The following is a 72,089-nucleotide window of genomic DNA, read 5'->3' on the forward strand; positions in this document are numbered from 1 at the left end:
ATCATCTAGTTCAAATCCCCCTGCCATAGGCAGGGAAACCTTCCATTAGATCAGGTTGCTCAAAGCCTCATTCAACTTGACCTTGGACACTTTCAGGGAGGGGATAACCACAACTTCTCTGGGCAACCTGTTCCACCCTCAGAGTGAAGAATTTCTTTCTTAGATCTAATTGAAGTCTGTAATTTTTCAGATTAGAGCCATTGTATCTTGTCCTATCACTACATGCCCTCGGAAAAAGTCCCTCATCTTTTTTTTAGGACCGCTTTAAGCACTGGAAGGCTGCTCGAAGGTCTCCCCAGAGACTTCTCTTCTCCAGGCTGAACAGCCCCAACTCTCTCAGCCTGTCTTCAGAGGAGAGGTGCTCCAGCCCTCTTCGTGGTCCTCCTCTAGACTTACTCCAACAACTCCCTGTCCTTCTTGTGTTGGAGACTCCAGAGCTGAATGCAGTATTCCAGGTGAGGTCTCATGAGAGCAGAGTAGAGGGACTGAATCACTTCCCTCGACCTGCTGGTCACTTTTCTTTGGATGCAGCCCAGTATATGGTTGGCTTTCTGGGCTGCAAGCGTACGTTTCCAGCCGATGTTGATCTTCTCATCAACCAACACTTCCAAGTCCTCCTCAGGGCTGCTCTCAATCCATTTCCATCCATCCTGCATTTGTGCCTGTGATTGCCCCTGACCCACGTGCAGGACCTTGCACTTGGCCTTGTTGAACTTCATGAGGTTCTCACAGGCCCACCTCTCAAGCCTGTCAAGGTCGCTCTGGATGATATTCCTTCCTTCCAGTGTGTCAACTGCACCACACAGTTTGGTGTCACCAGTAACTGAAATTATTTTATTTGATATAATTGTTTCTCCTTTTTATTGCATACATTTCAAGGGCCCATGAACCTCACTGGGAATTGAGCGCGTCCCTCAGGTTCTCCTTCACAGATATTAGCTTGACTTAAGGTTCAGAGAGAAGTTTTTACAGCTCATCGAGTTACTGTGTGTCATCAGAGCCAAAATAATAGGCAAACGTTCGTACTTTTAGCCATATAAATGTGATGTAAAATGTGTTAGTTGTTGATCTGCTCATGTCTTACAGCAAGGAATTACAAAGGCTGTTAATGTATTCTATGAAAATATCTTTCTTTTTTATGTATTTTAATACTTGATATTTTTGTTTTAAGTTAAAACTCTGGTTTTATATTTGAAGGTAACAAATAAAAGTAAGTTATTGTGCTCGTTTACTGTCTCTGTCCAATCCCTCAATATTAATTTCTTTGGTAAATAAGCGTTTAAAAATCTCAAACTTAAAAAAACCCAAAACAACAAGCAAACCAAAAAAACCCACCAAACTTTTTAAAGCCTTTTATACTTAAGCTTTTTTATTTATCCAGAAGTTACAGAATTTCAGAATAAATTACTACTGTTACCAAATCACACACGATACTAGTAAGAATTGGTCTTTTAGAACACCCAGTTGTGGAAACAGCACGTGGGATTTGTCTGTCCTTACTGTAGATGTTTGTAAGTCAGAACTTTTCATCCTATCCTCGTTTTCAGTTAGTGGATAGAAATTCCCTCTAGAGTATGGTTTAACCCTTCTTAAGGAGGATTCAAGTTAAAGGGATTCTTGTTTGGAAAGATCTGTTCCTTGCCTTTAGAGAATAGAAGGATCCTTAGGTAACCATCTCACTTCAGATATCTAAGTTTTATAGATAGGCATATAAAACCATGGAATCTTATCCAGAATTGCGTGCCCAATATTAAGACATATTCAGTATATTCAAGAAAATACTGAAAGACCTGAAACCTTTGATAAAAAAAAACAAACCAAAACAAAACAAAACAAAAGGGCATGTAGTGATAGGACAAGCAGCAATGGCTTTAAATTGAAAGAGTGTAGATTTAGATTAGATCTAAGAAAGAATTTTTTCACTCAGAGGGTGGTGAGGCAATGGAACAGGTTGCCCAGAGAAGTTGTAGATGCCCCATCCCTGGAAGTGTTCAAGGCCAGGTTGGATGAGGCTTTGGGCAACCTGGTGGAGTGGAGGGTTTGCCTGCCCATGGCAGAGGGGTTGGAACTAGATGATCTTTGAGATCCCTTCCAACCCTAACCATTCTATGATTTTATGATTCTATGATTCTATGATTCTATAAACTCTATCACTGAGATATAGATCAATTCGTTTCACCTGGTATTTGCTGCAGACTAAGTTCTCTTGCATAATCGTTTTCTGTTGCTCAGATGATATACACTAGCTGCTTAAACTAGTAATTTATGAAAGTTCCTAAATTAAGTTTTCTGAATCCTTAAATGATCGATAGGCCTTACATGCTAGTAAATATTATTTATCACCTTTAACTTGTTTCTTTACAGACTTAGAGTTTGACATTGCATATGATGACACTGATGGAGAGCTATCCTGCTTACCCAGCTCAGAGCATTTGTTTTCACATGGAGGAAGAGATTAGATATATAAGTGTTTTGCCATTCATAAGACAATATTTGAAACCAATATAATAATTGAAGAGATTATTCCATTTAGAAAGCATTATTTATGCCTAGATAATTTTTAGAAATAGAAGATGCTACTGCAAAAGGCATAGGTCTAAAGCATCCAATCTCTTGTTGGCTACACACTGTGGTTAATGCCCAGTGACTTCAACAGTCCACTCCACAGTTGTAAAAGATTTTTCTAAGGAAAGCTGGAAAGCTGGTTAGAGAATAAGTATCTAATTTTGAAAAATACTTGATTTAGGACATTAAAAAAATATTTAAAAAAAGATACTAGGGAGTGAAAAGACCAGGATAAAGTCAAGGACATGAAAGCACTGTTCTATTGCAGGGAACATGCTTTGAGGAAAGGTTATCAAAGTCTTTAGTTTGGTGGGTTTGTTATTTGAGATATTTTTGCATCACTCAGAAATATGGCATAGATAGTCCTTGATGATATTGCTACTGTTATTTCTTAGACTGGAGACTTGTCTTAGGAGATAGACAAAATCTCAAGGAAGCTATGTTAAAAGAAGAAAAAAAAAAGAGAGAGAGAGAGAGAGAATGATTTCTCTCATACTCCTCCATTTCCTTAAGCCTCAAAATATCTTTTATTCTGAAACATAGCATGGATATGGAAACATCAAACCATGTGATGAAGCAGACAACTGTTGAAAGGGATGAACATGCACAAAAGAGGATTCTAGTCAGGACAAGTTAAATTGCACCTTTTGGGACACTACAGGTTGAATGAGTAAATTTTGTAGTTTGAAAATGTTTTCAATTATTCTCTTGTGTTTCCCGAATTTTGTATGCATGAAAAATATGAAATAAATTAAAAGTTTCAGTTGTAGCAATATTGGTGAGTTAGATTTTCCTGTTTTGTTAAGTATCAACATTAAATATAAAAACATCAGCAGTGCAGAGAATGTCAAAGGAATGAAGATGAGCTGTTTCTGTGACTGAATTTTTTTCTGTGAATCTGTGACTTTGATTTTTTTTCTGTCTGGAAAGACTATTGATTTACATTGGGTTGGTTTGATCTCAGATCACCAACTTATAAGTGAAAGGTAGATACCTCTTTATTCATTCTTTCTTCATTCATGTACTGGGCACAGAGTGGGTTGAGAGTAGCCTTGAAGAGAAGGATTTGGGGGTGTTTATAGATGAGAAGCTCAACATGAGCCGGCAGTGCACTCATGCAGCCCAGAAAGCCAACCACATCCTGGGATGTATCAAGAGAAATGTGGTCAGCAGGTGAAGACAAGTCATTCTCCCCTTTTACTCTGCTCTTGTGAGACCCCACCTCGAATACTGCATCCAGTTCTGGTGTCCCCACCATAAGAGAGACATAGATCTGTTCGAGCGTGTTCAGAGGAGGGCCACAAAGATGATCCAGGGGCTGGACCACCTCTGCTACGAGGACAGGTTGCAGGAGCTGGGATTGTTCAGCCTTGAAAAGAGAAGACTTCGGGGGGACCTAATAGCTGCCTTCCAATACCTGAAGGGAACCTGCAGGAAGGCTGGGGAGGGACTTTTTACAAGAGTGTCCACTGATAGGACAAGGGGAAATGGGTTTAAGTTGAAGGAGAACAGATTTAGATTAGATTTTAGGAAGAAATTCTTCAGTACAAGGGTGGTGAGACTTTGGAATAGATTACCCAGAGAAGTTGTGGATACCCCCTCCTTGGAGGTGTTCAAGGCCAGGTTGGACAGAGCCTTGAGTAGCCTGATCTAGTTGAGAGGTGTCCCTGCCCATGACAGGAAGGTTGGGTTAGATGATCTCTAAGGTCCCTTCCAGCCTATGCCATTCTATGATTCTGTGATTCCAACTTAGTTTGCATTTGCTATTCATTTTAAGGCTAGAATACCTGTAATAGACTAATGGAGGGTTATGTCATGTTCCCTGTATGAAATATAAAACAAATTAGATTGTGTCATCTTTTAAAACTAAAGTAGAAAGAGACAATGCTTAAAAAATAGCACTATCTAGTACGCCGGAAAAAAAGTGAATACTTCTGTGTTCAGTGTCGCCTCATGATAGCTGTTCTAGTACCTACTAGTTTATTGCCTTTCAAAGCTGGAAATTTGGTTTATCCAGCATCCCCTGTGAGAGAAAACTCCTCCCATTGCTGACTATAAAAGCAATAGAAGATGGAAGCAGCACTTGGTCATAAGCCACGTGTATCACAAGACCTATGGGCAAAGCCTTATGGATCTAGTATGCAAATTTAAAATTAAATTCTATCACTTAATCATAGAATCGTAGAATGGTTTGAGTTGGAAGAGACCTCAAAGATCATCTAGTTCCAATCCCCCTGCCATGGACGAGGGATGGTCCTCCCTGTCGAGAGTGTCCCTGCCCATGGCAGGGAGGTTGGAACTCGATGATCTTTGAGGCCCCTTCCAACAGTAACCATTCTATGATTCTATGATTCTATGATTCTATGACAGGGACAGCTTCCACTACACCAGGTTGCTCAAAGCCACATCCAACCTGGCCTTGAACACTTCCAGGTATGGGGCATCCACAGCTTGTCTGGGCAACCTGTTCCAGTGCCTCACCACCCTCAATGTAAAAAATTTCTTCCTTATATCTGATCTAAATCTACCCTTTTTCAGTTTAAAGCCATTTCCCCTTGTCCTATCACTACATGCTCTGATAAAAAGTCCCTCTCCAACTTTCTTGTAGGCCCCCTTCAGGTACTGGAAGACTACTATAAGATCACCTTGGCACCTTCTCTTCTCCAGACTGAACAACCCCAACTCTCTCAGCCTGTCTTCATAGGATAGGTCCTCCAGTCCCTCCTCTGGACTTGCTCCAACAGCTCTTGTGTTGGGGACTCCAGAGCTGAATGCAGTATTCCAGGTGGGGTCTCACCAGAGCAGAGTAGAGGGGCAGAATCACCTCCCTCGACCTGCTGGCCATGCTTCTTTGGATGCAGCCCAGAATACATTTGGCTTTCTGGGCTGTAAGCGCACATTGTAATTTGCACTTCCAGTTATTTCTGGGTGACCCACAAGAAGATACCTAATCCTTCCGTGTATCAACTGATGTGGACTGTGACATGACTATGAGATCTTTGTAAACAATCTCTTTATTGTTTCTTTCTGCAACTCAGTCTTCTCTGTCCACTGTATTTAAACTGCTAGGACTTAAGTTATATTTACCTTTATGGTAGTATAGTGGGTCATTTAGGATGATCTTGGAGAAAGCTCTAGAAGGAGCTTTAAAACAAATAGAAGGTCATAAAATAGCCCTTCTGAGGGTGTAATGAAGAGGAAACAGTGTCTAGTAGCTAGCTTAAATGACTAAACCATTACAAATCTTTGTGCTGACTTTTGGTCCAGGTCCTTCTGTCCTTTAGCCATTCTATGCACGCATCTAAGGTTTATATTAATTTTGACATGCTTCTGCACAAATGATTGGCAATGATGTTATTTCCAAAAGCATAAACCATTGTTTCTACCATAGTAGGTCACAGAGTCTCTTCATTTTTCTTCATAATAGAAGTATTTATTTCTAAATAATTCATATATCACATTAGGATCTAAGTTAAAAAGAATGTCTGTGAGCTCACACTCAAAGGTGTACAAAGGATATGCTAAGCAAAGAAAGATAAAAAAGAACAGCACAGTTCCTACATAGCCTGAAGGAATTAAGCTCTTGTTTTCCCCTGCCACCTCCATGGAAATCTTTAACATTAATTCTTTAAAGATGTAGCTTAAAACCAGAAATCAGTACATGAAACTACCAGAACATCGAATTAAACTCAAGTGCATGGTTCTGTAGGCATAAATCCAATAGAACAAGGTTAAAAACCAAAACAACAACAAGTGGTTCCAGTTCATCTCACACTACTAAATAGGCCAGTGATTTCTGTCCAAAGAGTCAGCTAACTTATCTCTTCCAACTCAAGGGAAGATGTGTTAATTGTAAACTGAACGGTACATAATATTTACCATTCACCCAGAATTCTCTGACCTGAATTTAACCTCTGTTTTAGATTACTGTGGTTTGAGCTAAAATGACTGAAATGAACTGAGGCACGAAGAATTAAAATAGGAGACTTTTAGCAACTAACCTTATAATAAGTGTATTTCAGTATCAACACACGTGCAGTATGTACATTTAATTTTTAAAAATAAATATAGGTTGTGACTTAGAAATCACATCAATATTTATACAGCATTTTCACTAGAACAAGCTGTTGTCTACTCACAACTGCCATTAAATCAGTAGGTGACCACACAGCTGTGGTGTTGAAGCAGTTTAATTGCCACACACTTTACCATCTCCCTTACCTATTCTTCCATTGATTAAATGAAGCCTGGAGTGACTACACTCATTTTGCATTTCTGAAGCAGAATACATAGAACTAGCAGTCAGTGGGTAAATATAACCTCTTTATTTGCAAGTAGTGTGAATAGCAAAACATACAAACCTGGGTCTCCTGCATTTGCCTGGCATGTTCAGTACATGAATGGAAAGAACACTGCAAGATGTACATTATTTCTGGATTAAGAATAAACAATATATGAACATAATACAAATCCATAAGTTAGTGATAGAATCATAGAATCATAGAATCATAGAATGGTTAGGGCTGGAAGGGACCTTCAAAGGTCATCTAGTCCAACCCCCCTGCAAGGAACAGGGATATGGAAGGACATAAGAAGGACATGGACCAGTTGGAGAGGGTCCAGAGGAGGGCCACGAAGATGATAAGAGGGCTGGAGCACCTTTCCTATGAGGACAGGCTGAAAGAGTTGGGGCTGTTCAGCCTGGAGAAGAGGAGGCTCCGGGGTGACCTTATAGCGGTCTTCCAGTACCTCAAGGGGGCCTACAGGAAAGATGGGGAGAGGCTGTTCAGGAGGGCCAGTTATGATAGGACAAGGGGTAACGGTTTTAAAATAGAGGGAGGTAGGTTCAGGTTGGATATTAGGAAAAAATTTTTACCATGAGAGTGGTAGAACACTGGAACAGGTTGCCCAGATCGGTGGTGGATGCTCCATCCCTGGAGACGTTCAAGGCCAGGTTGGACAAGGCCCTGAGCAACCTGATCTAGTTGGAGATATCCCTGTTCCTTGCAGGGGGTTTGGACTAGATGACCTTTGAAGGTCCCTTCCAGCCCTAACCATTCTATGATTCTATGATTCTATCTCCAACTAGATCAGGTTGCTCAGGGACTCGTCCAACCTGGCCTTGAACGTCTCCAGGGATGGAGCATCCAACACCTCTCTGGGCAACCTGTTCCAGTGTTCTACAACTCTCATGGTAAAAAATTTTTTCCTAATACCCAATCTGAACCTACCTCTCTCTATTTTAAAACCATTACCCCTTGTCCTATCACAACTGGCCCTCCTGAACAGCCTCTCTCCATCTTTCTTGTAGGCCCCCTTGAGGTACTGGAAGACCGCTATAAGGTCACCCCGGAGCTTCCTCTTCTCCAGGCTGAACAGCCCCAACTCTTTCAGCCTGTCCTCATAGGAAAGGTGCTCCAGCCCTCTTATCATCTTTGTGGCCCTCCTCTGGACCCTCTCCAACTGGTCCATGTCCTTCTTATGTTGGGAACTCCAGAACTGGACGCAATACTCCAGGTGAGGTCTCGCGAGGGCAGAGTAGAGGGTGAGAATCACCTCTCTCGACCTGCTGGCCACGCTCCTCTTGATGCAGCCCAGGATGCGGCTGGCCTTCTGGGCCGCAAGAGCACATTGCCGGCTCATATTGAGCTTCTCGTCCACCAGTACTCCCAAGTCCTTCTCCTCAGGGCTGCTCTCGATCCATTCACCACCCAGTCTGTATTTGTGCCTGGGATTGCCACGACCCAGATGTAGGACCTTGCATTTGGCCTGGTCATAGGCTTACATTGATTGAATATCACCTTATCCTTCACATCTAAGAATTCTTTCCACTTAGACAATGCAATAATGAGCAGTTGCATGCTTAAAAATTACCTTTTCAAACAGCCAAAGTGAATATGCCAATCTGGCAGTCTCCACCTTCTAAGAAAGGCCTAGAGACAGTGACAATTGTTCAAGCATCTCACTTTGGTCCTGTTTTGTGGCTTCTGGCAAACAGAAGTTCTTGTGATACAAAGGAGCACAAACGGAGATGATAAAAAGTGAAATGTAGAGATTGTTCCTTATATCACAGCATATCATAGTAGAGGTGATCAGAGTATGTTCTGAGATACCATGTTGTAAGTGGTTTATCGAATATAAATTCAGTAATTAGACAGGGAGTGACATGTTGAGAGATTAGGCCAGTCTCACCTCTGTGCCCGGCAAGACCATGGAGCAGATCCTCCTGGTGACTATGCTAAGGCACATGGAAAATAAGGAGGTGATTGGTGACAGCCAACATGGCTTCACTAAGGGCAAATCCTGCCTGACTGATTTGGTGACCTTCTATGATGAGGTTACAGCATTGATGGATAGGGAAAGAGCAACTGACATCGTCTACCTGGACTTACCCAAAGCATTTGATACTGTCCCCCATGACATCCTTGTCTCTAAACTGGAGAGACACGGATTTGACCAATCGACCACTCGATGGATAAGGAATTGGCTGGATGGTCGCACTCAAACAGTTGTGGTCAACAATTCAATGTCCAAGTGGAGACCAGTGACGAGTGGTGTTCCTCAGGGGTCAGTACTGGGGCCAGTGCAATTTAACATCTTTGTTGGTAACGTAGACAGTGGGATCGAGTGCACCCTCAGCAAGATTGCTGACGACACCAAGTTGTGTGGTGTTGTGGACACACCGGAGGGAAGGAATGCCATCCAGAGGGACCTTGACAGGCTGGAGAAGTGGGCCTGTGACAACCTTAGCAAGGCCAAGTGCAAGCAATGAGTAATTATGAAGGTACAAAAGCCTTCATAATTGTAGACTCTTCCTTAATAATTAACTTGTAATACGAGTAGACAAAATCGAGTTTTACAAAGTCTCTTCCCCAGCAAAAGTGGGAAACTACTCGTTGATTTCAGGCACTGTGTAACCCTGCTGTCTGAGCACTCATAATACATTTCTGAGCTCTACAAATTCTTATACTGCTATTCAGGCAATTAGCAGGCTATTAGTAGTAAAATTATTCTACATCGTTTTATTTAATAGACTTGAGACCACTTCTTCAATGAGATATTCAAGATCTACCTTAACCGTCAACTACAGTACAGAAGGTATGTTCTTGGCTTTCACAGAGGCATAAACAACTGTCAGATCCAACTGTATTGACATCTGCGGCCCATTACTTGTCCTCGCTTCTTCATAGAGATAGCTCAAGGAACTCATAATAATCTCTCTTTGTTGTTTTAAGTGATTCCCCATGGTGTGAATGTATCTTTATATCTCAGAAATGCCTGCATTTTGTTGGAAAAAATTAGAAAAAACTATGATAACTACTTCCTTGGGACAAGCTGCATGAGACAGTGACCTTGAGATTCCCAACACTAAATACCAAGTATTCTTGGACATTTCACAATGGTTCGGCAATGAGAGGACAAGGCAGAAAGATATCATAGAATATATTTTGATGGTGGTCATTTCAGAATAATTTTTAATTGCCTTTTTTATTAACACTTTTGGCTTTTAAAGAACAGACTACAAAAATACTTCTTGGCACTTCTGAATTTTTATAAAGATGATTGATGTTATCTTTCAAAGCCTAAACAGTAATTTGTGTATTTAGTCTTGCCTGATAATGCTTGTGGGGTGAATTCCCATTCTCCTTGAGTTTATGAGCTGTGATAATTGTTCTATATGTGACACAGAGTTCACACGAGTTATCACAATACAGTTCCCATTATATACAGTTATACTAATTCAGTAGCTAAAACAAAAATCAAATGTGATGCTGATTCTTTTGTGTGTGTGTGTCTTGAAGTCCAAAGGAGACAGTCTCATAATTTTGTCTGTCAAGACATCACAGAAGCTGCAAAACTAAATGATACAGCTCAGCAATAACATATCCATGCCATCATCAGTTTACCTTCCTTACCTATGAAACTGAAATATCTAAACAATAAACAGCATTGTTGATAAAATATTACTTTTGCAGGACCATGATTTCAATATATGCCTTGGTTTAGCAAAGAAGTTGTTATGAATAACCATACAACAATGAAGATACTGGTTTCACAATGACATCTGCTTTTGTCTGTCCTGTTTGCTTCATAGCAATGTGAATATTTTTCTGAATAAGAAAACTATGTTATCGTTCTACTTTTGTTCAGCTCCTCAGTTTACCTCAGTATTGGTGTCTGTAGTTACAGATGACCACGTTGATTCAGGTTTTGGAGTGTGCTTCGTGTCTGTGCTCACGTTCACAGTCTTCTTCCTCAGTAAGTAGATGCACAATTCCTCTCTCCATTTTCAATCTTCAGAAGGATCTCCATTCTTCAGTAAGAATATGACATTGTATTTGTGGAATAAATGCACAAAATAAAAGCATCTGACAGCAAATGAATAAAGTATCTTTACTACTGGCAAATTACAGAGTAGCATAAAAAAAGCAGGCTCTCTTGAATCTCTCTGTGGTTTCTACTAAACATGATGGGAATTCTTATTGCATTAACAAAGAGCAACATCTTGAATATAGCAACATCAGCATTCTTAGAACATCTTAGATCAGCATCTTAAAACAAAACCATGGCACATTCTTGTTCAGAATAGATCAAAAAATAGGTAGTTTATTACATATCTAATGATAGATGATATTAAATTACATCTCTATCCTACTTACGAAACCAAATAAATACAGGTTGTTAAACACAGCTTCAATTCCTTTGTTCTGTTTATAAATATATAATATTTTGTGTACTGTCTGATGACAATACAAAAATATTTAGTGGCTAATGTTGTATCTCTGTTTAATTTCACTAATGATAGAACCCACATTTTTTATATTACATCAGAAGGCAGGCTAATTAACCCTGATTTATTTATCCTTATACATCTTTGATGCAGTTGTAAAATCAATACACAAAATTACTTATTATTTTTTGATACGACAAAAATAAACTAAATCTAAATAGCACATTACTACTATATACTAGGTAAGGATGTAAAGATACATAGATATTTGACTTGACAAAGTCTTTTGTTAGACTCCTGTCTTATCTTGAAGGCTATCCATGGGGATATGAGACCCTATCAGTTGTTCTCCATCTAATTTTTTGTGTCACCATAAATTAAATATGTTAATTGTTGTTGCATAAAGAAAGAATAAATTAAAAGCTGCAGTCCTGGCTTAATATACCATTCCTATTTGGATTAATTTAATCCTAGAATCATAGAATCATAGAATCATAGAATCGTTAGGGCTGGAAGGGACCTTCAAAGGTCATCTAGTCCAACCCCCCTGCAAGGAACAGGGATATCTCCAACTAGATCAGGTTGCTCAGGGCCTCATCCAACCGGGCCTTGAACGTCTCCAGGGATGGAGCATCCACCACCGATCTGGGCAACCTGTTCCAGTGTTCTACAACTCTCATGGTAAAAAATTTTTTCCTAATATCCAACCTGAATCTACCTCCCTCTATTTTAAAACCATTACCCCTTGTCCTATCACAACTGGCCCTCCTGAACATCCTCTCCCCATCTTTCTTGTAGGCCCCCTTGAGGTACTGGAAGACCGCTATAAGGTCACCTCGGAGCCTCCTCTTCTCCAGGCTGAACAGCCCCAACTCTTTCAGCCTGTCCTCATAGGAAAGGTGCTCCAGCCCTCTTATCATCTTCGTGGCCCTCCTCTGGACCCTCTCCAACTGGTCCATGTCCTTCTTATGTTGGGGGCTCCAGAACTGGACGCAATACTCCAAGTGAGGTCTCAAGAGGGCAGAGTAGAGGGGGAGAATCACCTCCCTTGACCTGCTGGCCACGCTCCTCTTGATGCAGCCCAGGACGTGGTTGGCCTTCTGGGCCGCAAGAGCACATTGCCAGCTCATATTGAGCTTCTCGTCCACCAGTACTCCCAAGTCCTTCTCCTCAGGGCTGCTCACGATCCATTCTCCGCCCAGTCTGTATTTGTGCCTGAGATTGCCATGACCCAGATGTAGGACCTTGCACTTGGCCTGGTTAAACTTCATGAGGTTGGTACGGGCCCACCTCTCCAGCCTGTCGAGGTCCCTCTGGATGGCATCCCTCCCTTCCAGCGTGTCGACGGCACCACACAGCTTGGTGTCATCGGCGAACTTGCTGAGGGTGCACTCCATGCCACTGTCCACGTCACCGACAAAGATGTTGAAGAGGGCCAGGCCCAACACGGACCCCTGAGGGACGCCACTCGTGACCGGTCTCCACATGGACATCGAGCCGTTGACCACTACTCTCTGAGTACGGCCATTGAGCCAATTCCTTATCCACCGAGTGGTCCATCCATCAAACCCATGCCTCTCTAGTTTAGAGAGAAGAATGTCGTGCGGGACAGTGTCAAAAGCTTTGCACAAGTCCAGGTAGATGACATCCGTTGGTCGACCCTTGTCCACCGATGTTGTCACCCCAACATATGTATATACATATATAATATTTAATTCTCTATTCTGTAAAGACTCATAGACACGTTTAACTTTCTGCACCACAATAATCTTTAATGCAACAAAAAGATAAACAAATAAATAAATTTCATTTAAGAAAAGGATTCTGAGAAAATATTAAACAGACACTTTTTATGTACAGTAAGTGCTGTTCTGTATTTCCTTGATTATTAAATAGAATCTATCGAGCATAAATGCATTTACAAACCAGCAAACTTACCAAAATATCTGAAAAGTTTTAACTTACCTCAAAGAGTTTTAAATCAGATTATTTACAGATTCATAACTCATTTTCTTTGTCATCCAGTAACACATCTAACGTTTTCAGCATCTCACTAGGAGGAGGCATATCTCCTCAGATTTCAAATCTTTCAAACTCAGTGGAGAAAGTGCCTAAATTAAGGACAAATAGGTCACTGGTGACTCTTAAGTGCTGAAAAGAACTTTTTAAAGCCCTTAGCATAAAAGCAAACAATACATTGGAACAAGCACACTTTTTTGTCTTTTTGAGGTTGACAGAATAAAAAAACTTTGACCGTACTTGGTGCCAGACTTAAAAAACAATAAACTCTTTATCCAAGACAAAGTTGGTAGTTGTGCCAGTAGTTTAGTATCTCTGACGTAGTCTCATGTAAGATTTCTCTTACCCAATGTTTGATCTCCAGCATTTACTTCAGCCTAAACAACTACTGTGTTTGGTTTCAGCAGGAATCCCATTGCAGAACTGTTACATTTTTTGTACTGTGCAAAAGCACTTCAAGGTGTTACTGTTCCTTTCCTTTCCCCAGCTCCTCATTTTCAGTCCTCACCTAGAGTCCTCACAGCAGAAGCAAATATGTAAGCGTGCAGGCTTGAAGGAGTGTGGGCATGCTTGGCACGAATGTAAAATCTGACTGTTTAACACGTCATGGCAAACTCTTTACGGAAGTGGCCAAGGAGATTTCAGAGTTCTCCCTCAGCTAAGAGAACGCCACAGAGAAAAGACAACAGTAATATTTGACTGAAGAGTTGTTGCAGATAGGAAAAGGGTAATAATATTTGGCCTGTTGAAAAAAAAAAAATCTTTCAAACAATACCTATTGTCCACACATAAATCATGTAAGTGCATCACCAATTCCAAACTGACTGTATTTAAGAAGTCCTGCCAGCAGCTTTCAACAGTTGTAAGTGAATTTTAGCTGGAGGTTGAACAAATCTATATTATTTCACACTACCATCATTCTGAAGGAAGACAGGCAATCTAAACATTTGGTTGAGGTTGCTTTGTAGACTTCAGTATCCTAAGACATACAACTTATGAAATCCCTAGGAAAGAAAGTGAAAGGTGTATATGTTACCTCTACCAAGAAATACCTTTACAATTTTATAGCTGTACAAAAAGTAGAAAAAAATATTCAATTTCTATTGTTATAGTGTTGAGTGTGTTTTAAAACTCAAAGCAATTGCGAAAACACTGTGAAGAAGAGCCAGTGAGAGGAACTTTTAAAACAACATGAAATATCATTAATACTTTGTTACACTATCATAAATATCATAATGCCATTATTCTGACTTAAAAGATGACATTTCAAAAGTCTATTTAAATCATTAGAAAAGTAAATCTTTTCAATGAAATAATGTTCAGTCATTTCTAATGTTTCTTTTATTTTAAAAAATTGTTTTTCAAGAAAATTGACAAATACCTCAAGTATTTGCATTCTTGATCATCTTTGGTTAAATAATTTTAGGCAGTATTAGTGCATCTGATTCATCGTAACAGATTTTAATGTTTAAAAGAAGTCATATTTCCTTCTTTTTCCCTATTTTTTTCCTGATTTCATTTGAAAAGCTTAAGGCATTCTGTAGGATAATTCAATTACTGATTCTATAACTATTTAATCATTTAAATCTATTGTTAAATGTATATAGTTTTAAAAACAATACTTGCTGATTCTTGTTTTGGTTTTCTCTACATATGTCTCTGAGCAATCTTTACGATATCCTTGATATTGATTTGCTTCTCTCCACCAGTTTGGTTTTGTAGCTCCCTTAATAATATCAATCGTATATTTTTCCACACATCAGGTACAACTTTTTCTTTTTTTAAAAAAAAAAACTGACCATTTGGATAAGTGTGCTTGTTTTATTTCCACATCATGGAATATACTTTACTTACCAACTTCATGAAAATTTGCTTTGAAATAATTAGCGGTTTATCAAAGATTTTTCTAAGATTCCTTTTCCTTCTTTGTGTGTCAAGGTACTTTTTGCATGAAAAATGCAGATCATGCAAACACACATACTTTGCATTTACTTCAGTTTGATATTTTTTTTGTTTCCAAAAATGCTGGAATGTTTTTAACTTTTTTTTAAAAAATCTTATTTTTCCTCCTAACTCCACCTATCTCATATTATTAATTAGATATTACTTACTCACAAATACTTTATTTAAATATTTATTTTGGGTTTATATTGAATAACAACTGAAAATATTAAAAATTGAGACAAATACATTCACTTAACCGTAAAATGTCTTAATTTAAAAAACACTTTGGTCAAGTCTTTGACAGTTTTTGATTCTCTGTTAAACTTTGGGAAACTAATAGGCTTTCCTCACAAAAGAGGTCAACTTGCAATTAATATTAATCATAGAATATAACATGTTAACTAACAGTTTCTATTTCTCTCCCCTTTCTCTCCTCCATCCCATTCATTGTTCATTGTTCATGGTGTGCCATTATTTTTTATTTTTCTATACTTTCTCAGTTTACTGTTCATTTGGCATGGTATACAACTAATTAACAGTGAACATCAGTCCTTCTGAAAATACTCTTCTAAACATTATTAGCCTTCATACCATACCAGCTTCAACATACTGCTCTAGTGTACAATGTGAATACTGTTCGCATGTCAATGAACCATATGATAACAGGAAAATTTCTTGCATATTAAATAATAACAACATTGCACAAAATTGAATTTTCAAGCTCAGAAGACCTATTCTGATCAACATGTTTCATGTCTTATTTACAAGTAAGAAGTGCTTGAACAATTTCTCTCAGCCACATAATGAATCACCAGCCGTTGAAGGAATAGCACCTGGGATTTCCAGGTCTCATTGCTTTACTCCAAGTTTCCCTTGGAGTTTCCTTTTTCTTTTTTTTTTCCTTTTTTTTTACTACACCGTTAAAATTCATATAAATGTGATATGATATGAGAGGTGCTGAGTTGGAAGATGTTGAAAGCAAAGAATTAAATGAGGCAAACATCAATTGACGATCAATGTGAGTTTATCAAACAATTTCTGTTTACTTTGATGTTTAGAGTTAATACAGATAATGCCATTCATGCAGTACACCTACTTTTCCTGTAAAGTATTTAACTTGATAACAAACATTAATTTTATGAATAAATTTGAATGATAAAACTTCATCTAATATAAATTAAATAGATTAAAGAACAGGCATCAGACAAGTCTCAGAAGGTCATTCCAAATAGGATATAATTATTAAAAATATTTTAAACATATACTGGTGTCATGTCATAATCAATTCTTGCCTTACTCTATGTCATCAGTTATTTGTAAGAAAATAAGGAATCATCAGTTACAAAGTCAGCAGTAAATAAAAAACCGCTTGTAGGGAAATAACTGGATTGCATAGTAGACTGGGAAGAAACAATAACCATTTTATAATGATGAAATGTAAGTGACGAAGAATTAGGACGCACTTTCTGGGTGGGATCTCTATCTATGGATAATCAGAGACCATTAAAACCATTAAAACATGAACTTTCACTGTGGTCCAAAAAAAATGCAAACCTTGACAAATAAAGAGGGGAATGTAGTACAATACACTCTTGGATACTGAGTTTAGATCAACAGAGTCAGTGTTCGCCATTCAAGATGAGGGATCTAAAGAGAACTTCAAGTTTGCAGAAAGAAGTTGTAAATAAGGTGATTACAATGTTTAAACCACCGTCAGAAAGAAAAAAAGATGGACGATGGGTTCATCTGTCTGACAGATGAAGATTTGATACAATCCAAGTTCTGGAAAATAAAGATGAATTAAAGTTAGACATAAAGCTCTTGTTTTTAAGAATGAAGACATTTAGTCACTGGAAAAAATAAGTTTTATTGCAGAACAAACAACAAGAACATAGAAAAGACAACAAAACCGCACAAAGTCCTGATGTAGAACAAGGTTGTATTTCAGATCAGAAACAAGTCAAAGGAGTACTGTGGTTTCTGTTACTGAAATGTAACTAAAATATCTCAATAACCTATTCACGGAATTAATATTTTGAGTTCTGTATACATTGCAAAGAAATATGATCTCAAAAGTCACAAATGATATTGAGTTCGTGAGTATTTGGCAATCAGGCTACAACATTTTAACTTAAAATCTAGCAAGTGCAATGCAGACTATCATCAAGAATAAACTGAGCTTCTTTGAGATGTTTCATTTTATATATTCATAACCACAAGTTACTTTTGAAAAACTCGTTCTAAATAAAAGGTATATGGAGGAAAACACTTGCTTCCATGCTTCAGGAATGATGCAACAAAACAAGCTAATTAGCACATTTGCACTGAATTTGGTGAAGCATTTGACATGTCTTATTTTTGATTCTTGTGCTTTTTTTCTGACACAGAATTAAAAGATTTTGTTTTCAGTAACAAACATAAATTAATATTGTTAACTTGGAAGACTTCTCTTCCCTCTAAGTGTTGGGCTAAGATTTAGAAATATTATTTCAGGCAGCTGGGAACATTATCTTCTCTCTTTTTCCCCTTTTAGTGTTCTAATTCTCTTTAAAACTCAGTGCTATGCAAAAGCTTTCTGTCTTGGCCCTGTCAGTGACAATGACCCAATACTATTTCATGCTTGAATTGTTATTGCATGTATTGTTATTGCACAAATGCCTTTGAAAAATTAATTTTCTTCATTGCCACAGTAACACAAAGAAATCCAATTGCGTATAGTAGTTGAGGAGTTGATGGGATTTTTCTAATTATTGTTTTCCAGGGCCATATCCAAGGACTACCAAAGACAATAGAAGTTCGAAAACGGATTTTAATGTGTACTGGAAGAGACCATATGAAAATATTCAGGATAGTCTCTCATAAACTGCAGGAAAAGATATGATTAAAATCTTAACATAACAAAACAAAGTTGAGCCATACAGATATCATGAACCAAAATGAACCATGGTCATCAGAGGTCAGTTGCAGGTACTAAATTACACTGTATTGCTTCAAACATAGAAGAAAAAGTGCATTCAGACTGTCTCCTTTGATAACATAGTTTAGATATCACATTGACTGGAAAGCAGCACTCAGTTCACCAACCACTGAGTGCTCTGACTCACTGGGGATAAGCAAAATAAATAACCTTTTCTCTGATTATACCAAAATACGTAACTCTCTAGAGATGATGAGTACTTCAGTGGGTGAATCAGTGACCTACTAGAAGCTAAGCAACAACTGTATGCTTCAGGCCTCTTCAAAGCTGAACCTTTGTTCATTTAGGATTCCAAATACCGCATCATCTTTGATAAGCATGTGCAATTACTGTTATAATGTTTGAAAACGAGGACCACGAAAATGATTAAAGGTCTGGAGAACCTGCCTTATGAAGAAAGCTTGAAAGAGTTAGGTCTCTTCTTCTGGGAGAAGAAAAGGCTCAGGGGGGACCTCATCACAATATTTGAGTACTTAAGGGGCAGCTACAAAAAGGATGAAGGGTCTCTCTCTCCAATGAGCAACATGGAAAAGATAAGGGACAGCAGATACAAGTTGCAGTGAGAGAGGTTTCATGTTGATATTAAAAAAAATTCTCTAAAGTGAGAACAATCAATCACTTGAACAACCTCCCCAAGGATACGGTAGAGTTCTCATTGCTGGAGAGTTTCAGGATACAATTGGATAGGGTGCTCGATAATCTCATCTAGGCTTCCTTTCCCATGAAAGGTTGGACTTCATGATATTTTGAAGTCCTTTCCAACCTAAGTTGTTATATGATTCTATGATTCTATAAAAAGTGACTATCATACCTCACCATCAAGTCAACAATCAAACCACAGATACATACGTGTTGAAAGGGATCTCCAGAGGACATCTAGTACAATCTCCTTCTCAAAGAAAGGTCTATGTTCTAATTAAATCAAGTTACTTAGGAATTCTTTCAATCAAGTTTTCAATGTCTCCAAGAATAGACACTCCACAACCTCTTTGAGTAACCTTTTCTAATGTCTAACCAACCTTTTTTTCCTTGCTTATTGTGACTCAGAAATTCCCACTTTCCAACTTGTGTCCATCAACTTCATTATACATCTCCAGTGAGTCTGGCTACATTTTTTGTATCATCTAATCAAATGTAGACAAAAGGATAATTGCTTCTGCATCTTTACTTTCAAAAATAAACTTCATTTTCTTACTTTCATCTTACACCTTATGTGCTGCAACCCATTCTCAATGTCTTTCTTGCACTGGAGAGCCCAAAATAAGAAACAGCACTCTATATGTGGCCTTATAAGTGCGCAATAGAGTGGAAGAATCATTTCTTTGGACCTGATGGCTACACTCTTGCTAATACACCCAGTGTTTGGCTGGCCTTTGCTGGAAGGCTACTCTGCCAACACATGTTCAATGTGTTGTGCACCAGGACTGGCAGGTCTTCTTCTGCAAAGCTGCTTTTTGCTCAGTGAGCCTCCAAAACAGTCAGGTAGATTGCATCCTCAGTGTCTGCACTGAAGTATGCCATTACCTATATTTTTATCTATTTGACAAACAGATTGTGTTTTTGTATATTTAGAAATGTATTGCAACACGTCATAAAAATCACATCTCAAAATAAAAAGTACTGAATGAATAGATATGTTCAAATGCATTGCATTTTGAGAGAACTTGTTAAAGAACAGATGACATGAAGAGATATGAACTACGTCAAAATCTGCAGCTGTTTGCTTTCTCAGGCATGCAGGTAAATTATCATTGCTATTGTACACACAGACTCTAAAAAATCATTATGAAAGCTGTTACTCTAAAAATTCTACAGCACCTTCATAAGAATGTAAAGAACCACTTTTCAAACAGAACAAAAACTATAGGTTTTAAACTAGATTTGAAGGGGGACGGGGACAGTATCAAGATTGATTAAGACATGTTGGAGAGGAATAGAAAAGAATTCCAGACACTCCAGCCAGGAAGTCAGATTCATCCAGGGCCCAATTTAAATGCCTCTATGCAAATAAACGCAGAATGGGGAATAAACAAGAGGAGTTAGAGGTGTGTGTGTGCCTGCAGGGTTATGATCTCATTGACATTGTGGAGATGTGGTGGGATGAATCCTATGACTGGAGCGTCACAATGGAAGCTTACAGGCTCTTTAGGAAGGACAGGCAGGGGAGACAAGGAGGAGGTGTTACTCTCTAAGTCAAAGACCAACTGGAGTGCATGGAGCTGCACCTGGGGATGGATGAGGAGCCAACTGAGAGCTTATGGGTCAAGATTAAAGGGAGGGCAGGGACAGGGGACATAGTAGTGGGAGTCTGCTACAGATCACCTGACCAAGAAGACAAAGAAGATGAGGCCTTCTACAGCCTCACGTTCACAAACCTTGGTCCTCATGGGGGACTTCAACTATCCCAATATCTGTTGGAGGGAAAGCACAGAAGTGCAGAAGCAATCCAGTGCACGTGGGTCGGGTCAATCCCAAGCACAAATACAGGCTGGGTGGAGAATGGATCGAGAGCAGCCCTGAGGAAAAGAACTTGGGAGTGCTGGTGGATGAGAAGCTCAACATGAGCCAGCAATGTGTGCTGGCAGCCTAGAAAGCCAACCATATCCTGGACTGCATCCAAAGAAGTGTGGCCAGAAGGTTGAAGGAGGTGATTCTGCCCCTCTACTCTGCTCTCATGAGACCCCACCTGGAATACTGCATTCAGCTCTGGGTTCCCCTACGTAAGAAGGACATGGAGCTGCTGGAGTGAGTCCAGAAGAGGGTCACGAAGATGATCTGAAGGCTGGAGAACCTCTGCTATGAAGACAGGCTGAGTGAGTTGGGGCTGTTGAGCCTGGAGAAGAGAAGGCTCCAGGGTGATCTTATTGCAGTCTTCCAGTGCTTAAAGGGGGCCTACAGGAAAGCTGGAGAGGGACTTTTTATAAGGGTATATAGTGATAGAACAAGGGGCAATGGATTTAAGCTTAGAAAATATATTTTGATTAGATGCGACAAAGAAATTCTTCACTGTCAGGGTGGTGAGGCAGTGGAACAGGTTGCCCAGAGAAGTTATGGATGCCCCATCCCTGGCAGTGTTCAAGGCCAGGTTGGATGAGGCTTTTAGGAACCTGGTGTAGTGGAGGGTGTCCCTGCCCATGGCAGGACGTTGGAACTAGATGATCTTTGAGATCCCTTCCAACTCAAACCATTCTATGATTCTACAAAAATACCAGCTCACATTTATTGATAGTAAGCTATCTGAAACATGGTTTCCAGTTTGTTTGCAGACCTTTGGGGAAATTATCACAGTTAAAGAAGCAAGGAAGTTGTTCTTTCCTGTTCTGCATCTATTCAGGCACACTTCTAAATATTGATCCCTGTCTTCTAAGATGGACAGGTCAGGTACCTATGCTGCAGAGAGGAGCAAGACACTAAAAAGAGAGAAAGAGAAAATGGAATTGCAGCTGAATATTTGTGCTGTACCTGAACTGAGTACATACTCCCACAGTTCCCCTCAATGTCAATATTAAGGCTTGTGTCAAATGCCAAAAGTCAAATGCAATCTACGATTCTTCAGATGGAATGTTACCTATTTCTTATTAATCTTTGATGCCATCCTCATTATCTTAATTTTACTATCAAAGATGTTCCTTAGGTTGTTTTGAAGATGAGTACTGGAGGCAGCTGGTTATGGACAGTGACATTTTCTGTCATGCCAGGTGAATGTTAACATTGTTTTGTCATTTATACTAGTATGAAGTTATTGCTTTAAATTTCTTTGCTTTCTGTGATGACAATCTTGTAAAACCTGATAAATCTACCTATATCAGGAGTATAGTCTGCAATTTTATCTACTAGGAGATTTCTTTTCATGTTTTTAAAAATCTAATCTAACAGACAATTCAGCCTCACCCCAGTCATAGGGAAAATTATGAGATTATAAATCCTTATAGAAGACACAAAGGACAAGGTAACTGGGAATAGGCAGCAATGGCAAATCCTGCTAGATAATCTTATTTTCTTTCTATGATAAAATAACTTGCCAAGGAGAGTAGTGTGTATCATTTACCTTGACTTTGATAAGGCTTTTGACACAGTAACCTGGCAGCGAAATTGAAGAAACATGAATCGGATGGAGTACAAGGTGAATGAAAAACTATTTGACCACTAAATTCAAAGGGCAGAATCAAGGTTTTGAAATCTAACTGATAGTGAACTATGAGAGTCATGCTTAGGTCAATACTGGAACTGATTCTGTGTAAAGTCTTCATCAACAGTCTGGAATATGGGACAAAATGCATCATCATTACATCTGTGAACAAAGCCAAACTAGAGGGAATGGCTGGTATGCTGGATTGCAGGGCTGCCATTCAGAGGTACCTCAAAAAGCTGGAGGAATGGCTCAACGAAAACCTTGTGAAATACAGGAAAGACAAGTGTCAAATCTTGCTCCTCAGACAGAGCATCCCCTGGCGTCATTACAAGTTGGTAACAGACTGGCTAGTGACAACCTTGCAGAAAAGGAACTAAGGGTCCTGGTAAATGACAATTTAAAGTTTAGTCAGCAGAGTGGCCTTGAAGCAATAAAGGCAAACTGCGTGCTGGGCTGAACTAGCAAGAATGTGAAAACAGGTTGACAGAACTGACAAGTCACCTCTACTCATCATTGGTGATGTTTCATCTGTAGTACTGCCTTTAGATTTTGGCTTTGCCATGCAATGAGGAGACTGACAGATCTGAGAAAGTCAAAAAAAACCACCATTAAAGCAATTAGGGCTCTAGAATAAATGATACTCAAGGAAAGGTTGAAAAAAATGGATTAGTTTAACTTGGAGAAAGGAAAGCTCAGAAAAAAAAAGTCTAGTTGCACTTTTCAGCTACTTAACAGTATGCTTATAGACAGGATACAGGCAGACTCTGTTCAGAGTTGCATAGTGGAAGGACAAGAGGCAAGGGTAACAAGCTTCAACAAAGAAAATTCATGTTGGACATTACGAAAAATTCAGTGACAAGAACCATAACATAGTGTCTAGGTAAGTTGATCATGCTTGGAGATTTTAAAAGCTTGTTTGGACATATCCACAAATGCCTTGATCTAACTTGGAATCTATACCTGCTTTAAAAAAGTGGTTGAACTAAATCATCTCCTGCCTTCTAATCTGAATTTTTATATAATTCTCTCATTCCAGCACCGTAGGATTGAATTATAAGAATAGCATGTAATTTATGTTAACAGCATGGGTTTGAGTTGTTTTTGTTTGGTTGTTTTTGTTTGTTTGTTTGTTTGTTTTCCCCAGAACTCCCTAGTATATGACTATCTTAATTTGATTATTGCTGTAGAATCTCTGAAATGCAGGAAGGTAGGATAGCTACACATTGAGCCAGCCATGTGCCCTTGTGGCCAAGGAGGCCATTGGCATCCTGGGGTGTATTAGAAGGGGTGTGGTTAGTAGATCGAGAGAGCTTCTCCTCCCCCTCTACTCTGCCCTGGTGAGGCCGCATCTGGAATATTGTATCCAGTTCCAGGCCCCTCAGTTCAAGAAGGACAAGGAACTGCTTGAAAGAGTCCAGCACAGGGCGACAAAGATGATTAAGGGAGTGGAACATCTCCCTTATGAGGAAAGGCTGAGGCAGCTGGGTCTCTTCAGCTTGGAGAAGAGGAGACTGAGGGGGGACCTCATTAACGTTTAGAAATATGTAAAAGGTGACTGTCATGAGAGTAGAGCCAGGCTCTTCTCAGTGGCATTCACCAATGATAGGACAAGGGGAAATGGATATAAGCTGGAACATAGGAGGTTCCGCTTAAACATGAGGAAGAACTTCTTCCCAGTAAGGGTAACAGAACACTGGAACAGGCTGCCCAGAAAGGTTGTGGAGTCTCCTTCTCTGGAGTTGTTCAAAACCCACCTGGACGCGTCCTTGTGTGATCTGATCTAGGTGGTCCTGCTCAGGCAGGAGGATTGGACTAGATGATCCTTTGAGGTCCCTTCCAATCCCTAACATTCTATGATTCTGTGATAGCCTTTAAATTTCCAGCCTAGATTGAGGCTACCATAAACAGAAACACACTATCTTCTGTAAGAGTTGCACTTTCTTTACTTATTTCTCCATCAACTGGAACCAGTCAACTTAAAATCTGCTAATTTTCAGACTGCTTAGCTTCCTGAAGTTAAATAGGTTTCATATTACCCACTGATTTACTTTTCCCTTTTTTTTTTCTTATCAGTTACATATTAGCTTTCTTCACCCACCTGTTGAGGAGTTTCCCTGTAAGGCCTTTAAAGAATTCAAGTCTCTTAAAAGATTTTTAAAGACACATATAATTCAGCCTTTATGCTGTAGCTTTGCTTCTCAGTTCCTCTTATCTTTTACAAGTGCTGTATATCACTTATTCAAATAGAAGTATTTGTACAATTCCATAAAATAATAACTCTTTCCTTACTGCACTTCAAATTTTTTCTGTCGTGCCATGGCTTTTTCCTTCAAAGTCTTATGACTCACTGCACAAACTAATGTCAATAAGATGCTGGTTCTCAGCCTTAAATTCATCACTGCTTCATTCTTTTTGTTCATCTCTATGTAAAGAGATACACGTTGTTATAGTTAGACTTTTTGAATACTAAATTTTAAAAACTGTGTCATAGAAAGAAATTGCTAGATTTAGAAAAAAATGAGATTATTATCACTATTATGTACAGTCACATATGCGAGCTGACTTTGAAGTTTTGGGGTTTTTTCCTAACTTTGTACTACTTCAAAAGTAACCTGATGCATAATTTTACCTGTAATGATTATTATACCTGTTATCTTAAACAACCAGTTAGTGATTCCATTGTCAGAGAAAAAAATGTTCAAAATTCCTCAAAGAAAAAGCAGATCAACCTAGAAGTATATTGATGTGATATTTTTATAGATTTCATAGATTTTCTAGGTTGGAAAAGACCTTAGAGATCATCCAGTCCAACCGTCCCTAATCTCCCATTAAACCATATCCCTAAGTAGTTCATCCACCCTATTCTTAAACACATCCAGGGATGGGGACTCAACCACCTCCCTGGACAGCCTATTCCAGTGGCTGACAACCCTTTCAGAGAAGAAATACTTCCTAACATCCAACCTGAATCTCCCCTGACTAAGCTTATACCCATTTCCTCTTGTCCTATCACCCATCACTAATGTAAAGAGCCCTTCCCCCACCTCCCCACCATCCCTTCTCAAGTATTTGTAGGCTGTAATCAGGTCTCCCCTCAGCCTCCTCTTCTCCAGGCTAAACAGCCCCAACTCCCTCAGCCGCTCCCCATAAGGTTTATTTTCCAGCCCCTTGACCGGTTTAGTCGCCCTTCTTTGGACTCGCTCCAGGAGCTCAATATCTCTCTTAAAGCGAGGGGCCCAAAACTGGACACAATATTCCAGGTGCGGCCTCACCAGTGCCGAGTACAGGGGCAGGATCACTTCCCTGTTCCTGCTGGTTACACTATTCTTGATACACGCCAGTATCCCCTTGGCCTTTTTGGCCACCTGGGCACACTGCTGGCTCATATCAAGCCGGTAGTCAGCCAACACTCCCAGGTCCTTCTCCGCCAGGCAGCTCTCCAGCCACTCTTCCCCGAGCCTATAGCGATGCTTGGGGTTTTTACACCCCAAGTGAAGGACTCTGCACTTGGCCTTATTAAAGCTCATGCCATTGGCCTCAGCCCAACGATCCAGTCTGTTCAAATCCCTCTGAAGGACCTCCCTACCCTCAAGCAGATCGACACAGCCTCCCAGCTTGGTGTCATCCGCAAACTTACTGAGGGTACATTCAATCCCCTCATCCAGGTCATTGATAAAGATGTTAAACAGAACCGGACCCAGCACGGAGCCCTGGGGAACCCCACTGGTGACCGGCCTCCAGCCGAATTTAGCCCCATTTACCACCACTCTTTGGGCCCGGTCATCCAGCTAGTTTTTAACCCAAAGGAGGGTGTGCTTATCCAGGCCAGCAGTTACCACTTTTGCAACCAGAACACTATGAGAGACTATGTCGAAAGCTTTACTGAGGTCAAGGAAAACTACATCCACAGCCCTTCCCTCATCAACCAGGCGGGTCACCCCATCATAGAAGGTGATCAGGTTTGATTGGCAAGACCTGCCTTTCATAAACCCATGTTGACTGGGCCTGATCACCCGGTTAACCTGTATGTGCTCATTAATAGCACTCAAGATAACCTGTTCCATGACTTTGCCCATCACCAAGGTCGGACTGACAGGCCTGTAGTTGCCCGGATCCTCCTTCCGCCCTTTTTTGTAAATGGGGGTAACATCCGCCGGCCTCCAGTCCAGTGGAACTTCCCCAGTGAGCCAAGACTGCCCAAAGATCAACTGCCTTTTTTAGTCAGCACAGATTCTACCCTGCCCTAAACTGCATCACGTCAAATTACCATCAGGCCAATAGATGTTTCTGAATGAAGCTCAATAACATCCTGAATAACCATATGGTAAAACCAGTAAGGGTTATAAGAGTAATTACGATAATAATTACTCGGGAAAGCTATGTGTCACAGAGAAATAAGCAAAAAATTGATGAATTATTAGCGATATTAAGACTAAATAATTAAAGCTAATGACAGTTTATATTCCATTACAATGTATTATCTAATAAGGGACATCCTATAAACTTTCCCATACTTAAGAAATCATTGCTCATGTAGAGAGAAATTAACCCTTCTTCAGGAACTTTTATCTGTATTTGATGCTATTACATTTACGTGAAGATTTTAAGGAGGAAATTAATTGTGTAAAAGCTTATCTTTAGGGACCTTAGTTGGAGGAAAAATTTACTCCAAAAAATATAAAAATTATTTGAATGAGACAATGCATGAGATTATGCAATTTTGCAAGAGATTTTAGGCCTGGGCATTGGTGGTCTGCATTACTATTTCATGTAATTTCTACTTATTACTGCAAAAAAATTATTGAAAGTGTGGAAATATAAAAATCTCCCACATTTTTGTAAGCTAATGAGACAGTCCCTGAAGTCCTGAGAAACTGTATTAAACCACAGCATAGATCATAAATCTCTTTAAGTAGAAGATTGCTGTCACCTGAAAATATTAGACATTTTTGATGCTTCTCTGTTTGTTGGTTTGTTTGCTTGAATAATTTCATTCTTGTTTTTGTTAAAGAGAGAGATTGTAAGCAGGAATAATAAGAGAAAGAATATTTTCTTTTTCCATTTCTTACAAGCTGACACAAGGCACTTGTCCCTAAACCCTCAGCAGATGGAGGTGCTCTGAAAACACTTAAGGAGACAATATGTTCCTTGTTATAGAAATTTCTTCAGAGAAAAAGAAATATGAATTGTTCAGAATGCTCCTAAGGTTTGGAACAAGTTGTTTATGACCGATTCATGACCATGAGATAACAAATGGAAATGTAGCAGTTCTCAAACACTATTTATGCCATAGTAAGTTACAGATTTAACTTGAATGATGGTTGACTGAATAGACAAACAGTTAAGACCAATTGTCAAGGTGAAAAATGTGGAAAGCCATGACTTTTTCATATTTAAGGACAAATCACTTCAGTTAAAGAGGAAGTATTGTGCTATCTATTATTTAAATTAATTTTATTTGCCTTTATAAAAAAGTAATGTCATTTTTAACACCATCTTCTATAATAACTAACTAAAAGTTGTCTCTGAAAAAGCATTACAAAAATAGTTCAATAAATCGAACATATTAAGTTACGCTTATAAATGTTAAATCTTGTACTTTACCAAATAACATATATCAACTACTATGTAAGACACCTAAATATCATACTTATTGTCAAAGATGCTAAATTTGCAGTGTATTTATTAATAGCTGTTCTATCTTCCCTCACATTGCATCCTAAATGCTTATCTATTTTATCACATTGTATGTTGAACTCTTCTGGGTACAGAAGGAGTAAGCAGAGTTCCTCTAACTGTCTGCATGAGGGCTGTCTTGATTCTGAGAATTGTTTTGCCTCATAATTATTTTAAGCATTGCCTAGTTTTTATTCATTTAATATGATAGTTTGCGGTCTCATTTGTCTGGGGAAGGAAAATGCATAAAGACTGAGGTCCTTTGTATTTTTCTAGGTTGCAGACTATGAGTTTAGTCATTTTTATGTACCATATACCATATATTATTTCTGTAAACTAAAGTAAAATTAATGGGCAACATATGACTGCTTAGTAGAAAACTAGTGGTACAGTTATAATAAATGTTGGTTGAAAAGTAGCAATCAATAGTATAAAGAAACCATTTTTTTTAAAAAGCTACTGCTTGCATTGAACACTATTAGGTTTAGAGAGCCAAAACCCAATAGCTTGTCATTTCCAGAGAGGGTTGTAATATGATAAATTGTCAAGGAAAAAAGCACCTTGATCATCACTGTTGTCTGCCAAGGACATAGTTTATCAATGTCACTACTATAATCACAGAGTGACTAAAGGAATTATATTCACGCTTGTTCCTAGAAAACTCATAAATGATGGCAAATAATTGAGGTTTCTCTTGAGGGTGGTCTAACAGATTATCCAGAAAATATTATAAAAGATTTTAAATTAAAGGTCATGTATTAGAATCATGCCTCTCATTTGTCCTTGTTTACCTTTCTCTCTTTGATAACATTCTTCTGAAAAACCAAGTTTTGGTTTTGGATTAAAGTATAGATCTAAGTACATATACATTCTACCCCTTCCATCTTCCTCAGACTTTTACCTGTTTTGTGATATATGCCTCTAAGGAAACTTTAGGTAACTAAGAAGAGGTAACTATATACCAAGTTAAACTTAATAAAGTATCAAAAAATTCAGAAAAGAAAAGTAACTTTTTCTACTTTATACATAAAATTAAAAGTAAGAGAATTTTTTGATTTGTTCAGGTTTTAAGTATTATGCTTTTGTGTGTGTGTGTGTTCTATTCACATTAAGATAAAACGGCAGAATATTTTCTTTTATGTAGCATAGCATTGTACAAATGAAACTTGAAAAGTATTATGTACCCCACGAAAGAACATGCTTTTACAATGACCATTTGATCTATAAAACATTGCACAGTGGACTCAAAGAGAGGAATCTATCACTTGCACTGCATTGAAAATGTAGTTAAGAATGAACTGGCTTCAAAATATTGAAAGAAAATAGAGTTGGATGCTGATAAAAATCTAAAATTTACTATGGGTCATATCCAAACAAGAAGCAACACAACAGGAAATGTTTCACATAGTAGAATAGACCTCACAGACTTTTAGATTTCTGTCCTAAAAAAAATGTTTAAAATTAGTCAGAAGATGTTCATATCTCTCTTTGCTGGTTATAAAGAGAATTTAAATTACTTGACAATGTTTGATCTGGAGCTTACAAGACAAGAATTTCACATTAAGTGTGTAAAATATAACCTTTGATTACAAGAAAAGGGAGGGAGGGAGGAAGGAAGGAAGGAAGGAAGGAAGGAAGGAAGGAAGGAAGGAAGGAAGGAAGGAAGGAAGGAAGGAAGGAAGGAAGGAAGGAAGGAAGGAAGGAAGGAGGGAGGGAAGGAAGGAAGGAAGGAAGGAAGGAAGGAAGGAAGGAAGGAAGGAAGGAAGGAAGGAAGGAAGGAAGGAAGGAAGGAAGGAAGGAAGGAAGGAAGGAAGGAAGGAAGGAAGGAAGGAAGGAAGGAAGGAGGGAAGGAAGGAAAACGGACTGTATTCTGTTCAATGCTTGTTAAAAAAAGAGAAAAAAGAGCATGGAATTTTCTTTCAATAGATGTGTCACAAATGTAGATCTTAGGTGAATGGTGTTATCTGTGACTTTGAGTACTAGTTAAGAAATGCAAAATAATACTCAGTCCTTTGAAATAACTTCAGTATTTTCTTTCTGCTACTGTTAGGTAACTGCAGACTCAGTCACAAGCATGTTATACTTTCTTCAACATGTTCCAGTCCTATCCTTATCTCAGAATGGTGCCTGATGACATGTTGCATTGGGAGCCAAAGTGCTTTACTGAAGTTTTTGATTCAAGATCCTTTTAAATTATAAATTATGTTTTATTTTTATATTGGTAATATTTATTTAAATTTCAGTAGCATAATAAATTGCATAAATCTTAAGTGTCAAAATGAAGTTTAAATACTTAGTTGAACAAGCTTCTCTATACCTGTAAAATGGTTATAGTGAGAAGAGATGGTGAGGCTAGAGAAATTATAGTTCACAGTTAGAGAGAAAGTACACTCCCCCAAATACACTATAGAACTAGATATAAGCAGTAAGATAGCTAGTCCATCTGTGGGGTCATATATTAATTTTTAAAAGCCCCTGTTTCCTTAGATTCTGTCATATTTGTTGATCATTTTTCTTGGATATTCCAGGACATTTCAAATGGCAATAAATAGTGTTCAGGCCTTCAAACCTTGTTCTGTGGTGCTGAACAGATCTACTGTCTTGGCTTCATTACCTGCTTTGGCCAGCTACTCCAGTGACTATAGTAGGTATTTGAATACCTAGCTGACATGAACATACTCAAATTTAGGCTTGAAAATAGCCATTTAGTGCCATTTGATAAAGCGTTAAAGATATCTGCAATGGGCTGGAAGATACGACACAGAGTTTAAGGCACAGTTCTGCTCTGTCAGAATGACAACTGTAGACCAGAAAAGATACCTAACAGTGCCTAAAATGATGTCAGACATCCAAGTTTAAATTTTACCCAGAGGATCAGGAGCTCAATTTGATTGCCCACGCATCGGTGCCTTGTAGGTTTTGAGGTGACAAAGGATATTATGCCTCACCTCCAGTTGTCATCCCAGAAAGCATTTGGTCTCCAGCATGTCGTGTGTCATATCTACTAGTTAGTGGATATCTTTGCTATCCCATAGCATCTCGTGTGACACTAGACATCAAGGTATTGACCTAAACACACCCAGCGTTAATACTCCGATACAATGTGGCATGTATTGCTCAAGCAGAACACACATTTAATGATCTAAAGAAGAAAATATATGTAGCGGGTTTTTTTCCTAAGTTTTATGAATGAGAAATAGTTCTCCATTCATCACTTCATATAGAAAAAGATATGAGATGCCAGATATAAGAAAAGAAAGTAGACAAGGGATAGAGAAATACTTCTAATACGAATGATTTTTTCCTTGCCTATTTTGTTTCTTCCATCTCTGAATTTAATGTAATGTGACACCATGCAATACTAGACCTTCTAGCCCACTTGGACTACTGATCTCATTTCTGCAAGTAATATCACCATGAAGTTTTAAATTCCACCGTAATTATTTTGTATCCATAGTGATTTTAACAACTTAGTGTTTTGAGTGAACTTTATATAAATTCTTTGTTTGCAGATGAATAATGACTATTAGGTTGACTAGAAGGCAAAATTAGCACTAAATAAACAATGTCTTTATTTTTTTCTTTCAATAAAATGTCAGGCAGGAGGACTGTGATGCTTGGCATTTTTATGCTTGGATCAGTGTAACACCACTAAGTACTGTACTTCTTATTAGTTTAGAAGTGTCACTACTGCGACAACTATTGCTATACAAAATTATGGAAAACAAGATATGTGGGATTTAATGCAGTTGTCTATGGGAGAACACCTAGTTTGCGACTCCTTAAAATGACCCTCCAATCTTCTTTTTATGTCTGCGGAAGGACATGCTTCTCCACTGTGTCCTTTGTCACATTTCTGTTTGAATGTCTCAGCCTATAATGTCACTCTCGATCAGTTAAGAGGAAAAAAAAAACAGCTGAATGTGGTCTTAAAAGGTTAATAAAACATCACTGCCCTCAGTAGATGTTTCCCTTTGTTACTTGTCAAAAGTTTCACTTACCAAAATTGATGAGTTACTTATTAATAGCATGGCAAATGTAAGGTCATCTTGAAATTAATTGGTATTATAACATGCGTAATGGAAACTATGGTAACTTTCTGAGTATGAAGAATATAATGTAATACAATATGTAACCTAGTTAGCTGGTTTTTAATAGCTGCTGATTGCTATGAGCAACAACTGAAAGATCGCAAGAAATCGCATATAGAAAAAATATTCAGAAGTCAAATCAGGTTGGAAATAGTATAGCACTGATTTTCAGCAAGTGACCTAATGATCATGGATCTCAGTATAGCTAAATTACAAAGGTATTTGCAACGCACTTTAATTACATGATTGATATGGTCTTCAAAAGCAGTCTCAGAGTTTGGAATGACTGCAGGGTCATAAGTATTATACAAGAGACAAAGAGAACAAAATAAAACCTCTGCAGATGACACCTGAGGCCTTTTGCATTAGCAAGCTAATCAATAGCAGCTTGCAAAACCAGCACAGGAGCAAAAGCACAGAAAGACTTCACTTGCTCTAGAGAGAGGAGGATCCTGTAAAAGTCAGAGCTTGGGAAATAAAATGATAACATTGTAACTGGAAGAAAAGCCCCGTCAAAGTACTCTTTTCTAAAATCTGATTTCATTTTGTTCTGTCCATTACTCCTTGTATTGCTTTCCAATTCCACCTTGCCTCAGCACTGAAGAGGAAACTTCCCCTCTGGAAGCTTTTTATCTGTTATGAACAGCATCAGAACTCCTTTTGGTATTTTTCCTCTGAGGGTAAGAAGTATATAAAATAAAGATCGTTTTGTTTTCCACTCTGACTGTATTACTGCACTTGAGGGGAAATTTGTCTTTATAAAAGGTTTTATGACATTTCAGTGCAATGCAACATGGTAACACTCGATACCTTTCATTCGGTTTTATTGCTCTTCCTTTTGCATTGGATTTATGTGTTCTTCATGAAGTTATGAAAGGACAGGAAAACATAATTGCTGTCCCTGCATTTTTTTTTCCTGAAGATAATTGAAAAATGTGAAATTTCAAAAATTTGTGACTATTTTTATCTACCTGTTTTTTCTTTCGCTTCAGATTTTCTCCTCTAAATGTCTTTTTTTTCCAAGACCTGCAATTGCAATAAGAGTTTTCTAAACTAAATGTGAAGTTGTATGCAAAGAGTAAAGAAACTATTATAAGTATTAAAGATATTATCCAAAGGTAATAGTGAACTGCAGATGTATTTTAGAAGACTAAAGGAGTTTTATAATGTTCTGTCCACAAAGATACCAACTATAGCTTATGTAGATGAAAAATAATTTGAACGACTTTTAAAATGGAAAAAGAAAAAAGTCTTTTTTTAATAGAAACTACTAAACTATTTTTTCTTCTATTACTGGATAATTAAAGGGATATCTGTCATTCTTATATGTCAGAAAATTGGAAGTAGCTTTTAGAAATTTCTTTAATTGTTTCTTGAAATACATTATTTTTATTACTGGAATACTATATAACTATTTGCATTCAAGAGGCCTACTGTAGTGATTACAAAAATCCCCAAAATGCAGGTTAAAATTCTCTGCATCATTCTGTAAAATCTTAGGAACTGTTTGAATATGAATCACTGGGGTTTTAGTCCAAAATTATATTTTAATGTATTTGAATGAGTGACTGTGTCAAACATTACCGTTATCTAATTGAAAGTGAATAAATATCTGTCTAGCTCTTCTCCACTGAAAATACAAATCTTTTGGTTGTTGCGCTCTAAGTTTTATATGCAGATTATTTTTAGATTTATATGATAAACGGCAGGTCTCTCCCCATCTTTCAGGTTTGTTATCTTATACCACTGCTGTCATTTCTACCCAGACAAAAGTGACAAAAATGTTCAAAAGGGTATTTTTCAGTATGTTCCATGATGATAACCACAACCAGCTATACGACTGGAAAATCCTAGAGTGTGTAACATCAAACAACCTCTGAATGTGAAATTCACCAATCTGGAAACATCATAGGTTGAGTTATAAGTCGTAACAGAGCTTCAAGACCTGCAGGTAATCTTAGCTACTATCTCTAGATAGTAATTGAGATACAATGTTGATGGTGCTGATACTAGAACAGAAAGTGAAGGTTTGATTTGTCCCTTTAGTTTCCTATTATTGCTTCAATTAAATACTTTATTTTGCATAAAGTATCCTCTTTCCTTGCAAAACAAATAAACAAACAAAAAAAAAAAACAGGAAGGAATAATATATTGATGTATAAGCTATGTCGGCAAATAGAATCAGTAATCTGAATCAGGGATGAATGTCCTTTTCAGTTACACGATTCTGAAATTAAGAGTTACAGATGTAAATAGTACAAATGCTTCTGGGAAAAGCTCCTTTGAGGTCTTCTAAATTTTTTTTTTTTTTTCTGTAAAATTTTTTTTTTTTTTCTGCAGGTACCTTCTTGGCAGTTTGACATTTGCACCACACAGGGAAAACAGATTGCTATGCAGTATAAATTGTGTAATTGCTAAACACAAATTTCCCATAGCTTACAAAGAACAAAGCAGTTTTTAGAGACTAGACTTTGTTCAATTTTCTGTTGTTTAGCTAGAGTGCAGCTAATATTGATCTTCTATTGTTTAAATATCTTTTTGAATAGAGTTTCCTTTTTCTTAGCTTTGAAGCATGGGAACATTATTTAAGGGAAGTTGTGTACTCATTTAAGGGAACTTTTGTACTCATTCTGATTGCTTTGAAAACTGAGTTTCAGATCTATCTACCAGGTACTATTTAAAAATACTATCTTATAAAGAGATAATTAAATATGATTTTTAAGGAAGGAGCATTATTAGTCTGATAAAATGTGTCTATCAAAGGAAGCCAGCCATAAAATGTTACGTGGTGCCTAGAGTAATTCCAAAGATAGTTGAGAAAATTAATTTTTTTTTCCTCCCAATGCAGTCAGTAATAACTGAAGGAATTAGTCAGTGAATAAGACATTTCAGAAATGGAAATTCCAGTGATTTAAAAGAAAGAAAATTTAGAATAATATTCAGTCCTATTGCCAACAGAACTCTTTTTAGGTCCAAGTTCTGCTTGCTCATGTCTCCCATTAATTTTTTAATGAGAGATTTTAGCTGATTTTAATGTAGATGCAGAACCACCAGGATTTTTCTTTTCCTAGACTTTTCCCATTAGAATTTCTGCTCAGAAGTTTTCAAGTATTTAAAAAAAAAAAAAGAAATAAAAAAAGTGCATGGTGGATATCATCTGCCACTCATAATTCTCCAAGTTATGAACTGTGCCAGGATTTTATGGTAGACTATTATGAAAGTCTTTGAGAACTGTAATTAGAAGGATACATATGAGTTTCTTTAGCAGTGGAGACCCTATCCCAGGAAATTCTGCTTTTGACATAGTTGACAATAAAATGAAAGCGCACAGTAATAAACATTTTAATCACTCCAGTTTACAGAAATCCATTGTTTAGGTTTTTTAACTTTTCTTAATAAACAACACTGTCAGCAAAACAAAAGCAAGAGTTCTTATCCTTACATTCTGCTTCTTTCTCTAATACTGACAGATGAAAATATAAGCAGTGTTAACTGTGAGCCAGCATGAAGTTTGCTTTCAATTCAGAAGATATCTTTCACTGTATCTGTGGAAATAGCCATGAAGATTGCAATCTGTGAGGATTAAATATGAAGGTATTATTCTGTTCCTTCAAATATGCCTGTGATCCTTTATGGCCAATAAGGGAAGAAAGAAACAAAAAGTAAGATCAGAAAAATGAAAACTCATTGATTCCAAATAATAATGCTATAAGATATTTTTTTTTATTTATCTGAATAATCCCTAATCTAAATAATTTTAGAATGGTTTTATATACATAATTTTAAACATTTTTGTTGAGAGAAAACCTGCAAAATATATAAAAAAGCATATTTCAACTCTAATAAAAATGCAATCTAGAAATGTTAAAGTAACTTCTCATAAAATAATCAGACTTTTATTTAGATTAGTCCAAAGAAGAAAGGACAGTTTTGTATTCACAACATTGACAAACCTATACTCCTAATCCTGGCAAAGGATTAACTGTGGGTTTTTGAGGAAAAACAAACAAACAAAATCAAACAACATGTTCTTAGCCTTGCTGATGTCTTTGCTAGTTGTAAAAATGTTCATTTCTGAATGGTAAATGATTGTATAAAGCAATGCATGGTCCAATCCTGTTGTCATTAACATAAACTCCAAATATCCCATAGACGAGAAGGAATTTAAGATTTGTACTCATGTTAGAAATGTGTTCATGTCAATGAATACATGCTAATTAATGAAAAAGTTAAAAAAATAGATAATAATTTTAAAAAAGCAGTATGATGTGCTGCATATAGTCTTTGGAAGGTATAAACCATATGCCAAGCTGTAGAAAATGGTCTTTGAGCAGCAACATCTAGCTATTTCACGCATTCCAGGAGGAGCAGTGCTGGTAGGCTTCAAATTGCCCCTGGGACTGGCATATGTTAAACAAGCTTACAGGCTGATTTGCACTTTTAGATCCTATAGGCATGATTCTGATTCTGTTTGTATTTGATTTTCCTGATACAACTCCACTATCTCCAATGGAAGCACTACTCATTTTCTACTGTGTATAAGAAAGGAGATTCAGGCCTTATATTTGATTTGCCTTTCTTTACCTGGAGAGGTATGCAGGTTTCAATGTATTTGAAATCTAACTTCATGATTTATTTGAATGTTTTGCACATCTTATGTTAACCCTTTAACATTTTCTCTCATTCATATCAGCTAATACAGAGTGCTGAAATGTGTTCTTTTTCTTATTCACATCCACTTTTCAACTATTTATTTTGGAAAGGTGTTACAAAAAAATACAAACTTCTTGTTGTAAGGGAAGCTGCGTTTTTCATAGCAGATGATTGCACATTACTTCATTTTATAAGATGGTGGATTATGTCTATTCATCAGTGTCAGCACAATTCTGATTCTTCCTGTAATTTGTAGTAGTAGTTTGTAGTTACATTCATGGTTTGTAGTAGTAATTTGTAGTTTGATTCATGGTTCCTTTGTACTGAGATGTGGGATGTATATTTAAAGACAGTATCGTGATTAAGAACTCATTTAGTAATTTCAGTATTATGAATTTGCGTTTTTTTTCATCATCAGACTAGCATTATGGTTAAGAACAAATAAGCACACTTACAGTCATATCCATAGTGAAGCCACGTTCTCATCTGGTTCAGAGCCAGTGAATTAAACAAATCCACTTCAATCCAAGCCTACCAGACATTACTTTTAGCCAGTAGGAACTTTCATGCAACTCAAATTAACAGTATTTGCATACAAAGACAAGGGCTTTGTGATTAACTGCCAACCTAGATGACGTGTTGTCACGGCCTTAGTTTGATATTCAAATCAGTGGTGAAGAGCTAAGCAGATATTCCCCACCAAAGGCCCTTGTTAATAGAGGATTTTTTTTGGTCTAATTTAACTATAACTTTTCCATTTTTGTGATATCCCACTTACAGTATGATTATTGCTCTCCTTACAAGGGACTATGCATAATAACTAGGAAGTGTAGGCCACCTGCTTGTATTAACACATCCTTTCCCTTCACATCAAGGTTACAGAAGGAAAAAAAATTATCTTGTGTCTTTCAGATCTCCGACTGCAAGAGCAGAATACGTTTGAAAAGTCACAAAGTATTACAAAGTCTACCATCTTCTGATTTTATTTTTGGTTGTTATTATAGTGCCCATGAACTATATTTTCAGCACTTACCTCAGTTGACAATTACATCATAAGCTATTTCCTTATATTTGGAAATCATATTATGATCTACTTGCATTGATTATGTCAAAGCTGTCATATCCATGTCAACTCTTCCTGTGAAAAATAAAGAGGGGACCGATCAGATCACCATCTTTCTGTTTTGTTTCAGTTTAAGAATACTTTGCACTCAGATTTCTGTTTTCAAGTCCTCTTGACCTTTGTGATGTCCATATGGCCCCATAATCCTTCATACACGATTTTAAAGGGTAGTAACAACATAAATATTGTTTATCTTACTGGTCTAATTTTATGTACTGGGAAAACTCTGCTAATCACTATTATTCTTGCAGAGGTAAGTACCTGAAGCTCCAGAGACCTTTAATTATGTCTTTTTTTCTTTGTTTTATGATGCCGTATGTCCTCCCGTCTGTTTCTCTGTAAAAACAGGTTTACCACTTAGTGCTTGCATGCCTCACCAATACTAATTCCTCCACTAACCAGCTTCCTATTTCTCAATGTGTTAATACAGAGATTTTGTAGAAATTAACACCCTTTGAATTATAAATAGCAATCAGTGTAGTTTTATAATCCATGTTTTTATATGTAAACTAACCATTTGGTTTGTTATTTGCTCTTGGGGAATTAATCAACTGTGTATTTTTTTCTTGGGAAACAAGTACTGATGCTGAACTAGCCATGTTGTTGTCTTCGCTTCAATTTTAACCAAAGGAATTTCTTCTACTGTTTGTACTCCCCATCCAGGAGAACTCAATTAGGCTCAGGTAGTACATCTGGGTGCTGAAGCCCAAACTCCAATTTAAGAACTGCTGCCAAATAACCATAATAATCAAAGCCACTTAAAACAGCAATCTGCAAGCCAGCATGGAGACTCTGAAGATTATTACTTCAGTCTGTTAGACAATCTGTTCATGAGGACTTTGGTTTAAGCCCTGGCATCACTCATTTGTCTGCACTTTGCTCTTGATTCTGAGCCATGGGTTCCTGACTACTGCTCCAGAGGGGAATGGGAAGAAGATGAAAAGGCAGCTTTATAAATGTTTTAACTGAACTGAAGAAAAAAAAAAAATCAGAGACTTTTCCTGGGTATGATATACTAAAGAAAAAATCCAGATTAGACGATAGAAAATCTTATTTCTATGAACTCTTTTTTTTCCCCAAGTAAGTAATAAAGCTTGTTTAACTCATACTTGGGATACCTACGTCAATCACAGGAGCTTTTTTCAAATAATGTTTGGTTAAAAGTTTTAGACAGAAAAAAAATCCATGGAATGGAAACCAAATATTTTTTATTCAAACCTGTAGGTCACAATGTTCCTTTCCTATTGTTACCAAGTAAGATTAACTTCTCTGTCAAAAGTGATGCCTTAGATACACCGATTTTTGCAGTAGCATATAGAATCATAGAATCGTTAGGGCTGGAAGGGACCTTCAAAGGTCATCTAGTCCAACCCCCCTGCAAGGAACAGGGATATCTCCAACTAGATCAGGTTGCTCAGGGCCTCATCCAACCTGGCCCTGAACGTCTCCAGGGATGGAGCATCCACCACCTCTCTGGGCAATGTAGAACAGAAGCTGATAACTAAACTGTAAGAATTTGCTGAGAAAGTTATTTACTTTGTGTGTGGCCAGTGTATATTTACCAGTCTATGCATATACACATGTACATATACACATACATTTGTATATGTACAAACATATATATATACACATACACATATATAGATATATATACACATCTTAAGAATACTCAGCCTTATCACAGAACTGGCTGTGTAGACCATGCGACCATGAATGCTGAGATCTTGCCCAGCCTCTGAACTCTTGGATTTAGAGCCTGGACTGTAAATTAAAGTTTTCTCTTACTCTTTTCTCTTCCAGCATTTAGCGTTCTCCACTAGCAGAACCAGAAGAAATGTCATCCTTGTGCCTATTCTGCCATTATCCGTTTCCTCTGGTTTTTAAACACACTGCACCAGAAGCACAAAAAAAATGTTCAGTGTGTCTTATAGAAAACAAGTATTGATGAGGGAAACCAAGTCAAGTCCTGTTGAGAGTAAATTGATACAGTATATTCTTCAGTCAATTATGGAAGACTTTTTTTTGTTATCTTACCTACCCATTTAAATCAAAATGTATACCATATTTCAGTCGCTTTCATGATTGCCACATTAAGAATTAAGCTTGTTTGTTCTTCAGAAACAGTTTTCTTACGAGATAATCAAAGAGTCAGAAATTAACCATTACTGATTCCAAATATTACCACAAATTCTTGTCTAAGTGCAGAGCTCTTGTAGTAGGTAAAATCAGGGTGACTCTAGGAAGGATTCCAGGTCATTTTGCCTTTGTCTGATGGATTGATTGGATGGAGATTTCTTAGGCTTCCAGGATCCATCTATATTGTAGGTAAATGTATCAGTGGTTTACATCATTAAATACAGGGTACCCAAAGGATTTCCATTTAAACTATACCTCTTTGGTATTGACCTTCACAGCTTTCTGGAAGACAAGCAATGTAAACAAGCAATGAATTTGACTTCAAGTATCGTGCTGCACATGCACAGCACTGAAGATGCAGCAACTGGGTCCTCAAAAACTTAACAGAATATTCTTGGTCGAAGTAGGGCTATCATATCCCATCATACAGGCTTTCCCTCTCGGATAAACAGACTACTAGCTTCATCTCTCAGTTTAGCCATACCATCACTACAGTACCACAAAACAAACTTTTAGCTTGCTGACATCTTACCTTTTTCTTTCCTTATGAATATTTTGTGATCTGACAGCTACCAGCTACCAGAATCATGTTCATAACATCAGTCACTATATCTTTATGAGAAAATTCCTGCTGGAATCAACTGCTTGTAACTTTGATAGCCTTAAATCCTTGGACACACCCGAGAGATTCCTAGGGATAGATTCATCCTGGAGAGTACCACAGCTGCACTAGCCAGGAGACCTATGGAAATGCATTATACCCACTCCCCTCCCACACCAAAAGATTCAATGGAGTGATGATGTGTACCCAGGTCTCAGCCTCACAAGCAGCAAGGCTGAGCTGGGCTTTGCACTACAGACCAGACTCTGAGGGCACGCAGTGGTTAATCTGCCTGATGAATTCATACTGGAATTTTCTCTGGAAGTGAGGCCAACTGGTAAAGAATAGTCCCTGTCAGTATTTTTAAGTTACCTTGTTTTCCAAAAGAGGACGGACAATTCCAAACTACCTTTTGTGAGTATTTTTACTCCCCGGTCTCTCTTAATTCCCAAACCCTGCTCAAGAATTGTGTGAGAAACTGAATGTTGGCCTTAGCCACAAACATTTCAAAGGATCACTGTAACAGTTAAGCAGTATAGCAAACCGATATTCTATACCCAGAAGCATTCTCCGACACTATTATATTTATTAATATTTTTTAATAATTTATCAAGAGACCTTTTAAAAATAAATTTCCTCAAATCAGTTAATTATATTTTTCAGCTCAAAAATTATTAAAGTTTCTAAGATTGTGGCCTTTCCATCGTCTGAACTTTTAAAGAGATTTTCAAACCAACCTCAAGCGTTCATTCTGTTTCCCGTGTTCTCTGACAGAATTTAGAAGTTGACAGACTGCCTGCAGTTCCTAGCTGTAGCATTGTTTCTCTTGAGTTACATCTAAAATGAAGACGAGAGAATACTTACTGTCAGGTATCGGTGTTTACCTTATATATAGTCATTATAAGAACTCGACCTGAGAGAACTGCTTTACTTTTTTTCCTGATCTGCAAAATGAAAGCACATACTAAGTAAGGACTGTGATGTTCTCAGTCTAGATCCCAGTTTCAACCTCTAAGCATGGACAATTCAGATGTAACTTTAAGAACATGGCAAATCAAAGCCATTCTCCTTGCTGGTCAGTTATAAGCTAATACCTCTCTTCTTTAATAACTTTTTCTCATCAAACATCTTCTGCAAATAAGTTTGTGAAGAACCGAAAGACTTAAAAGTCTTGAAAGCCTTAGCTAGTGTCGGATTTGTCTTTAAAAATAATTGAAAAAAGAAATACAGATATTGTAGATATTTAATAACCAGACACTGTTAAGAAAACAGAAGAAAATAGAACATTGAGAGACTAAATATATAGGAAAACAAAACCAGAACCCAAAACAAAACAAAAACATAGCTTTTGTCACTTCAAAGGATATATTTCATGCTGTTTAAAATACGACTCATTTGTAATTTGGACTAAACAACAGAAAGCTGAAAAAGTCCAGGTTCAAAAACAGCTCTGAAAAAATTCAAGATGTTAAGACGCCGATGTAAGCTAAAACCAAAACCAATTTGGGTGAAGACAGATCCATGTTTGTGGCACTGCAGAAAACAGGCAGTTGTTGCCTTTGCCCTACAGCAACCTTCACATAATGACACTGGATACCTGCCAGTCTCTAATTATCCTTACACCAATAACTTTAAATTGCTGCTTCCTTCAACCTAATGTCTTATTTTTAGCTCAAAGGCTACTTCAAGTGGACTATCTTATCAGAATGACATAAATCTGATAAAATAGTGTGCAGCAACATTGCAGTGGCCCGAAGGGCTTCTAGGGCTTTAGAAAGAGCCTTTTCTTTGTAAGGTGTAAGCAATTCATTTCATTATGACTTTACATGTTTCATTACACAGAAATAAGTGTTCTGCCATAATATTTTTTCATGTTTCTGTTACACTCATAAGCAAAGGAAATAACCAGATTACTAAAGTAAACTGAACACAAAGGAAGATAATTTACACGTGTGTATGTTTATGTATGTACGCACCAAGAGATAAAAAAGAGATAGAGTAGTTTAATAGTACATGTATACAGTCATTATCTATTACTTATGTTTCAGATGTATGTATTTGTTTCAGATGTTAAAACAGGATGACTCCGTGTTGGTCATCTTCTGTTCAGATGATACTATATAAATACATTACAGGTACATATAGTAAGGAATATCTTCAGCCTTGAAGAGTTTCTAACTTAAACAGTCATAGCAAGAGAAACATAAGTTATTCTAAAAACATATATAATACACAATATTAAATTGTTACTTCAAGGTTGTATAAATATTTTTCAAAATGAAAGGCTAAGAAAACATAATCACTTTGCTCAGCACAATGAACTTTACTCTTATGAGAAAACACTGAAATCACACAAACTTTTTCATAATTAAACCTATATATAGTTTATCAGAACAGTTATTTTGCTAGTTTCACTTGCTGTAGTGGTATGAGTAATACTGCTTTGTATTGCACCTTTTTAAAGCTGTTCAAGATCTGACGTGGGATCTAGTAACCTGATTTCAAGGATAAAATTTATCTCCTCAGAATTCTGAGTCACCAAACAAGATGCTTTAACTCTGAGTTAATATTGTGCTGTTAAATTAGTACTTGTAGTAAGGGTTTTTTTCCCTACCTTTAATATAAATTCTGAAGTACATATGCACAGGACTAACTGGGCTAAACCTCATCCTTCAAGAATTTCTACGCGCAAAGGAAGAAAATTATGTCTAGTGTTACTTCCTTTCAAAGACCTATATATGCAATGAAAGAAAAGCCAAAGGAGCGAGGCACAGTTTTGTATCTTCCTTTTTTTCTTCTTCTCTTTCTTTGAATTGAGAGCCTCGTCATAGCTCAAATGCATGACTATATATTGTAATGTCCTGTGTATGGTAAAAAAATTCACTTTCTGTATTTCTGCAGTGTCTTGAATGTCATTCTAAATATTACTTTATGTTCACTTACACACTAGGCCCATGAACAACCTAAACAACAACAGAAAAAAACGACCCCACCTTTTCTTATAAGAATAATTTACAGTAAATACAGTAGCATATGCTGCCTGCATCTCCTGAACCATATGAGGCACTGAGTTTAGGTGTCAAAGGGTAAATGCTATATGTATAACTGACTGGTGTGATATAGCATTGCTGACTACACTCTAAACCATGATGGGGATATGATGTTCAAATACCCTGATGAAGATTTTCAGCAACTCTTTTAGCATTTTCCTAGGGTGACTTACTTGGCCTTAACAGTTTTCTTAAAGAAACAACATCTCTATTATTATTAAAACAAACAAACAAACAAAAATTTTGTTCCAAGCTAAAAGTGAATGAACAGTGACACCCAGTGGCTAGGTAAACATAATATAAATCACAGTAAATTCGCTGTGGAAGGCACTGAGACTTGCTAGTCAAAGCATGAGGTTCTCAATGTATTTAGTCATCATTATCTCAAGGCCAGTCTGTTCCTAATTTCGGCAACATGGCATTAATTAGACTTAAGGTCATTGTGTAGTATGTTCAGTAATTGTTTCTTGCTATTGTTTACTTTTATGACATCCCAGATAACATTAGTATCAACAGATTATACCTGTCTATATTAGAAGTTACAAAACAGAGTTCAAACTACAATAGAGCATATTTATATATCAATTCTCAGAGCATAAACCCAATTCAGTAGAATAAAAGGAGTTGGGGGAAAAAAAAGTATTACTACCTTCTTTTCTTTAACACTAATTTCAGTAGACCTACTCAAAGCAAGAAATTTCCAATAAACAGAAAATTAAAGTTTAATTTTGAATCAGATAAAACCCAACAACTTGTTTGATATTTTCAATGCAATGAAATTCGGAAGTCTCTATAAATGGTATTTCTGAACTGATTTATGTTCTCAGATGTTCACTAAGGTGTGCACTGATTTCACTATGCAGTTGAAGATCCCAAAGTCTCATGCTGCAGTTGGAGCTAAAGCTTCCAGACCTTGCTGCCACAGCTCCAACTGCAGCAAGTGATGCTTCCCTGCCCTCATGTACTGTATAAACTGGGAGCATACAAGATTAAATGCTAACTTTGGCAAAAGCTGTAGTATGAATCTATTTTAACGCAAAGATGCCAGGAATACAGAGTCTTTAAGCAGCCCAATCATAGTCCAGAGAAGATATTTGATATTTATTGCCTGGTCAGGAAAATTCATCAAATCTAGCATGTTTCACACAAAAGTATTTGGGATTCAATTAGATATCACTTTTGTAAGCACATGCTTGTAACATGGAAGTATATCTTTTTAAAACACTAATCTGTGAGGGAAGATAAGGGCTGTAAACACAAATGAAGTCTAGTGTATCTTTTGCCATATCATGGTATGTTGTACTTGATCTGTGTGGCAAGACTTTAGTAGCAAGGGAGCTGCAGTGACGGTTGGTGTGACAAGGCACAAGAAACTGCCGCTATGTCAGACAGAGCCAGCTTCAGCCAGCAATAATACAGACCTGCCACTGGCCAAAGCTGAACCCATCAGTGACATTGGCAGAGCCTCTATGAAAGTAAAAAAGTATTTAATGGTAAAAAAAAAAATGTAGTACAGTAGCTATGAGGGAAGAGTGAGAATATGTTAGCGGAAACTCTGCAGACACCGAGGTCAGTGAAGAAGGAGGGGCAGGAGGTGCTCCAGGTGTCAGAACAGAGATTCCCCTGCAGCCTGTCATGAAGACCATGGTGAAGCAGATTGTCCCTCTGCAGCCTGTGGAGATTAATGGACGAGCAGATATCCACTTACAGCCCATGGAAGACCCCACCCTGGAGCAGGTGGATGTGCCCTGAATGAAGTTGCAGCCCATGAAGATCCCACAAAGGCTAAGGCCCCTGACAGGAGCTGTGGCCCGTGGACAGGAATCCACACAGAAACAGGTTTTCTGGCAGGTTTTCTGGCCCAAGAGGAACGCACACTGTATCAGTTCATTCCTGAGGACTGCACCACATGGCAAGGACTCATGCTGGAGCAGTTCTTGAAGCACTGCAGCCTGTGGGAAGGATTCATAGAATCATAGAATGGTTAGGGTTGGAAGGGACCTCAAAGATCATCTAGTGCCAACCCCCCTGCCATGGGCAGGGAAATCCTCCACTACACCAGGTTGCCCAAAGCCTCATCCAACCTGGCCTTGAAAATCCAGGGATGGGGCATCCACAACTTCTCTGGGCAACCGGTTCCAGTACCTCACCAACCTCAATGTAAAGAATTTCTTTCTTATATTTAACCTAAATCTGCCCTCTTTCAGTTTAAATCCATTGCCCCTTGTCCTATCACTACACACCCTTGTAAAAAGTCCCTCTCCACCTTTCCTGTAGGCCCCCTTTAGGTATTGGAAAGTTGTTATAAGATCACCCCGGAGCCTTCTCTTCTCCAGGCTGAACAGCCCCAACTGTCTCAGCCTGTCTTCATAGCAGAGGTGCTCCAGCTCTCTGATCATCTTCATGGTCCTCCTCTGGACTCGTTCCAGTAGCTCCATGTCCTTCTTATGTTGGGGACTCCAGAGCTGAACACGGTATTCCAGGTGGGGTCTCATGAGAGCTGAGTAGAGGGGCAGAATCACCTCCCTTGACCTGCTGGCCATGCTCCTTTTGATACAGCCCAGGATATGGTTGGCTTTCTGGGCTGCCAGTGCACATTGCAGGCTCACGTTGAGCTTCTCATCCACCAGCACTCCCAAGTCCTTTTCCTCAGGGCTGCTCTCGATCCATTCTCCACCCAGCCTGTACTTGTGCATGGGATTGCCCCGACCTCGCACTTGGCCTTGTTGAACTTCATGAGGTTCTCACAGGCCCATCTCTCCAGCATGTCAAGGTCCCTCTGGATGGCATCCCTTCCCTCCAGTGTGTCCACAACACCACACAACTTGGTGTCATCTGCAAACTTGCTGAGGGTGCATTCAATCCCACTGTCCATGTCTCCAACAAAGATGTTAAATAGCACTGGTCCCAGTACTGACCCCTGAGGAACGCCACTCGTCACAGGCCTCCACATGGACATTGAACCATTGACCATGATGGAGTAGTCAGTAAAATACTGTCTCACAAGGGTGAGACCCCACACTGGATCAGGGAAAGAGCATGAAGAGGAACAAGCAGCAGAGACAATATGTGATGAACTGACTGCAACCCTCACCCCCCATACCCCTGCACTGTTAAGGGGGAAGAGGTAGAGAAGTCAGGAGTTAGGTTGCACCTGGGAGGAATAGAAGGTGGAGACAAAGTGTTTAATTTTGTGTGGGTCTTTTTTCTCACTATTTTCTACCTTGTTATTAATTGGCAATAAATTAAACTAGTGTTCCTCAAGTTGAGTCTGTTTTTCCTGTGACGGTAATTGGTGAGTGATCTCCCTATCCTTGTCTCGACCCATGAATTTATCGTTATTTTCTTCACCTGTCTTGATGAGGAGGGGGAGTGAATGAGCAATTTTGTGGATGCCTGACAGCCAAAGTCAACTCACCAGAAGTATTAATGCAAATCTACCTTCTCATCACTTCTAAGTACCACAGAAGAGGGCTTGTTAATACAGAAATCATGCTCCAGTTGGGTTTAACACATAGCATTTAACTTGCTTGAAAGATAGGTCAAGAACAGAGCAGCAGTCACTCAAATATAGTAGTCCTAAGAGCATTGGAAGTGCTTTCTGAGAGGCTGCCATTGCAATTTTCAGTCATTATGCATGTAAAGGGAATCTCACTCTCAGAAATTAATGAGTGTTTCATTCAGAGGCGTATCCTAACTTTGTGTGTGGTAAAGAAATGATTAAAGGAGATTTTTTATCCTCTTACTAGTATTAGATCTAAGTGTTATAATACCATACGAAAAGTAGTTTTCACAGCAACTATCCTCCTGTGCAATTTCACAGAACTGAAATTACAATTTCACTGAAGATCTGGTTTTTATCATGCAGTACAATAAGACTAAGCCTCTAGTAGATCAGAGTTTTCCAGAAGGTTGTTGATTTTTAAAGTAGAATAACAGAATGAATATTCAAAAGTTAGCTGAAATGAAAAAGATGAAAGAGATACAAATTAAAATAAACAACTACGTTAATTAAATGAAAGATTCTTTGTCTAGGAGACAGAAAAGTTTTGAAAAAAAATGTGTGTGAGATTACAGTAGATATTCCTCAGCAATTTAATTTTATTTCACTTGGCTGGAGAGCTTACAATTAAAGAATAGCTCTGCTTACAATTAGAAGCTGTACAATCATGTACAATTATGTACAGTTCAAATGGTCTTCTTTCCGAAATGATTGAATGGATTGATTCATTCCACTGATCTTCTCCAAAGTTTAATGAGAAACAAAAGAGTTGTACTTTATTTATTAGGAAATGTAACTTCTAAATTTAAAATTTTCATCAAAATTTTTAGAGATACAAAATGTTCGAAGAGAATATTCCTAACTCTGCTGAACATAAGGCCCTTTAAAAGGTCCTGTGTTGGATACCTGAAGATACTTGAGACCTCTAATCATTTGGAAAACCCTTGATTTCTTTTCCTGATGTGAAACCCTGAAGGCCCTCATGGACAGTTTACCAAAAAAGAGGACAAATAGGATGAAGAGAGTAGAGTCACTTATGGAAAGGTGCAGACAGCAGTCAAGCAAAGGAGTTCAGAAACACTTCTTCAGTTTGGTGCCAACAAAGACCTAAGTAATGAATTTGCCTTTGAGGAAATGGCACTGCCCTACTTCTTTCCCTGCCAATGAATCTGTGAAATTCAAAGGTGAAGGAATTACAGAGTACATTTACTGAAAGAATAGTGGAAGTACCTTTTCAGTGTGAGCTTTCCCTGGAGTCATAAAAAGAGCTGTGACTGCACCAGTCGTACTAGTACTATTGTTATTTTTTTTCAGTAGCATGGGCAATTTCTTGAGGCTACAATTAGACCTTCCTAAAGAGAAGCTCTGAAGCAGAACTTCCAGCATCGATTTTTTCAGTGCATGTGTGTGATTCCAGCACCTATGCCAACATATTAACATCGCTGAACATAGGAATGATAGTGAAACAGTCTCTGAGTTTCTTTATATATGACTTAGCAATTCTTCACATACAAGTCAGTTCTTAGTAAGAACTGAGTGAGAAGTTTAACTTAAACCACTTCTATTTCTCAAAGCAACATATAAACAAAAACCACTAATTGATAGAGAGATGGATAGATTGTTAAAACTGGTAACAGGTCTTGTGACTGTAATATGCTTTCCTCCAACTTTTATGATAACAGTATTGTTAGTTCTGCTTACATTTAATTTACAGTATTTGTGCAATATTGTAGAATGATATCAAATAATTAGACCCTTGACCAAGCCTTTGGAAAGTGAATGATTCTCATACAAGAGTTGTAATTTAAGATAATGAAGAAAAATTAAAGAATCATCTTTGATAATCGAAGTATAGAGTAGTTTAACCCAGTATCCGAAATCTTTAAAACTTAGTCATACACAATTCAATACATTTTGTTTGATAAATGACAAATTATACTCTTGAATAATAGTACAATATTGCAGGGCTAATTATTTCCTTGATGACACAAGAGTATAATCCACAGGGCAGAAAGGGCAAAGCATATTTTCCCTTTCCTAGCAAACAGAATTTCTGCTGTTTGAACTAGAAAAGTACAGTTATTTTTCTTCTTATATCTTTTCTTCCAAGTAGAATATATTTTATAATTTCCTATCAAGCTGTTTGGGATTTGCTGTTGCAGTAGAGCTATGTGCAATGTAATAGCTAGTGGATTCTCAGCTGGTTAATGAAGTTACCTGGATATTCATCATGAGCATTTTGTCTCTCCCTTTTCCACTGTCCATAAATTCCAGCTCTATAGTTCATAGTAATGCAAAATTCTTTTCACATCCACTTGATGGAAATATGTTGTGGAAAGTAATCCTGAAAGGAAAAAAAGGTGCTAAAGAAACATACAATAAAGATACTAAATGGATTCAGGTTTTTTTCCTAGTATTTTATAAGGCCTGAATTCTGATATGTCCTGTTCAAACAAGTAGCTTATCTGAATTTGAAGAATAGCTAAGAACAGCTCTTCTGAGTACATGTTGATACGCTGGGCTCTTTATCTATCAGACACTACCATGACTTTATGAATATTAAATGATCAAAGTCTGTTCTACTCAAAAAGCACTTATTTTTAAAACGCATTATTTAATCTCCAGCAGCAGTATAAACGGAGTGTGTTACAGACTGTTAAGGTGTTTCATTTGCAAGGCCAACAATTATGTAGCCATTCAATTTTACACTTAACTATTACCACTAAAGCCACTGAAAAGCATGTTCATTTTCATTTGCATAGAGCAAGCAAAAGCCACTGTAAAACATATTTATCCACTGTAAACCACCTTCAACTTCAAACAGCCTGGCACTGAGGTAGTGGACCAAAACACATCTTTGTAATTGTTGTACAGTTTGTAAGGTATGATACTAGCGTTCATTATTGATTCACATTCTTTTTAACTGCTTTGAAGTTTGAAAAAATTCTCACTTTTATCTCATGCTTATGGTCCAGAAGATGGAAATGTAAGATAAAAAACACCAAACAAACAACACATCTAACAAATAGGAAAAAATTAAAAGTCTGTGATTTAAAAGCAGACCTTAGGGTAATGCGTTCTTTCTGTAAGGGGAATATTTTAAAAGTAAATGTCTCAAAAGTAGTGGAAAATTATAGGCAAGGACATGGAGAAGATGCATTAGGCCAAGAACATTAGTTGGGTTAACTTAACTCTTTTCTTCAGTGTCCTGACTGAACCACATCTCTGAGTTGAATGGAAGAAGCTGATTGGAAACTCAATCCTAAGAACTAAACATTGTCCTTAAGCCTCAGTTCAGGACATCTAGTTAGCACTCAACTGCTGCTAGCCTAACTTGAAGTTTTTACTTAAGAACTTTCCTGAATCTTCTCCAATATCAAAGAAGTTAACTTTCTAAAGTAAGACAAAAGGCAATATGCATTTGAAATAGTAGAGCAACGACAACATCTGGAAAACTGAAGGAGCGATGGGGATATAACAGTAATTTGTCATTATAATGGCTGATGGAATGCACAAATTATAGGTTGCAGACCTTGGCAAAATAGAAATAGAGGAAATATTTATTTATTAGCATTATACACTGAAAGACCATCTGATTGGCTGAAAGGAAGCTATTTGATGAAAGTTTTGGGAGTTTCACATAATGGTCTAAAACTTTCTTAAATAAAGACATTGTATTGGAGCCTACAGTAAGGAATAATGGATATCGCTCAGAAGTCTTTACTTTGTCTAGCAGCAAAAGGCAATGGTGCCCCTTTTTGCCCTCGCTTTTTACCATAACTCTGGAACAAATCAGTCAAAGAATCCAACACAATAACAGAGTTGAAGGCTTAAAAATATTGGACATCCTGGATAGAATTTCATTATACGTTGTTGATGTCATTCTTTTCTTATCCAATCCGTATGAATCCCCTGGGGGGCAGCAGCCAATGAATTAAAAAGTTTGAGGTAGTCTTACTGCAGAATCATAATCAAAAGGAAGTTCAAGATTCAGTGCATCAAACTTTCGACAATGATATATGAAGCCATACTAAATATGGGTTCATTTGGTCTAAACATTCAATTGGATACTTTTGAGTGCAATTACCACATAGTACTGATAGTCATATGATCTCATTTTTGCTCAGCTATATAGGTCTATTGACCTTGAATAGCTTAACTATATAATGGATATAATAATAAAACTACTAAGCTTTTAGGGAGAACTTTTCACCCAAGGATCGCAAAACATTTTAGAAAGGAGGTCAGGATCATTATCTGCATTGGCTGGGGGAACAGCAGCCAAAGAAGAAAACTGACTTGACCAAAGTTGTCTAGCAGACCTGTGGCATAGCCAAACAGAAAAAGACTTTTTTTGTGTTACAGTGCCAGCATGAGGAGACAAATTAAAGCATAGTAAGATTAACAGTTTCTCCAGTCTTGTTATATTGCTCCATTTATTGCGATATTTGAAAGTGCTTCAGATGTGTATATGTATTTTGGCAAGACAATGAAATCATCTTAATTTCTTAGCTTTCAAAGCTTTCCACATCATCATCAGCTTCATTTCAATAAGCTAATAATACCACATTCAAAATCCTGTATATCAGCAGAAAAAGTTCCCCGCAGTTGCAACTATCATCAAATACCAAGATTTTAAGGGTTTACACTGTGTTTGAAAGAGTTATGAGAAAGAACGTGTCAGTCAATGCTTAGGTGTAGGTGTGGGTTAGCCTTAGTAAGCCTATGACAGGGCCCTGACAGTGGAACAGCAGAGTTCATCAGTGTTTGCATGTGGAGTATCTGAATTGAAATGAACACCGAGACACTCTGTCTGACTCCAAAATCTTTTTATTGAAATATCCTACAGGACTGTTGTTATGGAATTTGAAATTTAATTGTGTAACTCCCAACCATTAGAAAATCGTATTTGGCTGAAAAAAAATCACTTTTTATTAATTTAAAATGCTGAAATATTTATGCTTACGACATACTGAGAAAATGAGGCTACTTGCCTTGCAAGGTCCCTCAATGCAAAATCAACAAGAAAATGTGATTTTCAGTAAGGACAAATCTTCAAATCAATGCTCATCTGTTTAAAGTTTACATCTAAATTATTCCTCAAAATTACTTCTTGTGTGTTAGCTTGTATTAGTTAGCCCAAACATCAACATTATATAGTTGAATTTATCTATATTTTTATTAGTATTGTAGACTTGCTACACTAATAAAAATTTTGATATGAAGAAAGAAATGTATAATAATTCTGCTGTGATTTTATCTGTCAGTGAAAGTCTTATCATAGAGTGCTTTCTGTAAATGCAGAAACAACCTTTACTGTTGCAAAAGGTTTCTTATTTCAGCACAGAAATTTGTAGAAGTAAAGCCTATCAGTCTGAAAAGCTATGGAAAAGCTAAGTTTGATTTACTAAGTATCCATAGATTCAAAGCTCAGCATATTGTTGAACACCAAATGCTGCTGTCAATCATTAATAGGCTATATTTATACCTCCTGAAAAGTTAAACTGTAAACCAGCACTTTTTCCCCTTAACACTTCTATAAACTACTGTGCAGAAGAAGTTGTGCAAGAATTGGAAGAAATTACTATTAGATCCTGAGAACATCATGGCCAGTCATAAGCTCTGGTCTCAGACAGAGGGATCAAGAAAAGGATCTGTTGAAGGAAACTCAAGCAGGCAAAGCTTTGAGGTGGTTCTCCCTTGTAGTATTTTCCTCAGTGAAGGTCTGAGGAAAATATCCTCAGTGAAGGGCTAGAAGTCAAGAAGTCAAGTTTTATTACATTAATAAAGATACTTAATTTTTCAGATAAAGAAAACTTGAAGGGTTTGGAGAAGACAAGGTCGAAACAATAGTTCATATCACTTTAGCCATGCCCACTATGTCGTTGCAATATGGTTTCTCTTTTCCAGACTGAGTTCCAACCAGCTCAGACAACTACTGAGCAGTAGCAAGCTCTGCACAGACCTCCCTGTTCTCTAGAAAGCCTCTGTTTATGCCATCTCTGAAACTTGACTTTCTGCTCCTTTTTACTCCTTGAAGTTGCTTAGCCCCTACATAAGCTGTAGGCTCTCAGGCTCAGTGCTGTGACTAAATTTTTTCCATCTTTTCTTAGACCTCTGAAGAGGTCCAATTTCTTCCCACATTAAGGTGAGGAATCCTTTCCCTCCTTTCAGAGGGTTTCGGCCTGGTCACTCCCCTTCAAGGAACTTCCTACACAAATTAGAAACAATCAAATCAAAGATATTGTCTGGTGTCATTTGCCTCCCCAGACCTCAAGTAGAATCTCCCAAATGAGGATGATCAGTCTTCCAATATTTAAAATAACTAATAGACAACCAAGTCAATTGCTACCAGTAAAGGAAACATTCAGTCAGAGTCTCTTTTATAATTGCCAGTACAGTTTTATACACTTACGCATAATATGTAGCCCTTGATGTTTCTATTTTAATATTTATATCTTTTAATTAAAAAGACTATGGTTTGTTTGCATCATCACCTTCATTTAAGGAACTGACAGTTTTTAATACAGTGAAGACATAGAAGAGTTAAGTTGACTGACATCTAATCATTGACCCACAAACATAAATAACTTCCGTAATGAGGAATAGAGTAAATATCGACTGAGGATTTGTTCAGAATTGTTCCCATAGAAGAAATAAATGTCAAGACACTAAAGTATTTTTCAGTGAAAAATATGTATATATGTGGTTTTTTCCTCTCCTTGTCACACAGTATCTGGTGTGATATTTTCAAAACAATTTAGATAGCTCAATACATTAAATCCAACTTTGGAAATGTGTTACAGACACAATTCCCAAAGGCAACACAAGAAAGTTAGATGTTTTATCTCCAGCTGCTTTAATAACAAAATGAAAAACTGCAATCCACTTTTATTAAAAAGTCTTAAAATGCCCCAGGGAAAAGTGAGATCATAGTTTTCAATTTCTTTAGGCAATACAAAAAGTCAGTATCTTTTACCCAAGACTGCATCATGTTAGGTCCTATAAAATAAAATGAAGGTGCATCTGGAACAACTTACTTGCAAAAATAATAAGGAAGGCAGATATGATGACATTTTTCCACTGACAATCTTTCAGAGCTGGGATAAGCAGAAATTTTGGCATAAAATCTTGAAAGTAATGCATATTTATCAGTTTTGGAAAAAAAAAACAAACACAAACACAGGTACAATAACTAGCTTTTTCACACTTTTAGTGAGCATTCTGACACAAGGCTATGCTATAGAATCTGGCTTTCATTGCACTCCAAAGCACATTCAAAAGCTCTAATTTCTAAGTATGTTTGTGTCTATGTGTGTTTCCATATGTTCCTGTTATTCTGTGTCTTTACATGTGAAATGGAAATTAGGATTTCAAATTGATCCTTGAGTTTAAATTCAGAGGCAAACTTTGCATCATAACAAAAACTGAAATAAAAATGCGTAATTTTTATTAGACATCTAAGCCATGTATATAACTGATTTATATGGTAAAACACATTTGCACTATATAAAATGCAGTCTTTCTATGTGTATTTTTAAGGATAAGTCAATAGCGACAGACTTCTCAAATGCTAAATAAAAAGGCTATCAGTGAATGTATTTTAACCACCCATTTATGCAAGCAAGAATAACTATCATGACCACTGTGGCTGATGCTGCTTATGGGTTGCCTTAAATGTACCTCACTGTTGTCCATCTAATACCTTTAATAACTTGTTTGAATGGTTTTGTCATTACCATAACATAACTAGTGTGGGTCACACAGTGCAACAGTAGAGATATCCCCACAACAGCAATAATAGGCAGTTAACTCATTACGTTGAACAAGTTACACTGTAGGAGAAAGAGGTCATCTGCTGTTCTGACACACAGGAAGACTCATGCTTGGCTAATGTCTAAGAAAGCCAAAGTATACAAGAAGTATACATTGACTCCCATTCTTGACTCATTTTAGCATAGAATTTTGTACTTCCTTGTCAAAAAATTTTCCAAATTTTTCATGCAGTTAGGACCTGATTAGATTTTTTGTTTTGGTTTGCATTTTTTTCTGGATTTAACATACTGGACCAGGCCTCCACAGATGCCTACATTCTTACTAAATTTCAAACAATGATTTCATTTATTTGTTTGACATATGATTCTTTAAAAAATAATTTTAGCAGTTTCCGTTACGTTAATAAATGTTATGATTAACACCAATATTTGCCATGGAATCATGGAATCATGGAATCCTATAATCATAGAATGGTTTGGGTTGGAAGGGACCTTAAAGATCATCTAGTTCCAAACTCTCTGCCATGATCAGGGACATCTTCCACTAGACCAAGTTGCTCATCCAACCTGGCCTTGAATAATTCCAGGGATGGGGCATCTACAATTTCTCTGGGCAACCTGTTCCAGTGCCTCACCACTCTCACAGTAAATAATTTCTTCCTTAGATCCGATCTAAATCTACTCTCTTTCGCTTTAAAACCATTACCCCTTGTCCTATCATTATACTCCCTGATAAAGAGTTCCTCCTCATCTTTCCTGCAGGCCCTCTTTAAGTACTGGAAGGTTGCTGTAAGACTTAAATCTACTTTACTTTTTTATGACGTTTTGGAGAACATATTTTTACTAGTAGCCGTGCCTTGTGTGAAACATTTAATGTGTTTGAAATTCCATGTTGTGACTGTTGCTAAAAATGACAGATTGCAATGAAAGGAAGAACTTAGTCAAACAATCACTGAGACAGTCTCCTTAAAGGACAAGACCTTTTAAACAATATACTATTATTATACAGACATGATCTGTAGCTCAGAATCTTCTTTTTCAACAAGTCTCTTTCAGATGTAAAGATCTGGGAAGAATCGTGACTTTAAATAGATATGAGGATGTTCTGTCTAGAAAAAATGAGGAATGTTGGAATGAACTGACAGACTCATAAACTATGTCACAGTGCAAGTATCCGTTTGAGCCTACTCAAAGGATTTTTTTTTGTTGAAAATATTTTCCTGTAGAAGTATACGTTATCGATAAATGGAAAAAAACGTGGTTAATAACAGATACGCCCCATGAAGCCAAAGGAAATATGTTTTAAGTAAGCCGCTTCTGAAGTACTGAGGTGACAAAATGAATGAATATCAACAGTTTTTCAGGTGAATGAAGAACCCTTTTTCCTCTGCCTGTTTTTAAAAGATGAACTCATGACTCTTCTAGGAAAAATGAGCTTTAACTTATTTGGACTTTAACAGGAGGAAATGCTCATAATATGACTCAAATTGCATGTTTCTGTCCTTTTGGTCCTGTTATATAGGAAAACTTTCAGGTGCTTAAACATACATCTGTAGTGTCATTTTAGACACCTTTGGGTAGACAGCCTGGCCTCCAACTATCATTCTAAAAAGGAACATATTTCCTATAATCTTAAGACATATTATTCAGGCTTGCATCAGAAAACAGACATAAAAATAACACTAGATGTTAGTGATTACACACTTGAAACATTTAGTAAGAATGTAGGCATCTGTGGAGGCCTGGTCCAGTACGCTAAATCCAAAAAAAAATGCAAACCAAAACAAAAAATCCAATCAGGTCTTAACTGAATGAAAAATTTGGAAAATTTTTGACAAGGAAGTACAAAATTCTATGCTAAAATGAGTCAAGAATGGGAGTCAATGTATACTTCTTGTATACTTTGGCTTTCTTAGACATTAGCCAAGTATGTGTCTTCCTGTGTGTCAGAATAGCAGATGACCTCTTTCTCCTACAGCGCAACTTGTTCAATGTAACGAGTTAACTTCTTATTATTGCTGTTGTGGGGATATCTCTACTGTTGCACTTCAGTGCAACCTTCAGTGCACCTTCAGTGAGCTTTATGTTAACGTAATAAAGGATTCACTATTTATTCAGGGGATAAGTTATTTAATTTTACTTAAGATAGCCTTCAAATTGTCGTATCTGTACTGCTAAGTAAAATTCAGCCTTGAGACCAGCTGGGACACTGATCAGGACTATCCATGCTGCTGATCTATTAGCAGTGTAACAATTCTGTAACAATTTTGGGATGTTCCAGCTTAGACTCTCTGAGGCAGTGTCTCGACTCTCCTCAAAAGGTAACATACAGCGAAGAGTATGTTCAAAAGTGTGGATAGGATTGGACAGGTATAGGTTTCATCGGCCATGAGTCCTTTAGTATTACCCTAGAAGGTTTGAGCCCTCATACAACAACCACTGCATGCTTTCATGCCATACAGTTTGGTATAAAGCAGACCCTTAGACTATGAAACCACTTCTCCGGGAGACTTCAGCATTACTGTCATGTTATGTCAACCATTTTGAACTGGAAAAACCCAAGAATCCACCAAAAATCGTAATGATGATTTGCTACCACAGAGATTGTCTACATTAGTAAATCATACTGAGCCAGGGCACAGGCTTAGGCACTGATGTGTCTTTCATGTTGTTTATTTGGTTGGTGACCATCATGAGTTTGACTAATAATAACTCTACTCTCCTACTCAATGTTTGGTCATGATTTGGTGGTGATATGGGCCAAGGGCTGGACTGTTTCCAACAGAGAGGTGAAAAGGGACACTTTTTGGTTTTGTTTTGTTTTAAGGGACTAAGGGGAAAGTTAAACTATATAAACATGAATTGTTCTGTGAAGCTTTCCCTCAGGACCAAAGAATAGGCTTCCTGGTCCATTTTATTTGCTAATACTTACGTAGAATTAAGAGACTTCATCTGCAGCACAGACATGAGTGAGGGTCAAAGGTTATGTGGATCTGCCTGGACTTGCCAACTAACCTCAGAGAAGGGCTTGATTTATTTCAGTAGTACAGATACTGCTAGAAGCATTATCTCTAGGAAAGATATCCAAAGAAAGACATACATTCAAGGAGTTGTTTGCCCACTGATCCTGTACAACTGAGAGGTGTGAATATGACACTTAAGGCTTATTTTTAATCGAAATTACTTCTCCATACTTGGCTCTGGAATACCTGCTTGTGAGCAAAACATGCAGAAAGGAATAAAATATCTGAACCTAAGGGGAAAAATGAGGGAGTATAGCAATTAAGTGGTCAGCTATATAGCTTTTATATGCAAAGACTTGTAAATAATTATGTTTGATGTTCATTGCAGTAATTTTGTCAGAAGATTCTACTTTAGAAAACAATTTTTTTCCTTGATTTTACGTATTTGTATGCGTTTCACAGATTCCCATTCTTATTACTCTGTAGAAAGCTAGAATAATGAATCACTGAGACAATGGGACTTAGGGAAAAGAGAGAAAAGAGAGAGGTCAGTGCTTCAGATATATCCAGGATTTTCCAGCCAAATTCTTCAAGGTCCAATCAACGTAGATTTAAGCCTAGTCAATCCCATTTAATTGATTCCTAAAGATTAATTCAGGAGCATTGTTCTAGAGATAAGCCTGAAAAGTTAATACACAATTAATTGGTCAGTAACGTGCATTAATACGTCTCAGTGGTGGTATGCAGTTCTCCATGGAGTGGCTAAACTGAAAAAAGCAAAAAAAAAGATCTGAGAGTTCATGGCTTATGCCCACTGTTGTCACGATGATGTCTGAATCCCATGTAAGAAATGGACTATTAGAAAAAAAGTGAAATGTATCTGTGAAAAACATTGATTTACCTTTGTACTTTTACTTTAGTCCTTTTCTGTAGATAGAGAATATTAATTTTTAAATGTTATAAGCAGTTATTTATTGTAAATGAAAGCTGAAGGGACCAGAGGAATTGCTGGACACGCATGATGCAGTGCAGGGAAAATAAGAGCTTTGTAGGTAAGAAGAAGGAAGTAAGTAATGTGTTCTGTAAAGCAACACTCTCTCTTCCTCTCTCTCTATAAAGTAGTTCTGAAGGCAATAAATTCTATTTTCTAATGAGCTGTAATGCAGGGGCAAAGTTTCTCTGAACAGGATTAAGCCTGTCTGGCAGCCTTATGAGGACATAAAAAATTAAAATGAGTCTGGATCAGTTAGAAGACATTTACCCTACTCTGCTGAAAAATTACCTGAGTTGCAACAAACTATTTCAGAGTGGATAGTATCTTATCATCATGGAACTACATCTGCACCTTAATGACCAATGGATGCTTAAGTTAGACATACTCTTCTATAACTTCTGTGCCAAGAAAGATAGTGCACCTGCTTCTTCTGTTTTTGTTTCAATGAGCAAATCTTAAAAAATCAATGATACTTGAGTTCTACTAATCCAATTGATTCAACTACTAGCACACTAGCAAAGAGGTTTAATTATTGGTTTAGAATCAGTATTATTTTCTTCATTGACAAAAGATTTTAGAGCTATTCAGAAGTCCTTTAATTAGTAAACACATGTTATTCTTAGATTTCTAGAACTTGTTAAATTTTATTTACTTCCTTATTTTGTTTATCCATTTATTTTGCAATTAAATATAATTCATTCTTAAAGTTACATTACCTAGTTGACCAATTGTCGTATTTCCAATCTCCTTTAAGCTGTTATTTGAACTCTAAAAATGAGGCTTTGCAACCTAAAAATGAGTCTTTAAAGTCTCAACAAGTTTTCTTCAAAATTAGGTTATGAATTTAAACCTCTTTAAAATTGAATTTTTTATCCTGCTATGAGGGGGAAAAAATCTACTATAGTTTTTGGACGTGGACTGAAACTTAAATTTCTTAATGTTAAAAGTTCAATTAAAGAATTTTTTTTGCCCAGATGCTTCCCTGCTGTGTACTTTCCTCACATAATCAAATACATCTCTTTAAAAGAGTAAGTAAATTGTACTTAAAACTAGTTGTTTAAATCCAGGAATTTATTAAAGTCTAATCATAGTTCCCATATTGTCTTTAATAATCACAAGGACATCCAAATCCTCCAAACCAATAAAGATGTTGAAAAAAACATTACATTCATGTTTAGCGAAGCCTTAACTAATGCTCCTCTTAGACTAACCAGGTCAGCAGTTCTTCAGAAACATACTACTGGGAAGTAGTCAGACCTCTGAAGTTACAAAGAAGGAATATTAAAAATGGTGGTAGGAAAGTTTTGTATTTAAAATTGGTTTAGTTCCCTGGAGAAACTTTCAACAAGTAGGATTTCCTGTAGGTAGTTTTCCTGATATTAACGTTTTTATTGAATGGAGATTACATTGAGTTAAAAATAGCTTTGTCTGTCAAAGATGAAGATAAGAAAATGTTATGTACGTAATCCATCAATATACTTTTACGTAATATGAGTGAATCATTTCTGTTATGTTGGGTAACATTTCTGCCATCTGAGAGCTAATTTGGGAGTCAAAATATTCTTATATTTTTACTTGAAAAACATAGTAAGTATACATTATGTATAATATATTTTTATATATTATATATTTATAGATGTTATTTTATATAATGAAGATGAATGCTTAATTTGCCTTCTCATGTCACATGTAGTTGTATGTACAGGTAAGACTCAAAGAGGAAAAAAACACCGTATTTCAAGGCCTATCAAAATAGTCTTGTTTTTCAGAATTGTATCCTTTACAATTGCAAAAGCACATGGCTGAATATCAGCTAGTTGACCAGAAATGTTGAAGAGAGATGGAAGGAAAAGTAGTTTATTTTATTAGTTAGTGAAGACTATTACTACAGTGAAAGTAACATCTAATTGATGAATTACTGGCTTTGACTATAAATAAAATTTAGGTATGTTAGATAAAGAATGTAAATTCTGAAAGTTTTCCAAATGGCAATTGATAACTGCCTCTTCAGGTTCTGTCTAGTACAGGACATTTCTGTCAAATAGCATAAAAAGAAAAAAAAAAGACACAAAGAATTGCTAAAACATAGAAAAAGAGGATATTATGGTAAGTTTTTTTGTCCTAAAAATACTGGTCTCTCTTGTGATCATCATAAAGATTGAAAGTAACAAGAGGAAAAGAACAAGAACAATGAGGATTGCATTACAAAAAAAAAATCATCTTATAGACTGATCATGTTACTGAAAATGTGGTATGTGCTCTCAGAAATAGAAATAAAATGCCTATAAGGGTCCCAAAAAACTCTGTACGTATCTTGAAGAGATGACTATTGAAGACATAGTAATTTTTTCAAAAACTTTATCATTGTCTAATTTGAAAGCTCTGAAAGACCTGGAAATCTGTGAGAAAATGAACTATATTATAAAACAAGAATTACAGTGTAGACCTAAATTAGTCTAGAGGTTAAATAGTTAACTGAATACAACATCTGGATGAAATAAATAGGAAATCGAGAAGTATATTGATAATAATAGACCTGTAGAGAAAATCTGAATCACATATATTAATGAAAAGTTGAAACATGAGCCATTGATGTAGTCTAGAGAACTTGATATATACATGGAGAAACAACAATATTATCAAAACATGTTTGGAAATGACCAGAAGGATTTCCTCAGTCAGTTGGCCACAGGTATAAAAATAATATAATGATAAATAAACAGATTATTAATAATTTTTAAAAATATATCTTTGAGAAAAGAAGGCACCATGTAATCCTTTGCCGAAGTAAGTTGAAAACAAGCTAGTGAATGAGATGATGTTATTAATCAAAGTGATTACAATTTACAAAGCAGACTGAGAAAGTTAGCTAATTGGTAAAGATCAAAAATGAATGTAATCTATAATCATTGGTTAGCGAGTGAGGTGAATTTATGTTTTCAGATTAAAATACATTTACCTCCCCAAAGAAGTGGAAAAAATTTAATATATGCAATAGAAAGATGAAAAGAAGATCTTTCTTCTTCAGAAAAAGGAGGCATGACTTCCTAAATGTGGACCTGTAAATTTGCCTGTAGTCTGATATATTCTCTCTTTAATTATATCAGCTGGACATTTTGAAACTAATAACATGTTTTCTCAGGAGAAGGAAGGATTTTAAAGTGCTAGCAGAAGATATATTTGATGACTGATAGCTGCACTAAAAGTAAAAGATTCAGCATGTATACTGACTAGGTTATCAAAAAATAAATAAGTCATGTTCTTGGATTATGAGTGCACTGGAGTTGCTGAAATACCATTCAGCATTGGTAGAATTTCTAGAGTAGCAAAATAAAGTGCACGTTATGCTTAAATTGCCAGATTAAAACTATACTAAGAAAACCATCCGCAGTGAGATTTTTTGAGGAGATTCCATGTCATCTTTGTTCTTTGCTATATCATTGTTCACAATGCTGAGTTATTCAAAGAGAAAGGTATAAAACCCAACATAATTGTCATTTAACTGTTCATTGCAAATTTGCTTCATATGCATGATCTGAAATTATTGTACAAATGTGTAGATTATCAGAAAGATGTGAGAGCAGCAATAAAAGCTGGTGGTATTTTTGTTTGGGATTTGGGTTTTTTTGTGTGTGTTTGGGTTTTGAGATTTTTTTGTTTGATTACGGAAAGTTTTTATTGTGTTTTTTTAAAGGAATCGAAAGTAACAGGGAGAAGGTAGAGAAATGGAATATTATTAGATACAGCTGCATTTTATAATTATGTAGGATTTTGTTGGAGGAAGAAATTTAGACAATAGTAATGAAAGACAATTCTGAGATGTTAACAAAACTCTGAAAAGAATACCATAATGAAAACTTGAAATATTTACTTGCAAATACAGTTGTATGGTGTTCTGCTGTCCTAATGTATTGGACAAAGTGATCCAAGACAATTAGGCAAAAATGGCTAAGAGGAATTGAATTCTGTATAAAGAAGTAAAATATATTGGACAAGTTTTTATTTTCAGAAAAGATGGAGATAAAAACATTAAGAGAAGCCAAAAATACATTAGGAGTTTATAATGTTAGGAGCCTCTGTGAAAGATAGGGGTGCAATTCACTAGACCAAATATAATTGGCATATAGTTGGCTAACTTGCAGATCAATGTTCGTTAGTCTGTGCCTTTTTAGTCAATAGAGAATAATATACATTTTAGAGGGGCTTCTCATTTCATTCTAAAGAAATACATGTGTATTCTAACTGAACTCCTAAAAATATTTTTTTTCCCATTGACAGTTAGGAGGAGGCCTGCGATGACTACTTCATCCACAGAGATTTTTGAAGTTTAGCAGATAGGCTCCAATCCAGACTGATTAGATGTTATAGTAAAAATAAACGAAAAATACAGTATTATTGAAAGCGAGCCATCATATAAAAAGGACAAAGTATTATGTAGAGGTTTAAAGATGTAAAAGTATATGTGGATTTTTTTTTAGAAAAAAAAGTCATTTAAGAAAGTGATAAATTACAAATGGCTTGCAAAAGGAGGAAAAAAAGAAAAAGAAGCTGGACGTTTTCTTGGTGAAAGATATATTGTACTAGATCTATTAGAGAAAAGATAAGTGATAAAAAAGATATAAGCCTCAAATGAAGGATATGTGGCCGGGTCCCAGAGAAGTTTTCTTATGAGGATGTACCAAATTGGCCCAAGATAAGTTTCTACTCATTACTCTATATATATCACAATGAAGTTGACAGCATTACTTAGTAGGTGCTATATAAAAAATATAGACTGCAAGTCAGAGGGAAACATCCCACAACAGGAAGTTACAGAAAATAAGAATATAACGATACTGTAAAATGTTTTTCAATATCGTTATAAGAAGTATAAACTAGAAAGACTATGCGTGATACTTTCAAGAAAATGGATGTTTCACTGCAGTATCTTCCTGAGATTATAAACTAAATTAAAGTAAAATACAATTAATTAAACATAATTAGTTATAACTAAAACTATGGAAATGCTAAGGCATTGAATAAAAATGATTTTATTGTGGAATAACAAAAAGATCATTGTATGTATTAGAATCCATGTGATTAAGACAGTGGGAAATAGAGTCTTTAGAAGGAAATGCTGGTGAGAAAACTCAAAATAGTGAGGCGAAAAAATTCCAGCATTACTAAAACCTTCATCTAAACTAGATTTATGTTGGTGATTGAATCCCTTATCACTCTCTTCTTCTAAGTGTTTAGGTACTGCCAAGTGGAAGTGTAGTAACTGCAATTTTATTAAGAGTAGTTAAGAATCACGGTCATAGTTATTATTATTATAAGCAATCAAGGAACAGATTTTTAGAAAGTGTTGGATTACTGACCAGTCATGTGTAAGGTTGCTGAAGTACCAACAGGAGCTGCAGCAACCTGCAAATTATTTCTTTCAAATTCTATGTTTATATATGGCAAAATTTTTGACGTTGTTGAGGTAATTAACCTACAGAGGGTGGAAGAGGTGGAAGCAAGGATAAGTAGACTGGAAAGAATACAGAGAAATTGTCTGAGCAACCAGGGATCAGATTAGGAAAACTAAGGCCCTGAAAGGATTCAATCTGGCCAGGGACATTAAGGGGAACTAGAAAAACTTCTATAGATAGACAGGGAAAACGTAGGCCCTCTCCAGAAGGAAACGGGAGACCTCCTTCCCCAGGATATGGAGAAGGCTGAGGTACTCAATGACTTTTTTGCCTCAGTCTTCACTGCCAAGAACTCGAGCTGCACTGACCAAGTCACAGAAGGCAAAAGAAGGGGCTGGGAGAGTGAAGAACTGCCCACTGTAGGAAAAGATCAGGTTCAAGACGATCTAAGGAACCTGAAGGTGGAGAAGTCCATGGGACCTGATTAGTTGCATCTGTGAGTCCTGAGGGAACTGGCAGATGAAGTTTCTAAGCCGCTATCCATTATTGTTTCAGAAATCGTGGCAGTCTGGTGAAGTTTCCACCAACTGGAAACGGGGAAACATAGCCTCATTCTTAAAAAAAAAATAAAAATGGAAGACTCTGAGGACTACAGGCCAGTCAGTCTCTCCTCTGTGCCCAGCAAGCTTATGGAGCAGATCCTCCTGGCAACTATGCTAAGGCACATAGAAAACAGGGCGGTGATTGGTGACGGCCAAATGACTTCACTAAGGGCAAATCCTGCCTGACTAATTTGGTGGCCTTCTACGATGGGGTTACAGTGTTGGTTGATAAGGGAAGAGCAACCGACATGATCTACCAGTGTCGGAGTGCAGATCCTTGAAGAGACTGCACGAAGAAAACCCTGTGTAAATAAGGACTGGAGCTCTAAAGTTAGGCCTCAGGGGCAGAATGCCCTTGAAGTTAAGGATAAGAAAACTATGCAGCATGATAAGGGAGTAGTGTTTGCTTAGAGCAGAGCTTCGCTAGGCGGGTACCTGTTTGAAATAAGCTGTTAAATATGACAAGCTTATGTATCATCCAATAATGGTGTAGAAAAGGTGTGGTCTCAGGATTATTGGCAAATACTGTCTATATAAGCAATAAGAACTGCGCAATAAACGAGACTTCCTGCAGCTAACTCATATTGAGTCGTCTCAGTACTTCTCCAAATCCCTTCTCCGCATTATGGCGCCCGAACAGGGACGGGAAAAAAATGAGCTGGACTCATCGTTTCACTCGGGACATTTATTACTTGTTTTGAACGAGTGTTATTTTAGCGGAGAAGGGACGGCGACCTCAGGCGGCCCATCGGGGAAAGCCGGGCGGATCTACCCAGGCGGCCTATACAGGAAAGCCGACGATCCGCAGGATCCATTAAGGCGGCCCATCGGGGAAAGCCGTGCAGATCTACATACAGGCGGCCTATAGGGGAAAGCCGGAAGATCTGTAGGATCCACTGTCGCGGTAAGACGATGGAACGGGACGTTGCATTGTCGTTGTTGGGAAGCTTCTTAGAGAAGCGTGGATTAAAACTTGGAAAAAGATATTGGCCCCCCCTGATTGCAGGGGGGTATGCAAAAGATATTATCGGGAAACATGAAGAATTAGGAACCAAAGGAAAGAAGAAGTAAGCGACTGAAAAAAAAAAAAAAAAAAAAAAAAAAAAAAAAAAAAAAAAAAAAAAAAATAATAAGCGACAACTACCTCAACAGGAGGAGGTAAGCGACTGGGAACAATGGGAAGCATGGCTTTAACAGAACATAAGTCTGTAGTTAAAGTGCTGACAAAGTGCTAGAGAAACCAGCACTATTAACAGTTCTGACTTGATAAAACTCCCGGTACTCCTGGTTTGGGTATCAGCCCATGTACCGGAGGCAAGCTCTTCAAATATATACATGACAAGGACTTGGGACACTATAGACGTTAAACTTTGGCGTGCAGCCACCTGTGGGGATGCTGCTGGCCTGGAAAAGTCATCATCGAATCTTTTGATCCAGGGCCCCGAACGAAAGAGAGACTTATTTCTTTTCCCCTCTTCCAACGAAGTCGGTACACCGGCACCCCCGCGCCGCACCGCCCACCGCGCCCGGCGGCGCCCCGGGAACGCCGCTGCTGCTGCCGGCCGGGGCCGCGGGCGGCGTTTGCCTCGGCGCTGCCGCCCGTGCGCGGAGCGAGCCGCGGCTGGACGGGACGGAGACGCGCGGCGGGCCCCGCTGCGCCGGTTCGTTCGCAGCTGATGGTCCCTCGGCGGGAGGGGGCGGCGGCGGTTACGGAGCGCGAGCGGCCGGAGCTGCGACAACAACAACAACAACGACAACAAGGGGGGGCCGGCACAGGGCTGCTGGGTCGTCATCGCCACCCTGCCCCCCCGCCCGGCTGAGGCGAGGGAGGGCTGACCCCCCCCCCCCCCCCCCCCCCCGCCCGGCTGAGGCCCGGGGCCCAGGTTATACCGAGAGACAGCGCATCGTAACTTGGATCATCTCGATCGGCATTGCGGGAAATAACTAATCCTTTTCTGTTCCAGCAATTTGAACAGTTAATATCAGTGTTGCAAAACCGTAAACGTGCATATTCCATTGTACATCTGCGAGCGCACACCACGCTGCCAGGGCCTATAGCAGAAGGGAACAGGCGAGCTGAGCCTCTCACGAGTGCAGCTCTGGTACCAAACTCGCTCATGCAGGCAAAATCTTGCATGACTGCTACCATCAGACTGCTAATGCTATTAGGTGACAATTTGGTATAACAAGAGAGTAAGCCCGCTCAATTGTACAATTGTGTAGTACCTGTCAAAATACGATCATGCCACCAGTGAATGGTGTTAATCCTCGTGGTTTACGCTCGCAGGAACTTTGGCATACACTTCTTATCAGACGTATTTTTGTCATCATAAGGTATTGAGCATGTTGCTGGTATTTCTTACAATCCTACTGGGCAACTGATCATAGAATACGTACATGGTACTTTGGAGAATATGCTTTTAAAACAGGAATGATGGGGAAATCTCCCAATGAAACAATAGCTAAAGTGTTATAGGTGTTAAATCTCTAAAATCGAGAGCTAAATATTTTGGGATGAATAAAATGTCACTCATGTCAAAATCAGGCACAGGCAGGGTTACAGCAAGTAGCTTTCCAACAACTGACTGAACTGACTAAGAGAGCATTAAGACGTGTCCCTGATTTTGGGGACAGGGGAGGCTTCCTCTGCTTCCATTCGGCAGGGAGCACAGGAACCTTATGAGCATTTCCTTGATCAACTACAAATGGCAGTTCAGAGATAAACAGAAAATCCGGCTACTGCAGATGTGTTGGTATTCCAGTTAGCCATTGAAAATGCTAACACAGACTGCCAACAAGCTCTTGATCTTATCAGAAATCGGGCAAAAAACGATTGCAGATTTAGTAAAGGCGTGTCAGAATGTGGTCTCGGAACACTATAAAGCAGAGATATTGGCAGCTAAATGTTTTGGTCAACAGTAATCACTGACACGTTGGTGCATTTAATTCCTACTGGTGTCTTTGGTCTTATATCACAAGGATTATGTGCACTATTGCTGGGACGATCATCCACCACAAAATTAGGATTGTTTGTACTCCCAAGGGTAATTGATTCTGAGGAAAAAATAGACGAACAAACAAACAAACAAAACACCAAAATGCTAGTAACTGCTTCTGCAGGGCTATAATAGAGCTTAGCAAGGTATTCCTTTGCATATAAGGGGAGATCCATGTACTATAGGCACTTTAAGAATGTATTTCCCTAACACCACCATGAACCTAAGTCATAGACACACCCAGAATAGCTGCAGCACGCATGCTTATGATAGCTAGTGCAATTCCAGAGCAGAATTTTGGGAACCAGCTAAAATCATTGCAGCTTCAATATTTGCACCAGGAGTTGGAGTGGCACAGGTGTTAACTATACTGAATAAGTTGGGCTGTTGGCTTGCAAAACAAACTAATGCTACAGCTTCTGCTTTATCAATGCTCTTAATTGACAGGATGGTTAAAATCTTTAGTAAAGCAGGCATTATATTGCTAGTAGTTCTTCTATGCATAGTAATAATCACCCCCGCCTATTGTCACGCTCCCAGCGAATGGTACAGAGTACGGTTCATCAAGTAATGGTCATAGAAAAACAAAAAAAGGGGAATTGTGGCATCATACACACAGCTACAGTTGGGGTTTGACCTTGATGATTTAAGCCTGTGCTCCTTTCTGAAGTTGGGAAACACCGATAAAGAGGGTGAGAAAGAGAAGGGAGTGTGAACAGCTGGCACAGGGAGTGTGAGAAGTTGACATGGGGAGTTTGGGAAGTTGATATAGAGTGTGTGAGAAAATGATGTTTACTTTAGCAAGTGAAAAATAGCTCCTTTTTAGGCATAGCCAATAGTAAAGTTAAAATAGGTGCGTGCACTATTGTTTGTACCCAATCACAGCTGGGTGAGGGCCGCGTGGACACATCGTGGCCAGAGTAATAATCTATAAAAGCTGCCTATATAACAATAAAGGTCACTCTGCTATCACAAAAGAATTTTGGACACAGACAGTCACAGCTGCACAGCCTCCTTTAACAGTAATCATTAATGGGAAGGCTTTTTTGGCCTAGCTTACACAGGGGCTGATGTATCTATAGTGAAAAATCCTGACTGGCCGCCCTCTCGGCCTCTGATACAAGCCCTGGCAGCTGTGGTCGGAGTAGGTGGAACACAGATCCCACAGCAGAGTGCACAGACCTCGTTAGTAGTAGGCCCAGGTAACAAACAAGCTATTTTGAAACCATATGTTTTTGATGTCCCACGTACATTATGAGGTCGGGATTTGTTGAATCACTGGAATGTGAGGCTAACCTCAAATTTTTAACACACATCACTGATGTCCAGCCCTGACTCAAGCTGGCAAGCCGGTCTGGGTCGATCAGTGGCCATTAAAAGGCGAGCGGCTGGAGTGGGCTCAAAAATTAGTCAACGAACAGCTCAAATTAGGACATATAATTCCCTCCACTAGCCCATAGAATACTCCTATATTTGTTATTCCAAAGAAATCAGGAAAATGGAGATTTATGTTAAAAGATTTAAGAGCTATTATGCAATCATTTCACCAATGGATGCATTACAACCGGGTGTACCAAATCCTACTATGATTCCAGAATGTTAGCATTTGATGGTGATTGATTTAAAAGATTGGGTTATTTCACCTTTTTACTTTTTATTTATTTACACCCTAACGATTGTCCTAGATTTGCCTTTTCAGTTCCAGTGCTTAACAATGAACGACCCACGCAACAATATCATTGAATTGTACTGCTTCAAGGAATGATGAATAATCCTACAGTTTGTCAATTGGTGGTAGGTGATGCTCTCTGTCAGGTCAGACAGCAGATCAGGCTCAGCAGATTGCAGGTGCCTGCCCTGACCGTCAACATATTGTGCCTTCAAATACTCCAGCAGGAGTAAATCCAACAGGTTTATGTGCCAATGAATTATGGCAATCTGATATTACTTATATTCCATCGTTTAATCGATCTAAATATGTGCATGTAACTGTTGAGATGTTCTCTGCCTTTGTTGTTGCTACTGCTCACACTGAAGAAAACCATGGGAGTACCAAAGAAAATCGGGACAGACAGTGATCCAGTATGGTGCCTTTTTACAGGATTGGGGAGTGACGCACACTACCAGTATCCCTCATTCACCTATGGGACAAGTGGTTATTGAATGAATTCATTTAACATTAAAACAAATAGCAAAAAAAAAAAAAAAAAAAAAAAAAAAAAAAAAAGGGGCAGTCTTCCGTATATTTCCCCACAAGAGTTAAATTTATTAGGATCAAAATTTGTAGGTAGTGCCAGCAACAACCACGTTACACAAACGTGTTGTTTTAATCTAAGTGACCATGGTGAGTCCATCCACGAACAATTGCAATGGTTTGGAGAGCATTCGGGGAGAATTGTGGTAGAGGATTGTATATTGATATGTAAACTGTTTTCATGTTTTCTTATTGTTTGGTATATTACGTGTGTGAAAGTTGCTTGTATATATGCTTTGTGTGTTTTTTCCGATCGGAAGGTGTATGGATTCCACCCGTAGCTACTGGAAAGAAAAGAATTGACTGGTACCAAATTAATGACAAAGAATTACTAACTAGACTTAGTTGTGAGCACGTAACTTTGAAAAAGGAAGCTAGGAGAAATATGTTACAACTTAAAAAATCCGCTGTTGGCCAGCAGAGCACATACCTGGCGGCCTTGTTGCACGCACTGGCCACGCGTGCAGCAACGCCGTGTCAGTGCCTATTTCATAGACTCTGCTGAGGGTGTAAAAGGGATGGCTCAGAGCGGAGCGGAAAGAGGCTGCAGAGCACACTGTGTGGATAAACAGGGGACGCCCTGAAGGTGCCGTGCCTGCCTCTCTTCTCTGCGATGACCCTGCCGACTGACACCCTCCTGCTCAGTGGAATCTTGGATATAGCGGGAATAGTAAAGCCCTCAGAAAGGGAAGTAGTGTGCTAGAAACTGCTTTTGCAAGGCTGTACCAAAACAACATGCTAGTAACTGGGGTGACAGTCTCATGCACGGGGTTTTCTTCGTGCAAGAAAAGAAAGGGGGATTTGTCGGAGTGCAGATCCTTGAAGAGACTGCACGAAGAAAACCCTGTGTAAATAAGGACTGGAGCTCTAAAGTTAGGCCTCAGGGGCAGAATGCCCTTGAAGTTAAGGATAAGAAAACTATGCAGCATGATAAGGGAGTAGTGTTTGCTTAGAGCAGAGCTTCGCTAGGCGGGTACCTGTTTGAAATAAGCTGTTAAATATGACAAGCTTATGTATCATCCAATAATGGTGTAGAAAAGGTGTGGTCTCAGGATTATTGGCAAATACTGTCTATATAAGCAATAAGAACTGCGCAATAAACGAGACTTCCTGCAGCTAACTCATATTGAGTCGTCTCAGTACTTCTCCAAATCCCTTCTCCGCATACCAGGACTTGTCCAAAGCATTTGACACTGTCCTACACGACATCCTCGTCTCTAAACTGGAGAGACATGGATTTGACGGATGGACTACTCGGTGCATAAGGAATTGGCTGGATGGTCGCACCCAAAAAGTTGCGGTCAATGGCTTAATGTCCAAGTGGAGACCAGTGACGAGTGGTGTTCCTCAGGGGTCAGTATTGGAGCCAGTGCTGTTTAACATCTTTATTGGTGACATGAACAGTGGAATCAAGTGCACCCTCAGCAAGTTTGCTGACAACACCAAGCTGTGTGATGTGGTGGAGGGAAGGGAAGTCATCCAAAGGGACCATGACAGGCTGGAGAGGTGATCCTGTGCAAACCTCATGAAGTTCAACAAGGTCAAGTGCAAGGTCCTTCACGTGGGTTGGAGCAACCCCAAGCACAAATGAAGGATGCCTCCAGGAAAGCTGAAGAGGGACTTTTTACAAGGGCGTCTAGCGATAGGACAAGGGGCAATGGATTTAAATTGAAAGAAGGTAGATTTCAATTAGATAAAAGGAAGGAATTATTTACTTACATTGAGGTTGGTGAGGCATTGGAACAGGTTTCCCAGAGAAGTTGTGGATGCCCCATCCCTGGAAGTGTTCAAGGCCAGGTTGGATGAGGCATTGAGCAACCTGGTGTAGTGGAGGGTGTCCCTGCCTATGGCAGGGGGGTTGGAACTAGATGATCTTTGAGGTCCTTTCCAATCCTAACCATTCTATGATTCT

The sequence above is a fragment of the Tauraco erythrolophus genome, chromosome 1, assembly GCF_009769465.1.
Source record: "Tauraco erythrolophus isolate bTauEry1 chromosome 1, bTauEry1.pri, whole genome shotgun sequence".
Classification (NCBI taxonomy): Eukaryota; Metazoa; Chordata; class Aves; order Musophagiformes; family Musophagidae; genus Tauraco; species Tauraco erythrolophus.